This window comes from Pelobates fuscus, chromosome 11 (genome assembly GCF_036172605.1).
Source record: "Pelobates fuscus isolate aPelFus1 chromosome 11, aPelFus1.pri, whole genome shotgun sequence".
Classification (NCBI taxonomy): domain Eukaryota; kingdom Metazoa; phylum Chordata; class Amphibia; order Anura; family Pelobatidae; genus Pelobates; species Pelobates fuscus.
The window spans coordinates 18077082-18149170 of NC_086327.1; the positions used below are offsets into that span (position 1 = coordinate 18077082).

The 72089-nt window shown below is 39.4% G+C and overlaps 3 protein-coding genes across 3 annotated transcripts; 1 reads left to right on the forward strand and 2 right to left on the reverse strand.

Moving 5' to 3' along the window:
- The first annotated feature begins 294 nt into the window (after nt 1-294).
- LOC134576762 (C3a anaphylatoxin chemotactic receptor-like) lies at nt 295-1372 on the forward strand. The gene has a single exon (XM_063435470.1). It carries the CDS (start codon nt 295-297, stop codon nt 1318-1320), a length of 1026 nt encoding a protein of 341 aa, XP_063291540.1. The 3' UTR covers nt 1321-1372.
- A 25356-nt stretch (nt 1373-26728) lies between these two features.
- Nucleotides 26729-28048, reverse strand: LOC134577371 (chemerin-like receptor 1). Its single transcript, XM_063436081.1, has one exon. It carries the CDS (start codon nt 28007-28009, stop codon nt 26984-26986), a length of 1026 nt encoding a protein of 341 aa, XP_063292151.1. The 5' UTR covers nt 28010-28048; the 3' UTR covers nt 26729-26983.
- Nucleotides 28049-59090: 31042 nt separating this feature from the next.
- Nucleotides 59091-71813, reverse strand: LOC134576909 (chemerin-like receptor 1). Its single transcript, XM_063435583.1, has 2 exons — nt 71779-71813; nt 59091-60511 (listed from the first exon to the last, which is right to left on the reverse strand). Exon 2 carries the CDS (start codon nt 60501-60503, stop codon nt 59451-59453), a length of 1053 nt encoding a protein of 350 aa, XP_063291653.1. The 5' UTR covers nt 60504-60511; nt 71779-71813; the 3' UTR covers nt 59091-59450.
- Between the last annotated feature and the right edge of the window lie 276 nt (nt 71814-72089).

Sequence of the window (72089 nt, forward strand, 5' to 3'; positions counted from 1 at the left end):
GGTGACTATAGTGTCCCTTTAATTATGCTTAAATTAATATTACAGTGGAATATAGATTAACGTATGGCTATAGTAAACAATAAAGTCTGGTTTTCTAAAGCATTTCAGGTAACCTACATTATCATTTTAAATATCAAATTATCTCAACATTTTCTTTTACGAGATATCAAATGCCCCTTATATTAGATATTTATGGTATTTAAACTTTAAATATTATGTTAGTTATTTTGTTGTTGTTTTTTTCTAAATTTAACAATGTAATAATGTGTTTGTATTTATTTAACTTGTAGGATAATGAACAATTTGGAGATTCCTGATGAGCCTTATTATCAAATTGTGGGCGATGATCCAACACAAGGAATAAAAATTACTTTGCAAGAATATTCTGATTTTTATCAGAGTCTTGCCATACCCTGTATCATTTCTTACACCTTGACATTCATTTTGGGGGTAACAGGAAACAGTCTCGTTATCTGGATTGCTGGATTCAAGATGAAAAGTATCAGTGCTGTATGGTTCCTCAATCTGGCCATTACGGATTTAATATGTAACAGTGCTCTACTCCTTCGTATAACGGAATGGTCAATGGTTGTCCAGAGCAACACCTTTAATAATAGTTTATGTAAAGTCAGTACCTCCTTGATGTTCTTTAACATGCTTACCAGTGTCTATTTTTTAACAGTTATCAGCATTGATCGCTGCGTGTCTGTCTGGTGGCCACTTTGGTCTAAAATACACAGAACTCGCAGGCTAGCTCGTATTATTTCAGTGTATATTTGGTGGATATGTCTCATCATAACTACACCGTATGTAGCCTTTTATAACTATACAAATTTCGTATCAGATTGTAATGTTAAAATTATTGATTTAATGTTGAAGAGTAAAAAACACAAGGCACGAGTTATTTTTAACCCTAAACTAGTGCTCATGTTTGTTTTCCCTTTCATGGTCATCCTTATTAGCTATAGTCTGATTGTTCTTAAACTGAGGACTCTTAAAAGGCATGGTGGATCTCAAAGACCTTTCAAGGTCATCACTTCAGTAGTGGTCTGCTTCTTTATCTGTTGGTGTCCATACAACATCTGGCCATTTATACCACTAAGTACAAACTATTGGAAAGCACGTAATATATTACGTGAAGTTAGTATTTGCCTAGCTTATTTTAATAGCTGCATCAACCCAATCATCTATGTCTTCTCTAGTCCAGACTTCAAGGCCAATTTTACCATAAAGTCTTTGCCAGCCAGGCTGAAAAATGCATTTATTGACAGTGATGAAGTGGACAGTGAAAACATCAAAACATGTACATCACTTTTATGACTGTCTCATGATTTTATAAAGTGCTGGTAGTTTAATAACTACCAAATACAGGCCTCAATTTCATATTGATGGATACATTTTCCAAATGATTTCATATTTTTGGAAAACCTTTTCAAATAATTTAGTATAATGAAAAATATGTATTTATATATAAATATTTATATATGTGAAACAACAATGAAGGGAGGTAGCTGTTAAACTGGTGGAGGTTCAACATTAAGAAAAGTAATTTTCTTAATTTTGATCTTACAGGTTGTTTTTTTAATCGATAACTCTTTAATTTGTTATCCTTACCTGGGATTGCCATATTGATAACAATTTCCAAATTTAGGGATTCCATAATTTGTTATCCTTAGGTGATATTTCCATACTTAAACATAACAAATTAGGGAGATATCTACTGAGCAACTGAAAAAACAGAATTAAGAAAATCACTTTTCTTAAAGGATCACTATAGGGTCAGGAACACAAACATGTATTCCTGACCCTATAGTGTTTAACCCACAATTTAGGTGGCTTGCCCCCCCTTAGCCTCCTATAAAAGTTTAAAACTCACCTTATTTCTAGCACTGCGTGGTTCTGCCGGCGCTGGCTCTGCCCCCTTTGTGACATCATCAAAATGGCCGATTTTTAGCCAATCCAATGCTTTCCCATAGAGAAAGCATTGGATTGGTTAAAATTGGCAAGGGGGCAGGGCCGAATGCCATTTAAGCCAATCAGGATCTCCTCATAGAGATGCATTGAATCAATGCATCTCTATGAGGAAAATTCAGTGTTCCCATGCAGAGAGTGGAGATGCTAAATGGTAGGGCTGCTTACTGTGCCGCCCTGAGCCAGGAAGCCTCTCCAGTGGCCATCTAAGGAGTGGCACTTGAAGGTGTCCCTAAGGGCAATGTAAACACTGCCTTTTCTCTGAAAAGACAGTGTTTGCATTAAAATGCCTGTAGGGAGCTATTATACTCACCAGAACAACTACATTAAGCTGTAGTTGTTCTGGTGACTATAGTGTCCCTTTAAGTTTGCTCTTTAAGCTGTTTGGTAGATTTTAGGGATACCAAATTGGGGAGTTATCTAATAAGCAGTTTACAAATCTAAATTAAGAAAAGACTTTTGTTAATTTTACTCTGTCTGCGGTTTAGTAAATTACCTACCTATTTTGCTATCCTTATGTGAGATAGCTATATTTAAGGATTCCAAATTAGGGGAGTATCTGCTAAACAGCTGAAAGATCACATTTAAGAAAAGCCCTTACAAAATTTTGATCTTTCAGTTGTATAGTAGGTAACTCTCTAATTTGTTACTCTTATCAAAACAAATTGATCTGAAATGCTTTGTTTTGATTTGTTATGGGTCTACTTGTTTTCATTTAATTAGTTTTTTTGCTGATTTGGAAACATCCCAAAATGAATGGAACATGTCTAGTCTTTACCCTCAATTTAAAAACGTTGCTAAATTATTCAAAAAATGAGGAGAGAGGATAAGAGTTAGATTTCTACCCTGACTCCATAGACAATGGATCTTTGTACATAGATTTGTAAACCTAGTAACCAAATCATTGTAAATGGACACTTGACTACCCAAATACATAATAAATAAAAATTGTTGTTTTGTAGATTTAACCCAAATGAGAGCATTCATGCATTTATTTATATATTTTGTCAAACGGGGATATAATATCATTTCTCCTGTCTGCTTTCTTTGCCATCCCTCCCCTACTAACCTCCTCCCAGACTTTCTGTGGCTGTTCAATCACAGACTTCCCAATGCAGCTCATTGAGCTAACCAAACCAGGAAGTAACAGGACCGGTTGTCTGGTTGACAGCCGTGGGGGTTGGGGCTTACAAGGGCAATTTATAAAAGTGTCAATTTCTATTGAAATCTACACTTTTTGCAAAATGAAACAAAGAGGACACACTCTTCACACAAAAAGCTTTTCAACAATCTAAAGTGCTTCAGAGATCTGGAGTGCTTATCCAGATACTAATGAGCAAAGCATATGAATACAAAATAATTTTCTTTTTTAGATACATATGTTATATTTTTGTATATGATAATTTGTTTACTTAATTGTTGTAAATTTTGATGAGCAAAACATTTGAACTCAACATATTGGTCTTTTTTTTTTTTCCAATGTATATTTTTATTGGTTGAAATAAACATGGGAATATCAATCACAATAAAGTACATTATACAACAGCATATGCGAGCAATACAGAGTATAATACTGTGGTGTAAAACCTTACATAGCAATTTAAGTAAAATTTGTAGAACACAATAAAGCCAAGTAAGGTGCATTGGTACAACAAAATATATGAACGTAGAGTATTTACTTATCGCTGTACAAAATACCCCAAGAGCATCAATGTCTTTAGTATTCTACTTTTAAGTTGTAGTAGTATCGGCAGTAATCCTATTGCCTTATCTCAACTTGCTGTGCTTAACAATTATAGCAAATTTTTCATCTATCGTATACTGTAAGAGCTTGACATAAATACAACCTTGAGGGGGATAAAGTGATGTGATACACGTTGCGTGGAAGTATGAGACAGCGGGGTACACATTAGTATTACCGATGGGTGGGTTCGAATAAAACCATATAAAAACACAAGCTATGACATAGAACTAATGTGACATTAGTGTTAATGAAAGCTTTAGTATGCAAGTGTGAGTGAATGAATTCCCATAGCAATGTTACAAATTTGTAGGAAAGACTACGTTAATTATATTAACAGGGGGAAAAAGGGGTGGGGTGGGGGAACAGATAAGAGTTTCACTACAACAGAGTACATATTAAGATAGTTATTGGGTGTTGTCTGCTATTGTTTCCCAGTTTTGCCAGAGTTTGAGGAATGATGGGTTATTACTTCTATGTGCCCATTCCTTTTCGAAGATGTAGGTGGTATGGACCCGTTTTATGACCTCCTGGACAGTGGGGCACAATTTGCTTTTCCAGTGGGCGGCTATGCTGAGTTTAGCTGCCACAAGGATGTTTAATACTGCCGCTCTGGACGGGAGGTTGTGTATTTCAGGAGTCAAGTGAAGGAGATATATAGCGGGTGAGAGTGGAAGACTGTGATTGCTAATTGAGGCTGTTAAATGCTGGATTTGTGACCAGAAGGTGTGCAGGACCTTACAATCCCAGAATAGATGCTTCAATGTACCGTTTGGATCCCCGCACCTCCAGCAGCACCTATTTGACCCAGAATAAATCTTGCCTAATCTAGATGGGGTCATGTACCACCTCATTAATATTTTAAAATACGCTTCCCAGTGAGTAACACATTTTGATGATTGTTTGGTGTAAGTTATGGCATTCACCCAATTGGTCATGGGGAATGTTTCATCTAGCTCTTGTTCCCAACGTAGCATATAAGGCAATTTAGCATTGCTTTTGTCATTGTTCAACGCCAGGGTTGCATAACAAAGGGAAAGAGATTTCACTATGGGTGTCTTTTTATGCGCTGTGAAGCAGATATGCCCCAGTTTACTCATTGCTAGGGAGCGGACATGTTTTACGGATCTAGACTGTAAGATGTGTTTGACCCTCAGGTACACGAAAAGGTCCCTTGAAGGTAGTTCGAAGGTTTTTTGCAGATTAGGGAATGGAGTTAACCCCTTAGCTGAATACAGTGAGTGAACATGGGTTATACCCTTAGATACCCAGTGTTGCATAGGCAGGTCTGGAGAAATGGCCGTGAGTGCTTGTAAGGGAGCATTAAATAGCAATTCGGGACTTGGACATAACCGGGGGCTCCAGGACTTCCATGATTTTAGTAAAAATTTGGAAGCTGATAATATGCACTGTGATTCGGAGAATGAAGAGGACCACAGACTATGCGATATTTGCTGTAAGTTTCCACATTTCTCCTCTAGGTGTAGCCATATTGGGTTGTGTGTTATTATATCGACTCCTTGCGCTAATACCGTTGCCATATAATAGTTTTTGATGTTAGGTATGTTTAGGCCATCACTCTCCATGGGGTGCCACAGGGTCCTAAAGGAAATTCTCGGGGGCTTTCTCTTCCATATGTGAGCGTTTAACATTTTCTGGAATCTTTGTAAGAGAGCGTTGGGAAGAGCTATGGGCAGCGTCCTAAACAAATATAATATTATAGGGATTGTCATCATTTTAAGCGAAGAGATTCTACCCAACCAGGAGACATTGGCTTTGTCCCACTTTTCAATTTGTTTTGAAAGCTTTGTCAGGGTCTCCACATGATTCTCTAAAATAATTTGTTTTGTGGTATGAGCTATTTTGACTCCTAAGTAGGAAATCGAGCTTTTACGCCATTCAAATGGATACTGGGCTTTAAGATCATCTATCGTTTTGGAGTCTAGGTTGAAGGGAAGGATTTGTGTTTTGGCAATGTTGTTTTTGTAATACGATATTTTACCGTATGACTGCAAAGTGTGTACAACATGAGGGACTGAATGCGTCAGGTCAGAGAGGAATAGCATGATATCGTCCGCAAAAAGTGCAATCTTTTTTTCCCCAGCTGGTGTGATAAGGCCTGGGATTAAGGTGTCTTTTTTATAAATCTAACCAGTGGTTCCAGACATAAAATAAAAATATGAGGTGATAGGGGACAGCCCTGTCTAGTACCATTTTTTATGGAAAAGCTACGAGAAGTAAAGCCTGTATTGAAGACCTTAGCAGAGGGCGATGAATAAAGGGCCTTAATGCTAGTGATGAAGTGGCTTGAGAACTGGAACGCTGATAGTGTGTGTTCCATATAAGACCAATTCAGGCGGTCAAAGGCCTTTTCAGCGTCCAAAGCCATGAAGGTACCTTTCACTTTGTTTTTAAATGCCCACTCCAATAGATCCATACAATATCTTGTATTGTCTCCTACCTGTTTACCAGGGACAAAACCTGCTTGTTGAATGGAGACTAAGTTGGGCAATAGGGGTTTCAGTCTGTTGGCGATTAATTTGGCATATAATTTGACATCTGCATTTAAAAGTGATATTGGCCGAAGGTTGCTACAAATCGTTGGAGATTTATTCGGTTTGGGCAGGGTTATGACGAATGCTTCCAGCATTTCTCGTGGAAATGATCCTGATTTTTGAACTGTGTTAAATATTTTCGTGATGTGAGGAATCAGTTGTGGTGCCATTTTAATGTAATAGTAGTTTGAGAGTCTATCAGGACCTGGGGCTTTGTGTTTGGGGAGGGACCGTATGGTTGTCGCGACCTCCTCTTCCGTGAAGGGTGCGCTCAGCATGTCATTCTGCTGTTGTGTGACCTGTGGTAAATCAACCTGTGACAAATAATTTTTAATTTCTTCAGGATTGGGCGTATGGGTATCTGTATTTGTATGTAGATTGTAAAGGTCTTCGTAGTAATAGGACAGTTCGTCCACAATCTTATTAGGGTTATATATTTTTGAGTTCGATTTGGAAATGATGTAGGGAATTTTTGTCTGAAGGTATTTAGCTTTCAATTTGTTTGCTAGCAATTTACCTGCTTTGTTTCCCATGTGGTAATAATGTTGTTGCAGCTTACGTGCATTATTATGGTAATCCTGAGCGTGTAATTGGCGAAGTGCCTCTTGAACTTTGGTTATTTGTTTAGATAGGGATTTAGATGGAATGGTCTTATTGGATTGCTCCAGTAAAGTCAATTTTTGGGTTAACTCGGTGAGCGAGTTTTGGAAACGTTTTTTATGATGGGATCCCAATTTTATGAATTCACCTCTGATGACCGCCTTATGGGCAAGCCATACTGTTTCAGTGGAAGTGATATCAGTGGAGTTTGTCGTGAAATAGTTATCTAGTTCCATAGCTATAGTTTTATGATTGTTTGGGCAGTCTAAAATTGACTCGTTTAGTCTCCATTTACCCCGCCCTTTGGCAGGATAGGGGACTTCAATAACGGTTTCTATCGGAGCATGGTCAGACCATGAACGTTGTCCAATTGTTTGACTTTTGAGGTGTGGTAGTGTAGATTTATCAATCAGGCAGAGATCTATGCGTGTGTACGTAGTGTGGACATGCGAAAAATAAGAGTAATCTCTAGCTGCGGGGTATAAGTTTCTCCAAGAGTCATACAGGTCCACTGAGTGCAGCAAGTGGGAGAACAAATTTCCCATGTGTACAGATGCCTTACTAGGTGGTTTGTTTTGAATGCGTTGTGTGTCCATGTGCGGGTCTAGCGTGCAATTAAAGTCGCCACAGAGTATTAAGTGGCCTTGTTTAAGACGGGATATTTTGTTGATGGCTTTCTTTATAAACGGATATTGGGCTACATTCGGTGCATAAAGGGAGGCTAATGTTAATTGGATAATATTCAGGTCACCTACCAGTATGAGCAACCTGCCCTCTGGGTCGGAGTATTGATTATTTAGTGTGAAGACCCAGTCTGAATGGAAGAGAATAGCCACCCCTTTAGTTTTATTGGGTGCTTGTGCATGATAACTGACAGGGTAATTTTTCGAATAAAGTTTAGGCGAGTTTGCTTTCTGAAAGTGAGTTTCTTGCAAACACACTATAGCTGCTTTTGAAGCATTCATTTCTTTTAACACCTGCCGTCTTTTATTAGGACTATTCAGGCCCTTAACATTGATGGACAGAATTTTCATATTATTATAAAACATTATGATGGGTTGAGAGTGACTGTAATAGTATGGACTATACAAATGCAGGGTAGGCTACCCAACAAAACGTTAACATTCTGCAAATTTATCCCAATCAATCTCTTTATAAAGTCTGATGTACATGTGGAGAACTCTGTTAGGGGTATATCGGTAATTAGGGAAAGGGGGTGGAAAATTGGGGGAAACAACGAACTGAAGTATATACAACAATCTCCATTATGAAGGAGATGAGAAAAGGCCATATAGAGAACACTCAGAGGTGATCTCGAGAGGTGACCTTGGGTGGTGGGGAAACGTGGAGCTCCTGACATCCTGATAGGGTGTAACACAAATAACTATAAGAGGTGTGATATATATTTAGGCATGAAAAGAACAAACAAATCCATATCTGCGATAGAATATCGCACAGTTAGCGGTTAACATCGAAGCGCATACAAGCAACATATTGAGAAGGTGGCGAGGAGTTACTAAGAGCCCCTATGAACGCCTGTGAACAGCACTGTAAGCACAACAGTACCTGTAAGGCCGTTCGGTAGACACATAATGTTATTACGTATCACAAGCGAAGTAAGAGGGAAGGGGTTCGGTCGTCTGAGATTGTTACGATTGAGTGGTCTACAAGTGATGTTTCGACTGTATAGTCGTTAAACGTATAGTGATTTTCTAGATCTGGCTTGTGGATCGACCTCATCCCTCTGGATAACTAATACAGAACAAGACCACAGGGAGTCCACATCGTTTAAATGGAGAGTATCAACCCCGATGTTTGTTTGGAGTCATTAATTATAACTATAGCCAGGGTGCAAGTGGTAGTGTTCCGTAAGCGGTGAACACAGTTATAGGGTGGCAAATGAACGGATAACGTATAAAGGAAGTTAAATTATATAAGGCCTGTAAATGTGAAATAAACTAACAGTAGCATTGTGTTTCACAAGAGGAAACCTATGAGGTTACATTTAGGTTGGTATTAGCGGTAGAAAATTTAGTGGATTAATAATCCCTAACGTGCTCTTAGGTAATCGAAAGGTGGTTGGTACCTATTGAACCCGTGAACGGGTCCGGCACAAGGGGGCTTACGGATCAAGTAAATAACATTTTCAACAGTTAACATATACATTGATGCATCATACCCAAGCTGCTTAATAAATCTCGATGAGTGGCAAGCAAAGTTCATGTCTTTGTAGACTGTGCTCCCGCCATGTGCCAGTCCGCAAGAATCTTCTTCGGGGAGGCTTCTCCGGATTCTGTGCTTTTGCCGTCCGTATTGCGCCATAATCCCCATTCCGAGAGGGCCTTCATGCCGTCACTAGCGTCGGTGATTATCCGGGTAGAGCCTTGTCTCCATACGATTAGTTTCGTCGGATATCCCCACTTGTAGTTCATGTTGTTGTTCCTCAGCGTTTTGGTGATGGTGATAAATTCTCTGCGTTTCGCCATGGTGGCAGCTGATAAGTCCACAAATAAAGCAATTTTGGAGTGAGGGTCCGGAAGGGTTGACAGTTTTCGTGCTGCTGATAGTAAAGCCTCTTTGTGAGCATAATAGTGGAACTTGACTATTACGTCTCTCGGTACTTCTGGAGATAGCCGAGACGGACGTGGAAGCCTATGCATACGGTCGTAAGCCCAGGCAGAATCCGGCAGAGCAGGGACTAAGGCTTTGCATATGGAGAGCACGTATTGAGGGAGAGTATCTTGTGAGACATCGTCTGGAATACCTCTAAACCTGACGTTCTGCCTTCTCGATCTGTCCTCCAAGTCTGCCAATTTTAGTTTTAGGGCCTCATTGTCTTCCGAAAGAGATTGAAGTTTGTCCACCACTTCATTGTGCGCGTTGCACAGATCGCCCATTTTGTTTTCAAGATGGCTCGTCCGATCACCCAGATTTGCCAATTCTCTGCGTAACTCACTATCTATGCGGTGAAAGTCCGCTTTGATTGTTGCTCTTAATTCTTGGAGCATCTTGTGGAGGCTTTTCTCTGTAATTGGTGAGTCAGAGTACTTTGAAGAAGTCGAGTCGTGATCTGAAAGTCCGTCCGACATGGCCTCTATCTCTTCGCCGCCATCTTTGTTCAGTATTTGGCGGCCTTTTTTCTTCGGTTTGGTCACTTCATGGACCTTAGGCTGTTTGTAAAGTGACATTTCTTATGTCTTGTATACCCCACAGATAGTTGTCGATAAAATAAATGAGTTACTGCTTTAAGTAGCTTGATTGTAGCTGATCAGGATGAAATATCGCCGGAGCTCTTATTCCATGCGACTGAACGCGCCGGAAGCCAGACACGCCCCCCATATTGGTCTTTTTCATATACGATTGTTTTATTTTTTTATATGATATTTTGTATAATTCATTGCTGCAAGTTTTGTTTTTGAATTTATTAAATATATTTTTCTATTTATTGGTATGATTTTTCAAACTAAAAATTACATATTTGTACACACTGGATGATTCCATTCAATATTTCAGTATTTTATTTCCCTTTTCTTTTCTAAGAAATGAAACCATTGGCTTGTCTGGTTACAATTTCATGTTTGTTAGTTCACCCATAAAGTGTTATGGAATTTGTTGGCACAAATAATAATAACTGAATTTAATTTACTTACTGGACATGGCTTTCTGATGTTCATAGCTTGATTCTGCTAATCATCATTATTCCCTAAAGTCAATTTCACATTAAAGGTGTGCTAATGATAGTCTGAGAGCTTCAGTTGATGATTATCAGCACACAGTCCATGGCTTTTTCATTGAAGTTGTGGACCATTGGCGGTAGGAGCTTGGCAGAGTGCCGACTTCGCACATTTGTAATTAAGCTATCATAAACAGTTTAATCCCTTAAGGCTTATAAAAGCTCCTGATAACATTGATGTATTTTTTTGTGCCCGGAGTGATCCTTTAATTATATCAAGTGATTTTGCAGATGCTACATTTTACTCTGTAATTAGTTATATCTTGTATATCTATATTTGTTCTGCCAAACGACTGTTATGCACTTAAAAATAATAATAAAAAATAAAACAACTATTATATGTGATTTTGAGTCCACCATAATGTATTACAGTGTTTCAAATATATAAAGAAAAGTTAGTTAACAAATATTAACTTATTTATTTTTACCTTATGATTGGCAGAACACAAGGTTTCACCACTTCTCTCTCCAATCTCCATTCATGTTCTCCTAATGTAATCCATGCTCCACTGGCAGTGTGGTGGCTGAGTGTTGCAAGGGAATGTGAGTAACACATACCTGACCCTGTCCATTACGTCTGCTTCAGTTTCTGGTACTTCAGATGGTCCTCTTCAGTTTCTGGTGCTTTAGCTGCAAGGAGTCAACATCAGCAAGAGTACAACACTGAAGTCTATTAAGCATCCCATAAGACCACGGGATCCTCCATAGTCAGAGCTATCTCACCTATGCTATCACTGGTGATGGCTGAGAACTTGACAATGCTTAGCAGATGGTAGCTCAGCTACCTTCAAAGTATTCTGTCTTAGTATATATTTTGACTGGGCTGTAAATCATGAGAAACTCCAATACAGACAACGTGAGCATTTCATCTTTTCGATGGGAGATGACCCAGTGCCACTTTAAAGAATAGATTGTCATGATGATACAGACTGTTGTTGGTCTTTAAGAGGTTAATAAAAAGAGTAATAGTACATATCTTTATCAGCAATTTCTAAAGCAGGTGCCCAGCAAAGAATGGCCTGGCAAACAGACAGACTCCTGATATGTAACTATGTAACAAGGGAACTAAAGAGGAACATGATGTTTTGAGCAAACCTAGCTGAAAGGATGAAATCGTATTTCATGTTTCATTGTACTTTTGGATCTTGTATAAATACTGTCATTATTTTCGTTACTATGCTCTTAAGCTGATATACTTCTCTTAAATGCACTGTACGTGCAGTGTTTTTAGCCACTGTACAAGTCGTCTTAAGAACCCAAACTTATCATTTCAGCATCAATAACACGTATCTTGTCTTACTAATGGGACGTGAGAAAATGTTGCTGACTGATTGAAAAGCGCGATAAAATAACAGCTTTTTAGCTTTCATTTTATGTTAATTTAAGATAATTGTTTGTTACATTGAGACTTTTTTAATAGATGGTAATAGTTAAATTTGTATTTAGTCTTTTTAAAAATGTATTTTCAAAAAGATTTATACATTTAAAAAAAAAAAAGTAAATACAACATTTTCTCCAACCACAATTATATATTTATATATATATATATATATATATATATATATATATATATGTTAGAAAACACCTTTATATTAATAATATACACATTTACTAAATAACTGTCAATCTAGAGGCTCACAGAGAAGAGAGTCTCTTAAAGGAACACTACAATCACCAGAGCAACTACAACTTAAAGTAGTGTTGCTGGTATGTATAGTATGTTCCTGCAGGCATTTGAATGTAAACACTGCCTTTCCCAAGAAAAGGCATAGAAACATAGAAACATAGAATGTGACGGCAGATAAGAACCATTCGGCCCATCTAGTCTGCCCAGTTTTCTAAATACTTTCATTAGTCCCTGGCCTTATCTTATAGTTAGGATAGCCTTATGCCTATCCCACGCATGCTTAAACTCCTTTACTGTGTTAACCTCTACCACTTCAGCTGGAAGGCTATTCCATGCATCCACTACCCTCTCAGTAAAGTAATACTTCCTGATATTATTTTTAAACCTTTGTCCCTCTAATTTAAGACTATGTCCTCTTGTTGTGGTAGTTTTTCTTCTTTTAAATATAGTCTCCTCCTTTACTGTGTTGATTCCCTTTATGTATTTAAATGTTTCTATCATATCCCCCCTGTCTCGTCTTTCCTCCATGCTATACATGTTAAGATCCTTTAACCTTTCCTGGTAAGTTTTATCCTGCAATCCATGAACCAGTTTAGTAGCCCTTCTTTGAACTCTCTCTAAGGTATCAATATCCTTCTGAAGATAGGGTCTCCAGTACTGTGTACAGTACTCCAAGTGAGGTCTCACCAGTGTTCTGTACAATGGCATGAGCACTTCCCTCTTTCTACTGCTAATACCTCTCCCTATACAACCAAGCATTCTGCTAGCATTTCCTGCTGCTCTATTACATTGTCTGCCTACCTTTAAGTCATCAGAAATAATCACCCCTAAATCCCTTTCCTCAGATGTTGAGGTTAGGACTCTATCAAATATTCTGTACTCTGCCCTTGGGTTTTTACGTCCAAGATGCATTATCTTGCACTTATCCACATTAAATGTCAGTTGCCACAACTCTGTCCATTTTTCTAGTCTACCTAAATCATTTTCCATTTGGCTTATCCCTCCTGGAACATCAACCCTGTTACATATCTTAGTATCATCCGCAAAAAGACACACCTTACCATCAAGACCTTCTGCAATATCACTAATAAAAATATTAAAGAGAATGGGTCCAAGTACAGATCCCTGAGGTACCCCACTGGTGACAAGCCCAAGCTTCGAATATACTCCATTGACTACAACCCTCTGTTGCCTGTCACTCAGCCACTGCCTTACCCATTCAACAATATTGGAATCCAAACTCAAAGATTGTAGTTTGTTGATAAGCCTTCTATGTGCAACAGTGTCAAAAGCCTTACTGAAATCGAGGTAAGCAATGTCTACTGCACCACCCTGATCTATAATTTTAGTTACCCAATCAAAAAAATCAATAAGATTAGTTTGGCATGATCTCCCTGAAGTAAACCCATGTTGTCTCTGATCTTGAAATCCATGTGTTTTTAGATGTTCAACAATCCTATCCTTTAACATGGTTTCCATCACTTTCCCCACTACTGAAGTTAGGCTTACTGGCCTATAGTTGCCCGACTCCTCCCTATTACCTTTCTTGTGAATGGGCACAACATTCGCTAACTTCCAATCTTCTGGGACTACTCCTGTTATCAATGATTGGTTAAATAAATCTGTTAATGGTTTTGCTAGTACACCACTAAGCTCTTTTAATAGCTTTGGGTGTATTCCATCAGGTCCCATTGACTTATTTGTCTTTACTTTTGACAGTTGAAATAGAACCTCTTCCTCTGTAAACTCACGTGTAATAAATGACTCATTTATCCTTTTTCTTAACTGAGGTCCCTTTCCTTCATTTTCATCTGTAAATACCGAACAAAAATATTCATTGAGGCAGTCAGCTAGACCTTTATCCTCATCTACATACCTTCCTTCTTTTGTTTTTAATCTAACTAATCCTTGTTTTACTTTTCTTTTCTCATTTATGTATCTAAAAAAGGTTTTGTCCCCCTTTTTTACTGACTGTGCTATTTTCTCTTCTGTGTGTGATTTGGAAGCTCTTATAACTTGCTTAGCCTCTTTCTGCCTAATCTTATAGGTCATTCTGTCTTCCTCACTCTGGGTTTTTTTATAATTACTAAATGCTAACTTTTTGTTTTTTACTATTTTGGCTACATCTGTGGAGTACCACAGTGGTTTCTTGAATTTTTTGCTTTTACTGACAAGCCTAATGCAATTTTCTGTTGCCTTCAGTAGTGCAACTTTTAAATAATCCCATTTCTTTTGGACTCCATTTAAATTGCTCCAGTCTGATATTGACTCCTTTACACATATTCTAATTTTGGAAAAGTCTGTTTTTCTAAAGTCTAAAACTTTTGTTTTTGTGTGGTGTGACTCAGTCACTGTTCTTATATTAAACCACACTGACTGATGATCACTGGATCCTAAACTTTCACGTACAGTAATATCTGATACCAAATCTCCATTTGTTAACACTAAATCTAGTATGGCCTCTTTACGAGTTGGCTCCTCAACGACTTGTTTTAGAGACAATCCCAGTAGGGAGTTTAGAATATGTGTGCTCCTGGCACAAGTAGCTATTTTTGTTTTCCAATTTATATCAGGAAGATTAAAGTCACCCATGATGATAACTTCCCCCTTCATTGTCATTTTAGCTATTTCTTCAACTAGTAGATTATCTAACTCTTCAATTTGTCCTGGGGGCCTATAAATCACACCTACACGAGTTACTGTGTGATTACCAAATTCTAACGTAACCCAAACTGACTCTATGTTCGCCTCACTAACCTTTATTAGGCTAGATTTTATGCTATTCTTTACATACAGGGCCCCCCCTCCCCCTTTCTTGCCTTCCCTGTCTTTTCTATATAAAGAGTACCCTGGTATTGCTATGTCCCAGTCATTTTTCTCATTATACCATGTCTCAGTAACAGCGACTAAATCTACACTATCAGTTGCCATTATTGCCACAAGTTCATGGATCTTATTCCCTAAACTGCGAGCATTTGTAGACATGACTCTAAGCTTATCATTTTTTAACACACTTGCTACAGGCACCTTCTGTCCTTGTTTTGGGGGACAATTGGATTGATGTTTTATCACCCTTTTGCCCCCCCCTCCTAGTTTAAATACATCCTAGCAAAACCTCTGAACTGCTCACTGAGAACATTTGTTCCCTTTTGAGAAAGATGCAAACCATCTTTTTTGTACAGTTTATTTCCATTCCAAACAGAGCTACCATGAGCAATAAAGCCAAATCCTTGCTCCCGACACCATTCACCAAGCCACAAGTTAAAGTCCCTAATACGCATCCGCCTGTCATTCTGAGTGTTATGCACAGGCAGAACTTCAGAGAATGACAATGTGGAAGCAACCTGCCGTATATCATTGGCAAAAACACTAAAAACTTCCTTAACCTCTGAAACTTCATTGCAAGCCAAGTCATTTGTCCCTAAATGGACAAGTACATCCAATTCCCCTTCCTGCTTTGCTTGCTTAACAATATTACCGATACGTCTCCTGTCTCTGTGAGCAGTAGCTCCGGGAAGACACCTCACAAGACCACCATTGTCCATCTCCACACCTCTTATGATGGAATCCCCCACCAACAACTGCTTTCTATTAGGCCTCACCAAGCCTCTCTGCACAACACCACTAGCCTCAGTGCCTCTCTGCACAACACCACTAGCCTCAATGCCTCTCTTCACAACACCACTAGCCTCAGTGCCTCTCTTCACAACACCACTAGCCTCAGTGCCTCTCTTCACAACACCACTAGCCTCAGTGCCTCTCTGCACAACACCACTAGCCTCAGTGCCTCTCTGCACAACACCACTAGCCTCAGTGCCTCTCTGCACAACACCACTAGCCTCAGTGCCTCTCTGCACAACACCACTAGCCTCAGTGCCTCTCTGCACAACACCACTAGCCTCAGTGCCTCTCTGCACAACACCACTAGCCTCAGTGCCTCTCTGCACAACACCACTAGCCTCAGTGCCTCTCTGCACAACACCACTAGCCTCAGTGCCTCTCTGCACAACACCACTAGCCTCAGTGCCTCTCTGCACAACACCACTAGCCTCAGTGCCTCTCTGCACAACACCACTAGCCTCAGTGCCTCTCTCCACGACACCACTACACTCTGAAAGTGCAGAAAATGAATTATGTAGAGCAACAGACTGTGCAATATGCCTTTTATCCACAACTCCAAGTCTACCAGATCCTACAGTAATCCATCTGCCATTCCTAGTATGTCTCTGCTGCAGTGGCTTTGCAGCAGTTCCAGCCTGAGTTTGTTAACCAGATAATTTACAAATCTCAGACTTCAAAAATACAATCTCCTGCCGCAAAATAGAGAACTGTCTACAGATTAGACAACAACCAAACCTCCAAAAAGTGGAACGTGAAACAAATGCAAAGCAACTATTACACTGAACTAAGTCTGCCATTCCAATGAGGTGAATAATTTAAATCAAACAAACCTTAACTTTTTATTTATCCTCCTGAATACCTCGGATTACCTCCAGCTTATCTCCAGAATATCTCCAACCACACACACACTTAGAAGCAACACTTAGATGAAGCAACCAAGCTCTATTAGCCAAGCTAATGACAACTACCCTTATATACTCCTAAAATCACCTCCCACTAGGAATGTTTAACACCTGGGTAGGCCTCTGCTTATTAGCAAACAATAGCTAATTTAAATAGCAATCAATAGCAAGTAGCTACCTAATCCAATCAAATGCCTTATAATTACCAACAGGAAATCAAACCTTGTGCAGTCAGTAACCTTTTCCTACAGATGAATCTTACCTGTAACAGTAAAAAAGAACTCTTAGCACAGCTCTTAGACAGTTGAAGCTTCTGTAAAACTCTCCAGAATATCTCCAACCACACACACACTTAGAAGCAACACTTAGATGAAGCAACCAAGCTCTATTAGCCAAGCTAATGACAACTACCCTTATATACTCCTAAAATCACCTCCCACTAGGAATGTTTAACACCTGGGTAGGCCTCTGCTTATTAGCAAACAATAGCTAATTTAAATAGCAATCAATAGCAAGTAGCTACCTAATCCAATCAAATGCCTTATAATTACCAACAGGAAATCAAACCTTGTGCAGTCAGTAACCTTTTTCTACAGATGAATCTTACCTGTAACAGTAAAAAAGAACTCTTAGCACAGCTCTTAGACAGTTGAAGCTTCTGTAAAACTCTCCAGAATATCTCCAACCACACACACACTTAGAAGCAACACTTAGATGAAGCAACCAAGCTCTATTAGCCAAGCTAATGACAACTACCCTTATATACTCCTAAAATCACCTCCCACTAGGAATGTTTAACACCTGGGTAGGCCTCTGCTTATTAGCAAACAATAGCTAATTTAAATAGCAATCAATAGCAAGTAGCTACCTAATCCAATCAAATGCCTTATAATTACCAACAGGAAATCAAACCTTGTGCAGTCAGTAACCTTTTCCTACAGATGAATCTTACCTGTAACAGTAAAAAAGAACTCTTAGCACAGCTCTTAGACAGTTGAAGCTTCTGTAAAACTCTCCAGAATATCTCCAACCACACACACACTTAGAAGCAACACTTAGATGAAGCAACCAAGCTCTATTAGCCAAGCTAATGACAACTACCCTTATATACTCCTAAAATCACCTCCCACTAGGAATGTTTAACACCTGGGTAGGCCTCTGCTTATTAGCAAACAATAGCTAATTTAAATAGCAATCAATAGCAAGTAGCTACCTAATCCAATCAAATGCCTTATAATTACCAACAGGAAATCAAACCTTGTGCAGTCAGTAACCTTTTCCTACAGATGAATCTTACCTGTAACAGTAAAAAAGAACTCTTAGCACAGCTCTTAGACAGTTGAAGCTTCTGTAAAACTCTCCAGAATATCTCCAACCACACACACACTTAGAAGCAACACTTAGATGAAGCAACCAAGCTCTATTAGCCAAGCTAATGACAACTACCCTTATATACTCCTAAAATCACCTCCCACTAGGAATGTTTAACACCTGGGTAGGCCTCTGCTTATTAGCAAACAATAGCTAATTTAAATAGCAATCAATAGCAAGTAGCTACCTAATCCAATCAAATGCCTTATAATTACCAACAGGAAATCAAACCTTGTGCAGTCAGTAACCTTTTCCTACAGATGAATCTTACCTGTAACAGTAAAAAAGAACTCTTAGCACAGCTCTTAGACAGTTGAAGCTTCTGTAAAACTCTCCAGAATATCTCCAACCACACACACACTTAGAAGCAACACTTAGATGAAGCAACCAAGCTCTATTAGCCAAGCTAATGACAACTACCCTTATATACTCCTAAAATCACCTCCCACTAGGAATGTTTAACACCTGGGTAGGCCTCTGCTTATTAGCAAACAATAGCTAATTTAAATAGCAATCAATAGCAAGTAGCTACCTAATCCAATCAAATGCCTTATAATTACCAACAGGAAATCAAACCTTGTGCAGTCAGTAACCTTTTTCTACAGATGAATCTTACCTGTAACAGTAAAAAAGAACTCTTAGCACAGCTCTTAGACAGTTGAAGCTTCTGTAAAACTCTCCAGAATATCTCCAACCACACACACACTTAGAAGCAACACTTAGATGAAGCAACCAAGCTCTATTAGCCAAGCTAATGACAACTACCCTTATATACTCCTAAAATCACCTCCCACTAGGAATGTTTAACACCTGGGTAGGCCTCTGCTTATTAGCAAACAATAGCTAATTTAAATAGCAATCAATAGCAAGTAGCTACCTAATCCAATCAAATGCCTTATAATTACCAACAGGAAATCAAACCTTGTGCAGTCAGTAACCTTTTCCTACAGATGAATCTTACCTGTAACAGTAAAAAAGAACTCTTAGCACAGCTCTTAGACAGTTGAAGCTTCTGTAAAACTCTCCAGAATATCTCCAACCACACACACACTTAGAAGCAACACTTAGATGAAGCAACCAAGCTCTATTAGCCAAGCTAATGACAACTACCCTTATATACTCCTAAAATCACCTCCCACTAGGAATGTTTAACACCTGGGTAGGCCTCTGCTTATTAGCAAACAATAGCTAATTTAAATAGCAATCAATAGCAAGTAGCTACCTAATCCAATCAAATGCCTTATAATTACCAACAGGAAATCAAACCTTGTGCAGTCAGTAACCTTTTCCTACAGATGAATCTTACCTGTAACAGTAAAAAAGAACTCTTAGCACAGCTCTTAGACAGTTGAAGCTTCTGTAAAACTCTCCAGAATATCTCCAACCACACACACACTTAGAAGCAACACTTAGATGAAGCAACCAAGCTCTATTAGCCAAGCTAATGACAACTACCCTTATATACTCCTAAAATCACCTCCCACTAGGAATGTTTAACACCTGGGTAGGCCTCTGCTTATTAGCAAACAATAGCTAATTTAAATAGCAATCAATAGCAAGTAGCTACCTAATCCAATCAAATGCCTTATAATTACCAACAGGAAATCAAACCTTGTGCAGTCAGTAACCTTTTCCTACAGATGAATCTTACCTGTAACAGTAAAAAAGAACTCTTAGCACAGCTCTTAGACAGTTGAAGCTTCTGTAAAACTCTCCAGAATATCTCCAACCACACACACACTTAGAAGCAACACTTAGATGAAGCAACCAAGCTCTATTAGCCAAGCTAATGACAACTACCCTTATATACTCCTAAAATCACCTCCCACTAGGAATGTTTAACACCTGGGTAGGCCTCTGCTTATTAGCAAACAATAGCTAATTTAAATAGCAATCAATAGCAAGTAGCTACCTAATCCAATCAAATGCCTTATAATTACCAACAGGAAATCAAACCTTGTGCAGTCAGTAACCTTTTCCTACAGATGAATCTTACCTGTAACAGTAAAAAAGAACTCTTAGCACAGCTCTTAGACAGTTGAAGCTTCTGTAAAACTCTCCAGAATATCTCCAACCACACACACACTTAGAAGCAACACTTAGATGAAGCAACCAAGCTCTATTAGCCAAGCTAATGACAACTACCCTTATATACTCCTAAAATCACCTCCCACTAGGAATGTTTAACACCTGGGTAGGCCTCTGCTTATTAGCAAACAATAGCTAATTTAAATAGCAATCAATAGCAAGTAGCTACCTAATCCAATCAAATGCCTTATAATTACCAACAGGAAATCAAACCTTGTGCAGTCAGTAACCTTTTTCTACAGATGAATCTTACCTGTAACAGTAAAAAAGAACTCTTAGCACAGCTCTTAGACAGTTGAAGCTTCTGTAAAACTCTCCAGAATATCTCCAACCACACACACACTTAGAAGCAACACTTAGATGAAGCAACCAAGCTCTATTAGCCAAGCTAATGACAACTACCCTTATATACTCCTAAAATCACCTCCCACTAGGAATGTTTAACACCTGGGTAGGCCTCTGCTTATTAGCAAACAATAGCTAATTTAAATAGCAATCAATAGCAAGTAGCTACCTAATCCAATCAAATGCCTTATAATTACCAACAGGAAATCAAACCTTGTGCAGTCAGTAACCTTTTCCTACAGATGAATCTTACCTGTAACAGTAAAAAAGAACTCTTAGCACAGCTCTTAGACAGTTGAAGCTTCTGTAAAACTCTCCAGAATATCTCCAACCACACACACACTTAGAAGCAACACTTAGATGAAGCAACCAAGCTCTATTAGCCAAGCTAATGACAACTACCCTTATATACTCCTAAAATCACCTCCCACTAGGAATGTTTAACACCTGGGTAGGCCTCTGCTTATTAGCAAACAATAGCTAATTTAAATAGCAATCAATAGCAAGTAGCTACCTAATCCAATCAAATGCCTTATAATTACCAACAGGAAATCAAACCTTGTGCAGTCAGTAACCTTTTCCTACAGATGAATCTTACCTGTAACAGTAAAAAAGAACTCTTAGCACAGCTCTTAGACAGTTGAAGCTTCTGTAAAACTCTCCAGAATATCTCCAACCACACACACACTTAGAAGCAACACTTAGTGTTTACATTTCTGCCTAGTAATACTTCTAGTGGCCGAGAACGGTGCTTTTCTGAGTCACTGGTGCACAATGTGCAGCACTGATGTTCAGCATCTCCACGCTCCTCATGGAGGAGCTGGACATGCCTCATAGAGATGCATTGATTCAATGCATAGCTATGAGGAGATGGTGAATGGCACAGCCCAGTGTTTTGCTGCGTGTGTGCATTAGCCCCCCAATGCTTTCCTGTAGGAAAGCATTTGATTGGCTGAGGCCATCAAATTTGATGATCTCAGACAAATAGGCAGAGCATGGGCAGGGCCAGTCGTGAGACCTGCACAGCGCTGGAAAAAGGTGTGTAAAATACCTTTTTCATGGGAGGGTGGTCAAGGGGGGCCAGTAACCTAAATGATATTTCACACCTATTGTGTCAGATATGCACATTTGTATTCCTGACACTACAGTTATAGTTTAAGTAAAACAAACATTATATATATATATATATATATATATATATATATATAGAGAGAGAGAGAGAGAGAGAGAGAGAGAGAGAGAGAGAGAGAGAGAGAGAGAGAGAGAGAGAGAGAGAGAGAGAGAGAGAGAGAGAGAGAGAGAAAATCCAATGCTTGTACTCCTGTTAAGAGATAATCAGCCTGGTGCTGGTCAGCAATAAATATAAAATAAGTAGTGTAAAGATCAACGTTTCAGTTCACTAATGGAACTTTCGTCAAGAGTTCCATTAGTGAACTGAAACGTTGATCCACCTAGGTTGATGCCTGAATAAAGATACGTTTTTTTTTCACCATATTTCTGAAGTCCTTGGAGTGCTATCTTTACACTACTTATTATATATATATATAAAAGTAAATAACAAATAATGTCTTATGTCTTAAAATGAATAGTTTGTAGTACTTCTGGTTTTCATGTATTTTAACAGTAAACTAAAAAAAATAACCTTGTAAGCGTAAAATAAATGTATTTTTGCTTTTGATTAATGGGAGTATTTACATGTAAATATATGGTATCTAAGTGCTTACATGAAGGTTAAAATTGTTCCCATAAAAATACTGAATAAGACTTATAATTTCATTTTAAACGGAAGCCATACAATAAAAAAAATTCTAAAAAGCTATTCCAGATACCTATAATGACATTGTTTTAAATAGTCTTTTACACTTTCCATATTAATACATTGTAAACCATTTACACAACAAGCTATTATCATTCCCTACATATCCTCTAGGGGGTGCCCTTGGAGCATTTTTTTTTTTTTGCAGAGCCTGGACATTTCTCTCTGATATGTGAAGTTTGCCATGTGATGTGAAAACATGCTATGCACTGATCAAAAATTACAGTATCTTGTGCATTTTAGTTTCATTTTTATATTTATATCTGAGTTTCAAATTGTATGTATCCAGAAATGCATATTTTAGTTAGTATATTTTTGTACTTATGCTGTGTGTAATACCATGTTTTTTTGTTTTTTATTACTGTATTGATTTATTTGTTACTTTGTAGTATTGTTATGCTATGTGTTTTACCTGTAAAATGGTCTTGCTTCACTTTTTTGTATTTTCGATAGTAAGGAAGTCCAATGCTCTGTTTAGGTGTTTTGAGCCGGGAGTGCCTTGCTTGCCTGCATAGAACGGTTCTTCAAGGCAGGGGTAAATTGGCTACAGTAAGTTACAAAAAAGTTTTTAAAATGTTGCTACTTATCGCTCCTCCTCCTTCTTTTTAGTCGGGAGGATAAGGACCATATCTTACTGCTCATCCCTCCCCTTTTTAAGCTGTAATCTTGGCGTAAAGGTCAGTTTGAATACCGATCATTGGGAGAGGGGCTTTCTGCCACGGCAGATGAACAGGAACCAAACTCTGGTTTGAGAGTTCTGCCTGAGGGTTGGTGGCCTTTCAGCCGGCATTACTTTCTATGGTCTTCAATTTTGATTAATTTAAAATAAAAGCTGTGGCCAAGCCCTTTTCCCCTTTCTCAGTGGTTATGTTTTTATTTCCAGTGGGAAAGGGGTTTGGACTGGTTGTATTAAGGTTTTAGGTTGGCCTTTGGCAGTCATGTATTTTACATGATATCCATGATAGCATATTTCTTCTGTAAATTTATGCACACAACTCTGGACATAATTTCTCCTTGAGAAGATTTTTTTTCTACTTAATTTAGAATTGCATGCAATAATTCTTAAAAATTTAGCATATTTACTATAGCGTCGTCCTTGATGAGAATTATTACTTGGTGCCGTGGAACTCTTGGTACCATAACTACTGCAGATGTATTTCTTGTCAGAGATTTTAACACATTTTTGTGTTAAGGTGCTAAGAAAATAATTGATTTATATACACTCTATGTAAACATTTTCTTTAACATTACCATCACAGTTATTTGTATTTAGTATCTCTGTATATCGTTGCAGTGCTACACGTTCTGAGATTAAAGTGAATTGAAGGTAAAAGACAGATAAACAAAGCAAGATATGGCTGAGTTTAACCCCTTAAGGACACATGGCATGTGTGACATGTCATGATTCCCTTTTATTCCAGAAGTTTGGTCCTTAAGACAGATTATGCAGTTTTTACAATATAGCATAACGCTGAAAGCCAAGAAATTTTGTGGTTCTTTGTCTATGAATCGTTCAATAAATCTATGAATATGTGTCTGAGCTGTGTTCGGCCAAATAAAAAAAACACAATTATCAAGGTTATTTACTAAGGTTAAAATTCAAAGTGAATTCAAAGTGATTTCACATTTAAGTTCAAATTAGTTATGCTTCTGAATAGCTAACATTTTCCAGTTCAGCTATGTTGTTCTTAAATTCCAAAGTCACTTTGAATTCTCTCTTTAGTAAATAACCCTGTATATTACTTTGGACGATACCAATTTTGTAGACTTGTATTTCATATTTTTTTTTAAATATTTCTGGTTTGAAAGACCCCACCACTAATCTCATCTCAATATAGAAATAATAGGATTAAATAATTATTTGAATATTACTCAAGTTCTCCACAATTTTCATTTTAATTAAATAATACTATGTGTTTCATAGAAAACATGTCAAGAAGAGTCAAAAAGACTCTTCTCTCTGATTGTGGGGATATCATAAATTCAAGGTAAATGTAAACATTTTTGATGTTTCCAATCAGTATTTCCAGGCCATTTTTTTGCATCACAATTCTTACAATGGTTAATTTATTGTAGATCAACCCACAGCTCAAACTGAGTTTTTATTTTATTTAGTTTTTTTAAGATTTCAAAATATCAATAAGGTCTTAAACAATGTTGAAATTATTCATTCTGGGAGGTAACATTAGACCTATTCTGGCAGTGCACAAACATAATGAGTCATTTTAAGCCGGCATTGGAAAATCATAAAAGCTCATTCCTCAGATCCTGCATTCGACAATGATGAGAACAAACAGGTTTCCTAAAAGACAAACACGAACGAAATAACATTGTAACAAATTATGAATATTCTTGTGTCACCATAAAGTTTAAAATATTGATCCACAGAGTTACCCTTAAAGGACCACTCTAGGCACCCAGACCACTTCAGCTTAATGAAGTGGTCTGGGTGCCAGGTCCAGCTAGGGTTAACCCATTTCTTTATAAACATAGCAGTTTCAGAGAAACTGCTATGTTTATATAAGGGTTAAGCCAGCCTCTAAATCCTCTAGTGGCTGTCTCACTGACAGCCGCTAGAGGCGCTTGCGTGATTCTCACTGTGAAAATCACAGTGAGAGCACGCAAGCGTCCATAGGAAAGCATTGTAAATGCTTTCCTATGCGACCGGCTGAATGCGCGCGCACAGCTCTTGCCGCGCATGCGCATTCAGCCGAAAGGTAGGATCGGAGGCGGAGAGGAGGAGGAGAGCTCCCCTCCCGGCCCTGGAATAAAGGAAAGTTTTAACCCTTTCCTCTCCCCAGAGCCGGACGGGAGGGGGTCCCTGAGGGTGGGGGCACCCTCAGGGCACTAAAGTGCCAGGAAAACGAGTATGTTTTCCTGGCACTATAGTGGTCCTTTAAAGTAAAACTACTGTGTGAAAAATTATACAGTTAAAAAGTGTCTGTGCTAGATATGTCTAGTGTCTGTGCTAGATATGTTCCAAATTCCCATTGAGCTGAACCGACATTCTGACAAAATTTTTAATTTTCAGGAAAAATTGTTCTGCTTAGACAAATGTTCAAACTTTAATGAAAACATTGAATGAAGCTCAATGCAGTATCCTACAGCTTAGAGCTTTACGAAGAGGCAAATATAATTTGACATTGGGTCCATTTGTGGCATGGCTTAAAAGTCATTGAATCAGGTCATTCTCGTTGCCCTACACAAGACAGCTTTAATCATGACTGCCGAAGAACCTATGATGAATAGTAAAGATTGTGAAAACTCCATTCAGCTCAGTCTACGTTTGAACCACTCTCATTATCATTTCTCTTTAGTATATAACAAAATGAAATATCTAGCACAGACCTTGCATATTACATTGCATGCTCAGAGAATTACAGCTTAAAGTAACATGCATCGTATATGATGTATCATTGAGCTCCAGTACAAAAATATGAAACCGGTGTTGTATGCATGGGTTTGCCCCAAAGCTCCATAGCAATGCAACTAACAGTCATGTGGTACATGTAAGTGTTCCACAGAGCTCCACAGCAATCAAATGCCTTTTAACGTGGTGTGTAGAGGTTTAACACAGAACTGCAGTACAATGCATTTATAAGAAAGAAAAAGGTTTGTAATTGCAGAAATGACCATAATAAACTAATTAATAGACCACAATAGATGTTTACTGAAATACATCATTAATATTTTAATTACATATTCAGAGTAATTTACAGGAACTTGTAACACATATATATATATAAACATAGAATGTGACGGCAGATATGAACCATTCGGCTTATCTAGTCTGCCCAATTTTTTTTTTAAATACTTGCATTAGTCCCTGGCCTTATCTTATAGTTAGGATAGCCTTATGCCTATCCCACGCATGCTTAAACTCCTTTACTGTGTTAACCTCTACCACTTCAGCTGGAAGGCTATTCCATGCATCCACTACCCTCTCAGTAAAGTAATACTTCCTGAAATTATTTTCAAACCTTTGCCCCTCTAATTTTTATATACATACATGTATATGTTTTTCTTTGAATTATAGTAGTCACTTTGTAATGTTTTACTATTGTGATACTGTAGATACTGTAGATACTGTAATAGAATTATATAATTAATAGAATAATAGAATTACTGCTGGGTTATAAATAACATATTCCATGAAAAGTGTATGGCATTTTGTAACAAGTAAAAAAATAAAAATAAGAATGGCAACTTTTATTTATGTAGGCTTTTTATACAGAATCATTTATGGAGTTAACTTATTGTTAGCAAAATGTCATTCACTTGTTGCAGAGTTCTTTACTATAGTATGAATAGTAGGGAATTTAAAGGGAATTTCAAAATTCATGTCAAAGAAGCTCAAATAGAAAAAGTTATTTATTTTGTCCTACAATATGAAATTACTTTGAATTTACTTTGGACAATACACACTTTGCTGATATAAAGCTGTCAACGTTTTTCATTTATTCTTATCAGAAGTGTCTCTGTAAACAAGTGAGGATCCATTTTTTTTTTATGAGATGTTTAATCCCAAGAGTATTTGAGTCAAAAGGATTGCTCAGACTTTCATACTTGCCCTGCGGGACATTTCTCTGAAAAGTCTCGTACTTTCTGTAATTTCAAACTAACTGTGAATCAGAGGTACTTTTCGTCTTGATTTCAGTTTGACCATTATCTTCACTGAACGCTTTTTCAAAAATAGACTGGATTGAGGTCCTGAAGGTCGTCTTGAAATCTCGACCTATGAAGACGTAGAGGAAGGGGTTGATACAGCTGTTGAAGAAGGCTAGGCTGGACGTAATTGGACCCCCAATTTCTACCGCGCTTCTCAGGGATTCAGCCTCACTTTCACTGTAGGCCACTTCCAAAAAAGAAAAAACATGGTATGGAAACCAACAGATAAAGAAGGAAAGCAGAACAGCTATAATAATTTTGAAGGGTTTGGTTGATGATGCCATTCGATTTCTGTGAAGTCGAATTACAATAATAGTGTAACATGAAACAATAATAGTGAAAGGGATGAAGAAGCCAAAGATAAATCGAGTAATCACGGTAGCTTTGAGCCTTAAAAGGTGCAAATCATAATCCGTGTCATGAAAGTTGTTGAAACACCTGATCTGTCCCTCGTCACCATCGGCATCTCGAAAGATAAAATATGTTAAACTAAAAAATATTGCAAGAATCCAAACAATTATGGCCACTATAAAAGCCATGCGGGGTGTCCTGTGGTTCTGTGCCCATACAGGGAACACCACAGAGATACAACGGTCAATGCTGATAACAGTGAGTGTGAAGATACTTGCAAACATATTGAGAAATGCCACAGCGCTATTTAGCTTGCACATGAAGGTACCAAAAGGCCAGTGGAATACAAGGACAAGGTATGTAATACTAAGTGGCAAGAATAAAGTAAAGATAAAATCAGCAATGGCTAAATTAAGGAACCACACCACATTGACTGTTTTCTTCATTCGGAAACCAGCGACCCAGATGACCAAGCCATTGCCTGTTGTCCCCAGCAAAAACGCCACAATGTAAACAATCAAAGAAAATGTATGAACACTGTTAAAGGTAATGCTAGGCAAATCCTCCGTTTCGTCAGTGGTGGTGTTGCTCGGAAGAATTGTTGCTGTAACGTTCTCCATTCTTAACACTGGGAGATCTGCCAGAAAACACAAAGTATTGCTTAATTTTCAAAAGATATTTAGACAAAACATTCTGTTGAATTATAATAGAATATTGGATGGGAAAATGGCAAAATAATATTTAATGCTGATAGTGGTCAGTACACCCCAAAAGGTAAGTGTCTGTCAAGAATATTTAAAATCTCTTGTCTTAAGTTAAATGCTTAAAGGGATTTAATCACCCAATATATGATAAAACCGCCAACATATCAAAGTATCCCATTAACAAACCTTTCTCTAGGTAACTTTGAGGGTAAACTTGAGTATTACAGCTGATGTTGGACATTAAGAGTCAATACTAATTCAATTTAAATTAAGAACTATGGCTCTTTTATTATGCTTGTAGTACATCTGGTTCTCTCTCTCTCTATTTTTAATGTTAATTTACATTATTGGTTTTGATGCATAATTCAAGAGTAACTGTATTTTATATTAAATAACATTAACAATCATGTACTAAGCTTAAAGACTTTTTTTGTTTTTGTTTTTCAATTTGACAATTTTTATTGGTTTGGCCAAATATTTCACAGTTACAGCAAGACAGTTCCGCACATAATATTCATAAACACATTGTTGTCACGATGTCGAATTGTCAACAGTACTGTACATAAATCGCAATGGACCTGCAATTACTGCTCTTGGAAGTAGTTGCAATTATTCACAAAGAATGGTATGAAGAAGAAAAGAGAAAGAGGGAGATAGAGATAGAGAGAGCATAGAGCTGGTGTTGATGGAGTAGTGAAGAATTAGTTTAGGGTTGTCCAGATGACCCGAGTAAGAGATATAGAAGGGGGGAGGGGAGGAAGGAGCAGGCTCTCTGGATACCTTCCACCAAAGGCAATTTAGCCCCAGTCCCCACATTCTGTAAGGTTATCGTGCTGCAGATCTGTGGCTACTTCCAAGTGAAGTTTCAATTTCCAGGTGGAGTTTCAATTGGGGGTGTCTTAATTTCAATTTCTTAATTTGCTATTTCTTAATTTGCTATTTCAATCAGTTATGTAACCCTGTCCTGGCTGAAATTAGACCACAGTTCTTTTGAAAAAATGTATTTATTTAAAAAAAAAAATTGATAACTTATGTATTATAATAAAAGTACACCCTCTTTATCAATTTTAATTTTTTTTACATGCCGTTATCCACATGTTCCCCGTAATTTCCTTTTGGGGTAATCACCCATTGACTTTCATTACTATATTTAATTTTTACTGTCTCCATTTAATTCTATTTTACAAATGATTATTATATCATTATTGCTGTTGATATTGTGCATTCATGTTTTTTTTTATTTTTAGACACTATTTTCTTAAAACGCAATAAAGAGTTTTTTGTAAGAAAAGCAATAAGAGAAAATTCTTTTTTTCCTGTTTTTCCACAATTTCAATTTCATATCTGTGTCGTTTATTCACTAAACTATACATTTAAAAGCAGACAATATATTGCTAATTTTAGATGAAAATACCCATACTGAACTATATATTTTTAATTTAATTTCTAGCTCAATTGTATTGTTCTACAGTTTTCATTTTCCCAGGAGGTTCTCTACAATTCACTATTTAGTAACTTAACCCCTGTGGTTTTTTTTTCTTTATTCATTACTGGTTGGCGCATGCCTCCCCTAACGTGTAACTATGTAACTATGTGGGGCTCTTTAGCTCCAAAACCTCACAGCTAGCGTAGGGCCAGTAGGATATAATTGTGTTTTTTTAGTTTTTAATTTTACATCCGACAGCTGCTTCTCAAAGCAACCACCTATTATAAAAAGAAAGATCTGTAGTGTAGTGCTCTGTTAGGCTTCTTAGGAAGAGGTATAGATGCCCCTCTGGTGAGTCAGGAGGAGATGCTGATAGTGGTATGGGTTCAGTGTCCCTGTCCCGCTTAGTCCTGCAAAGTAAATCATTGCAGTTTTTAAGAAACTGCAATGATTAACTTCGAGGACTAAGGCTGCCTCTAGTGGCTGTCAATCAGATCACAATAGCTTGCTGGCCTCGCAGAATGTGCTTGTGGCCAGTTACATGATCATTGAGGTCCCAGACAGCATCAGCAGCACAATGTTCATGGGTCACACATAACCGAGTATTTACTCAATTGTCCCAAGATATTCCTCTTAAAGCTAAGTTGTATGGGGTTTATTAACCAACTAAATTGGGAATTATAGCAAATTAAATGGCGAAATTGAGGTTAAAAATATCTGATCTAGAATATTCTTCAGTTATTGTCATAGCTTGTTCATTTCAGCCTCAAATATTCCATTTCATTTCCAATCCTCTATAATTGATACATGAGGGTCTGTTAGTGAAAAAACTGTGACTTAACAACTTTAAAAACTCTGGAAAAAATAAGGGCAAAAATGGCAAAAAAAAATAAATCTTCAATATAGCCAACTTACACTTTTTTTTTTCTAATCTCCTATACTGACTTTCCTTTTGTAACTTGGTTCATGTATTATTCCAACAAACAGTTTAGCAAATATCCCCCAGTGCTTATTATAGTTTCTTAAAATAGTAAACTAATGCCAAAGCATATTTTATGTTTTCTCCAGATCTAACAAAGCTGACTGTGTATCAGCCTAAATGCATCAATATAAAGATAAGTTTCGGATAACTTACATGTTGTTAAGTCCTTATGGCTGATCTGTAACCTCCTGGCTGACTTGCAATCTTGTGGCTTCTTCTCTGAGTGGATTAATAAAATTAAGAAACAGCTGGCATCTCCCTTTGAGTTCCTGTACGTTTAGGGAAGTTGTGAAAGCATAAATACAAAAAGAGAAGTCCTGCGCTAAAGCAGCAAGGACTACAACACACATCAGCCCCAATATGTAGTAAAAACCAAAGAAAAGAAAATGTTACTTGCGCTTTTTCCTTAATCCCTATGTATATTTAGACAAATGGAGGTCATTTAGTTGCTCCAATGGCCATTGGAGGGATGCCCGCCTGCCAACGTCAAGGCAGACCCCCCCTAAGCGGGTCCTAACACTGACCCTTCAGCCTGCTTCCTTGAGCTTCTGGCAAAGATATCTCTAATGAGACAGAAAGGGGTATTTTTTATATACACCCCTTTACTTATTAACCCTTAATAGGGAACACATGGGATGGGTAGCAGCATTGTAACCAGGCTGTGTGATACAAAGTAAATACAAATACAAAAAGAGAAGTCCTGCGCTAAAGCAGCAAGGACTACAACACACATCAGCCCCAATATGTAGTAAAAACCAAAGAAAAGAAAATGTTACTTGCGCTTTTTCCTTAATCCCTATGTATATTTAGACAAATGGAGGTCATTTAGTTGCTCCAATGGCCATTGGAGGGATGCCCGCCTGCCAACGTCAAGGCAGACCCCCCCTAAGCGGGTCCTAACACTGACCCTTTAGAGATATCTTTGCCAGAAGCTCAAGGAAGCAGGCTGAAGGGTCAGTGTTAGGACCCGCTTAGGGGGGGTCTGCCTTGACGTTGGCAGGCGGGCATCCCTCCAATGGCCATTGGAGCAACTAAATGACCTCCATTTGTCTAAATATACATAGGGATTAAGGAAAAAGCGCAAGTAACATTTTCTTTTCTTTGGTTTTTACTACATATTGGGGCTGATGTGTGTTGTAGTCCTTGCTGCTTTAGCGCAGGACTTCTCTTTTTGCATTTGTATTTACTTTGTATCACACAGCCTGGTTACAATGCTGCTACCCATCCCATGTGTTCCCTATTAAGGGTTAATAAGTAAAGGGGTGTATATAAAAAATACCCCTTTCTGTCTCATTAGAGATATCTTTGCCAGAAGCTCAAGGAAGCAGGCTGAAGGGTCAGTGTTAGGACCCGCTTAGGGGGGGTCTGCCTTGACGTTGGCAGGCGGGCATCCCTCCAATGGCCATTGGAGCAACTAAATGACCTCCATTTGTCTAAATATACATAGGGATTAAGGAAAAAGCGCAAGTAACATTTTCTTTTCTTTGGTTTTTACTACATATTGGGGCTGATGTGTGTTGTAGTCCTTGCTGCTTTAGCGCAGGACTTCTCTTTTTGTATTTGTATTTACTTTGTATCACACAGCCTGGTTACAATGCTGCTACCCATCCCATGTGTTCCCTATTAAGGGTTAATAAGTAAAGGGGTGTATATAAAAAATACCCCTTTCTGTCTCATTAGAGATATATTTGCCAGAAGCTCAAGGAAGCAGGCTGAAGGGTCAGTGTTAGGACCCGCTTAGGGGGGGTCTGCCTTGACGTTGGCAGGCGGGCATCCCTCCAATGGCCATTGGAGCAACTAAATGACCTCCATTTGTCTAAATATACATAGGGATTAAGGAAAAAGCGCAAGTAACATTTTCTTTTCTTTGGTTTTTACTACATATTGGGGCTGATGTGTGTTGTAGTCCTTGCTGCTTTAGCGCAGGACTTCTCTTTTTGCATTTGTATTTACTTTGTATCACACAGCCTGGTTACAATGCTGCTACCCATCCCATGTGTTCCCTATTAAGGGTTAATAAGTAAAGGGGTGTATATAAAAAATACCCCTTTCTGTCTCATTAGAGATATCTTTGCCAGAAGCTCAAGGAAGCAGGCTGAAGGGTCAGTGTTAGGACCCGCTTAGGGGGGGTCTGCCTTGACGTTGGCAGGCGGGCATCCCTCCAATGGCCATTGGAGCAACTAAATGACCTCCATTTGTCTAAATATACATAGGGATTAAGGAAAAAGCGCAAGTAACATTTTCTTTTCTTTGGTTTTTACTACATATTGGGGCTGATGTGTGTTGTAGTCCTTGCTGCTTTAGCGCAGGACTTCTCTTTTTGTATTTGTATTTACTTTGTATCACACAGCCTGGTTACAATGCTGCTACCCATCCCATGTGTTCCCTATTAAGGGTTAATAAGTAAAGGGGTGTATATAAAAAATACCCCTTTCTGTCTCATTAGAGATATATTTGCCAGAAGCTCAAGGAAGCAGGCTGAAGGGTCAGTGTTAGGACCCGCTTAGGGGGGGTCTGCCTTGACGTTGGCAGGCGGGCATCCCTCCAATGGCCATTGGAGCAACTAAATGACCTCCATTTGTCTAAATATACATAGGGATTAAGGAAAAAGCGCAAGTAACATTTTCTTTTCTTTGGTTTTTACTACATATTGGGGCTGATGTGTGTTGTAGTCCTTGCTGCTTTAGCGCAGGACTTCTCTTTTTGTATTTGTATTTACTTTGTATCACACAGCCTGGTTACAATGCTGCTACCCATCCCATGTGTTCCCTATTAAGGGTTAATAAGTAAAGGGGTGTATATAAAAAATACCCCTTTCTGTCTCATTAGAGATATCTTTGCCAGAAGCTCAAGGAAGCAGGCTGAAGGGTCAGTGTTAGGACCCGCTTAGGGGGGGTCTGCCTTGACGTTGGCAGGCGGGCATCCCTCCAATGGCCATTGGAGCAACTAAGTGACCTCCATTTGTCTAAATATACATAGGGATTAAGGAAAAAGCGCAAGTAACATTTTCTTTTCTTAAGTTGTGAAAGCATATATAGAATACATTGAAATGCAATGCGTAGAGCCGGAATGTACTGAGTGGTACATAAGTAATAATAAAAAAATGTACAAGGATGAGATTTCTCCTATACCCAAATAGGGCTTGTTATAGTTATTGAAAATAGAGCCTAATATTTTTTCATACTTTTATTATAATATCTCAGTAAAAGAAAGACTCAAATTATTTTTTTTAACTTTTTTATTACTTAGCTCACTCATTCCTCTTAAAGAGAAAGTGTACTTAGTGTACTTAAAAAATTAAATGTAGTAAAAGAGAGTGTCCTTGAGCCACTAGCACTAATACTGATAACACAAAAAAAGACAATACAATTATCAGGTGATTCCCCCTAAATAAAAGTGTGAGCGGGTTGTTATAAGTGAGTATAACGCACCCCTACTATTACTTGGGGTTTCATAAACAGCATATACAAATAAACAAAAATACAAACAATACCGTAACACAGTAACATACTAAATAATGTGTGGTATATAGTGAGTAATATCACTCACATTATGTGGAGCCTAAATGAGCAGCCTCTGATTTTAAAGGCCTTTGTACTGTTCAATCAGAACCCCATGTGTTTAGCCCAGTCTTTTCCTAAAAAAAAACAAAAAAACTAAACAAAAAGAAACAACGTGTGCAATGTGCTTAGGAATATGATATGTCATTTGTAGGGTCTTATAATACCTTGCTGACCTTTGCAGGTTCCAGGTAAATAAAGCGCAGTGCCAATCAGGGCGACACCTCCCTGTTGGATGTATATCTCAGGTATACAGAAGTCCAAATGCTACGGTAGAGGTTCCCAACTAGACAATATTTAATAATAGTAAATGCAAAGTAGCAAGAATAAAAAAAGAAAAGACAAATACTAGCTAGAGTCTATCCAATCCTACCATTTTTTTGTATTTTTTATTGAAGGAAAAGACCTGGCTAGATAGGTGGAGTGCTGCGTTAAAAGCACAAAGTCCTTCAAGATCAGAGCCTATGCATTTAGGCTCCATCAAATGTGAGTGATACTACTTACTGTATACCACACATTGTTTTTTATGTTACAGTATTATACTATTGTTTGTAGTTTTGTTTATTTTTATATGCTGTCTATGAAACCCAAGTAATAATAGGGGTAAGTGTTCTCCTCTCACATGTTCATTTAGGTGGAATCACCTAAAAAATTATATATATATATTATTTTTTTTTTGTATTACTCTGTTATGTGGATCACAGGGAAATTGTCCACAGGTGTTGCTCACACATAAAGCAATTTTTAAGCACTTGTATACACGTTCACACATCTGACTATCACTGAAAAGTTCAGTTAAGAAGCATTGGTTCTCTTGCCAGAGAGGAGTACAGCATAATGTAACTGTCAGGGTACCTGAGGCCTCTACCTCTAAGGGAGGTAGAGACTTGGTGGTTTATCCATCCAGGCGAGCTGTTTCCTCCGTTCCTCGCGGTTCATCCGGCCACTTAAACACCGGCCGCGAGGAATCCACATCCTTTTCTAGCAGGACGCTCAATACGTGACGTCATGACGCTATCACGAGCGACCTGTCACTCAAGTGTCCGATATCCAATCGGCACTTGTCAGAGGCGTGCTTACCATCCGGAGCCAGGGTATTTAAGCTTGCTTCTCTCTTCAGCTCATTGCCCTGTCGTGGTTCTAGCTTGTCTAGTCACTCAGTGCTCTGGTATTCTAGTTTGCTCTATTTGGTTTTGACTCGGCTTGTTGTACTACCCTGCTTCTCTGTTATCCCTTGACCCGGCTTGTCTCTCGCTTATCTGTCTTCTCGTTCCCTCGACCTCGGCTTGTCTCTGACTATTCTCTATTACTCTCGGTACGTTAGTCCGGCCATTCTAAGGCCCGGTATACGTACCTTTCCACTCTTTGTACCCTGCGTGTTGGATCCCTGTCCCGATCCTGACATTACGACAGGGCCAATGGATCCTGCAGGTACAAACAGTCAGCTTGGTTCTTCTGATCCCAGGTTTGACGCCATGGAGCATAGGATGGATCAGATGGCTCTAGCACTACAGGCACTTTTGTCTCGTGCTAGTAACCCACCTGAGGAGACACGTACTCCTTCTATTTCTCCTGCAGTCTCAGGTCTAGAGGTAGCCACTGTAGGTGCTTCTTCCCGTATTACCCCACCAGTACGTTATGGCGGGTCACCGGAGAAGTGCCGTGGTTTTCTGAACCAGATTAGCATCCATTTCGAATTACAACCCCGCTCTTATCCTACAGATAGAGCGAAGGTTGGATTTGTTATTACTTTACTCATTGAGAAAGCTCTGAGATGGGCCAATCCTTTATGGGAGAATGATAATCCACTAGTCTATAATTATAATGCCTTTGTAGCTGCGTTTAGAAGAACTTTTGACCCTCCTGGTAGAAAGGTCAATGCAGCTAGATTACTGTTGCGCCTTAGACAGGACAATCGAACACTTGTGGACTATGCACTAGAGTTCAGGTCCTTGGCGGCAGAAGTTAAGTGGAACGAACAGGCTTATATAGATGTGTTTCTGAATGGGTTATCAGATGTAATTCTTGACGAAGTCGCTACTAGAGAACTCCCTGAGAATTTGGAGGATTTAATTTCGTTTATATCTCGTATTGATGAACGCATAAGAGAGAGGCAGAACACTCGAGATAGGACCCGTAGACCCTCCTTTAAACTAGCGCCTACCTTTCAAAATTCTGAGTTCGAGGACTTACGTATTTCTGAACCTATGCAGATAGGCAGTACTCATCTCACAGAGAGAGAGAGACAGTACAGAAGAAGGGAGGGTTTATGTATGTATTGTGGAGTCAGAGGACATTTACGCCTAAATTGTCCTAATCGTTCGGGAAACGCTCGCACCTAAGTTTCTCTAGAGGACAGGCCTTGGGTGTTTCTACTTTGTCCTCTATTCACAATTACAAAGAGTTCAGGCTTCTGTTACCCGTTTCTTTGAGGTGGGAGAAGGGAGTAGTAAAGACTATGGCACTAATCGATTCTGGAGCTGCTGAGAGCTTTATAGATCAGGGTTTTGTTGCCAAGCATGCTATCCCATCCCAGTTAAAAGAGACACCACTGGCTGTTGAGGCCATCGATGGTAGACCGTTACTTGAGCCTGTTATTTTCCATGAGACCATACCGATTAACTTAACTGTTGGCATCCTACATAAAGAGGATATATCCTTAATGCTCATTTCTTCTCCGTCTATTCCCATAGTCCTGGGGTACTCCTGGTTGAGGAGACACAACCCTATTATTAATTGGGAGTCAGGGGAGATAGTTTCGTGGGGAGAGAATTGTCAAGAAAAATGCTTGCGGAAGGTCTTACCTCTCGGATTAACTAATACATCGACTACCTCTGACAATCCTACAGAGACACAAATTCCGCCTCAGTATCTAGATTTAAAGGCAGTATTTGACAAAAAGAAAGCCGATACCTTACCCCCACACAGGTCCTTTGATTGCAAAATTAACCTACTCCCTGGTACCATGCCTCCCAGAGGTCATGTATACCCATTATCTACAAAAGAGAACTCAGTTCTAGAGGAGTATATTCACGAGAATTTAGACAAGGGATTCATCAGGAGGTCCTCCTCCCCTGCCGGGGCTGGATTTTTTTTTGTTAAAAAGAAAGATGGTTCTTTGAGACCTTGTATTGATTATCGAGGCTTGAATAAGATAACCATTAAAAATGCCTACCCGATTCCCTTGATCACCGAACTCTTCGATCGTTTGAAGGGCTCTACAATTTTCACCAAGTTAGACCTCAGAGGGGCATATAACTTGGTGAGAATCCAGCAGGGACATGAGTGGATGACGGCATTCAATACTCGATATGGTCACTATGAATATACTGTTATGCCTTTTGGGTTATGCAATGCGCCAGCTGTATTCCAGGATCTGATAAATGAGGTTCTTAGGGAATTTCAGCAAGATTGCGTCATTGTATACCTAGATGATATACTCATTCATTCTAGTGAGATTGAGACTCATCACAAGCAAGTCAGGAGGGTTTTGCACAAGCTTCTCCAGCATGGCTTGTACTGCAAGTTGGAGAAATGTAGCTTTGATCAAACCCAGGTAACCTTTCTCGGCTATGTGATCTCTGGGGAGGGATTTAAGATGGATCCGGATAAGCTCCAATCCATTCTAGAGTGGCCTTTACCCAAAGGTCTTAAAGCCATACAGAGATTTATTGGTTTTTCTAATTATTACAGGCGCTTTATTAAGGGCTATTCTTCCATTATCGCACCTATCACTAATATGACCAAACAGGGGGCTGATACTAAGAATTGGACTACTGAAGCTCTCCTTGCGTTCAAAACTCTCAAGGAGCTTTTCGCTTCCGCTCCAATTTTAGTTCACCCCGACACTTCTCTGCCTTTTCTACTTGAGGTAGACGCATCAGAGACTGGTTTAGGTGCTGTCCTATCTCAAAGGCTGGGGGTTGATAAACCATTACATCCATGTGGATTTTTCTCTAAAAAATTGACCGGTACTGAAAGCAGATATGACATTGGTGACAGAGAATTACTAGCGGTTATCAAGGCTTTGAAAGAGTGGAGACATTTATTGGAAGGTACATTACATCCTGTTACCATTCTTACTGACCACAAAAATTTGTCTTATATCGGAGAGGCTAAGCGGTTGTCCTCCAGGCAGGCTCGTTGGTCATTGTTTCTTACCCATTTCAATTACGTTCTGACTTACAGACCTGGGTCAAAGAATTCTAAAGCCGATGCGCTATCTCGCCAATATGAGCCTTCTGCTTCAGTTGAACCACTTATGTCCTCCATTGTACCCAAATGCAATATTATTGCTAATACCAGTCTCAAAATTCATTCTCCACTACTTGACCAGATCTTGAAGTCACAACATCTAGCTCCCGGAAACACTCCTGAGGGAAGAAACTTTGTTCCTCCTGAACTTCAACTGGAGCTCTTACAGTGTTTTCACGAAAGTAAAATAGCTGGTCATCCTGGTATTCGCAAGACATACTCTTTGATATCCAAGGATTTCTGGTGGCCTTCACTTCGAAAAGATATTGAGGAGTTCGTCGCAGCTTGTGAAACGTGTGCCAAGACTAAACTACCTCATGCATCTCCATGTGGCCTGTTACACCCCTTGGACATTCCTGAGAAACCTTGGTCCTGTTTGTCCATAGACTTTATCGTTGATTTGCCTGCTTCCAAGAGACAGACTGTTATTCTCATGGTAGTGGATAGATTTACTAAGATGGCCCATTTCGTGCCATTACCTAAACTTCCGACTTCTCCTGAATTGGCGGAGATTTTTGCAAGAGAGGTTTTTCGCCTACATGGGATTCCTTCGGAGATTGTTTCTGATAGAGGCTCTCAATTTGTCTCACGTTTCTGGAGATCCTTTTGTTCTCAAATGGGCATCAAATTGAACTTCTCCTCGGCCTATCACCCTCAGTCTAACGGAGCTGCTGAACGTACCAATCAAAAGATCGAACAGTATCTGCGTTGCTTTGTTTCCGAACACCAGGACGATTGGGTCGGTCTGATTCCTTGGGCGGAGTTCGCACACAATAACCTTGTTTGCGATTCAACTCGCTCTAGCCCTTTCTTCATGAACTATGGCTTTCATCCTTCGATTTTTCCTTCGGTTTCCTCTTCTCAGGGGATACCGTCGGTTGATGATCATGTCGCCAACCTGAAGAATTTATGGGATCAGACTCGGCAAATCCTGTTACATAGTTCCTCGTTGTTCAAGAAACACGCTGACAAGCATAGAAAAGCGGCTCCTGTTTTTGTTCCTGGGGATAGGGTATGGTTAAGTACTAAGAATATTCGACTAAAAGTTCCATCTATGAAATTTGCCCCTCGCTACATAGGCCCTTACAGGGTTCTCACTCGTATCAATCCGGTTGCGTATCGCCTTGCTCTGCCACCTGCCTTACGCATTCCTAACTCTTTTCATGTCTCCTTGTTGAAACCCCTTATTTGCAACAAATTCTCCTCTAAGGTCTCCTCGCCTCGTCCTGTTCAGGTGGAGGGTCGGGAGGAGTACGAGGTAAGCTCCATCGTTGATTCCAGAATTTCAAGGGGAAAATTGCAATATCTGGTCAACTGGAGGGGATATGGTCCTGAGGAGAGGAGTTGGGTACCTCAGGAGGACGTTCATGCTTCTCGCCTTCGCAGAGCATTTCACCTCCGCTTCCCATCTCGCCCCGGTTCCTTCCGCCCGGTGGGCGTATCTGAGAGGGGGGGTACTGTCAGAGTACCTGAGGCCTCTACCTCTAAGGGAGGTAGAGACTTGGTGGTTTATCCATCCAGGCGAGCTGTTTCCTCCGTTCCTCGCGGTTCATCCGGCCACTTAAACACCGGCCGCGAGGAATCCACATCCTTTTCTAGCAGGACGCTCAATACGTGACGTCATGACGCTATCACGAGCGACCTGTCACTCAAGTGTCCGATATCCAATCGGCACTTGTCAGAGGCGTGCTTACCATCCGGAGCCAGGGTATTTAAGCTTGCTTCTCTCTTCAGCTCATTGCCCTGTCGTGGTTCTAGCTTGTCTAGTCACTCAGTGCTCTGGTATTCTAGTTTGCTCTATTTGGTTTTGACTCGGCTTGTTGTACTACCCTGCTTCTCTGTTATCCCTTGACCCGGCTTGTCTCTCGCTTATCTGTCTTCTCGTTCCCTCGACCTCGGCTTGTCTCTGACTATTCTCTATTACTCTCGGTACGTTAGTCCGGCCATTCTAAGGCCCGGTATACGTACCTTTCCACTCTTTGTACCCTGCGTGTTGGATCCCTGTCCCGATCCTGACAGTAACAAAGTGATAAACTGCTACACTATATCCCTATTTTGGAGTGGCAGACAGCCTTCGTCAAAGTGGTGTGGTATGCAACTTTTGCCACTCCGGACTACATCTCCAAAATTGCTCCTGTAACCATGATCCTGGCAAAGCGTCAGGGGAGGTGTAGTCCACAACATCTGTAGCAACATACACCATCTCTCAGTGTGAAATAACCTAGGTTGGAGAAAGGAAACTAAACAGTCATCTTCAGTATATTATTTTTTTAATTACGCTCCCTCATAAAGAAAACATAACAGGTATATGAGAGAGGAGAAGAATGTGTTAGACTAAACCATCCAACAGAGTGTGGCCTCCCTGGATTTGAGAACCAAAATTCAGTCCCAATACAACCTTCCTGTAGTTCCACTATATTTAGAGCTATCTTTCGTATTAGTTGTCTTAATACATCCACCCCAAAAGGGAAGTACTCAAAACTTTATAACTCCCTGTTGTAGACTTAGTAGGACCTCAAACCACAAAGCAAATGTTATGAAAGTGAATAGATGATTTTAAATGAAATAAAGATGTTGATGGGATCTATGCATAAGACAAGAAGTTATGAACTCAGCTCTTTGATTAATTAATTTATATATTGATTTATAGTTGAACGCAAAGAAAACCAGTGAACATATTTTACATGATTGCAAATACATAACTTACAATACTTTGTCATGTCATTATGTACTTATAAAAACTTGCTAATAGTTAATAATGACTAGTGTTTCCATTCGTATGGCATCTCTCAGGAATAATATCTCATTGTTACACAACCCATAAGTGTTTAAAAAAAAGCTTGACGTGAGATTAAAAGCCCATTTAGTTTCCAATCAAAAATCATATAGTCAGAGATAATGCCAAGATAATATTATATTTGTCCCATTCTGTATTTTCAGCCCAACATTATGTCTGCCCAAACCCACACCCATACTCTGTCCGCCTACCATTTTCTGTTTCTCCACCGCATTTCCATTCTGTCCACCCCAAACCTCCTATTCTATCTGTCACCTCCATTTTAAATTTTCCCACTCTTTCATCTTTTTGCTCACACCACGTCCCCATTTTCTGTCTGTCCACCCCAGTATCTGCCGATCGATGTCTATGCATGTTTACCCCACATTCTGTTTGTCCACCCCCTTTCTGTCTGTCCTCCCCCATTCTCTGCTTGTCCACCCCATTCACTCTGTCCACACCCCATTTGTAGTTTGTGCACCTCGACCCCCTATTCTGTATGACCACTCCCATCCTCTGTTTTTTAACCCTCATTCTCTCTTCACCCTTTATTTTTAGTCCATCTATCCTCCTATATTCTCTGTCCACTCCCATGTTCTCTGTATGTCAATTTTCTTGTTTATTATTATTAGTTATTATCTCCAACCTTAACAATATCATGTCTGAGCAGTACTGAAGCAGAATACGTTGATGCTCCTCGGGTTGGTACCTTATTTTCACATCTAGCATGAATAGTGAGTGGAGAGAGGACAGATTATGATTTTAAGATCCTGCCCCCTCCACTCACTGCAGGCTGCTACAGAAGGACCAAGCAGAGGAGTGTGATCACTCTCAGAGGAGCATGAACACTCGGCTGTGATACATTTGGTGCAGTCACCCATCTGGCTGTCACCCAAGATGATCCACTCCCGAGTGTAGCCATCCCTGATGAAGGTGTGTCTTCTTCCTGGAATGCGTGTGGGGCTATGCCTTTTTCATTATGATTTAACACTTTTCTTACAATCACATGAGTAGCACTGTCTGGTAGCACAGTGTATTTAATTATTCTATCGAACCCTGTTCCCCTGTTACTCTCTATCTCTGGGTATGTGTAGGCACACGTTTTCCTAGTGAGTGCTGAGATAGTCCCAGGGTTAAGTTCTGTAATTTTATTATATGTACGTACATCCCTAGTGTGGGCTGAGGTAGTCATAGAGTTAAGTTCTGTAATTTGGTCATATGTACGCATATCCCTAGTGTGAGCTGAGGTAGTCATAGAGTTAAGTTCTGTAATTTGGTTATATTTAGGCACACCCCTCCCTAGTGTGGGCTGAGATAGTCATAGGGTTTAGTTTTGCAATTTGGTTTAAGACTACAGGGAGTGCAGAATTATTAGGCAAGTTGTATTTTTGAGGATTAATTTTATTATTGAACAACAACCATGTTTTCAATGAACCCAAAAAACTCATTAATATCAAAGCTGAATATTTTTGGAAGTAGTTTTTAGTTTGTTTTTAGTTATAGCTATTTTAGGGGGATATCTGTGTGTGCAGGTGACTATTACTGTGCATAATTATTAGGCAACTTAACAAAAAACAAATATATACCCATTTCAATTATTTATTTTTACCAGTGAAACCAATATAACATCTCAACATTCACAAATATACATTTCTGACATTCAAAAACATAACAAAAACAAATCAGTGACCAATATAGCCACCTTTCTTTGCAAGGACACTCAAAAACCTGCCATCCATGGATTCTGTCAGTGTTTTGATCTGTTCACCATCAACATTGAGGGCAGCAGCAACCACAGCCTCCCAGACACTGTTCAGAGAGGTGTACTGTTTTCCCTCCTTGTAAATCTCACATTTGATGATGGACCACAGGTTCTCAATGGGGTTCAGATCAGGTGAACAAGGAGGCCATGTCATTAGATTTTCTTCTTTTATACCCTTTCTTGCCAGCCACGCTGTGGAGTACTTGGACGCGTGTGATGGAGCATTGTCCTGCATGAAAATCATGTTTTCTTGAAGGATGCAGACTTCTTCCTGTACCACTGCTTGAAGAAGGTGTCTTCCAGAAACTGGCAGTAGGACTGGGAGTTGAGCTTGACTCCATCCTCAACCCGAAAAGGCCCCATAAGCTCATCTTTGATGATACCAGCCCAAACCAGTACTCCACCTCCACCTTGCTGGCATCTGAGTCGGACTGGAGCTCTCTGCCCTTTACCAATCCATCCATCTGGCCCATCAAGACTCACTCTCATTTCATCAGTCCATAAAACCTTAGAAAAATCAGTCTTGAGATATTTCTTGGCCCAGTCTTGACGTTTAAGCTTGTGTGTCTTGTTCAGTGGTGGTCGTCTTTCAGCCTTTCTTACCTTGGCCATGTCTCTGAGTATTGCACACCTTGTGCTTTTGGGCACTCCAGTGATGTTGCAGCTCTGAAATATGGCCAAACTGGTGGCAAGTGGCATCTTGGCAGCTGCACGCTTGACTTTTCTCAGTTCATGGGCAGTTATTTTGCGCCTTGGTTTCTCCACACGCTTCTTGCGACCCTGTTAACTATTTTGAATGAAACGCTTGATTGTTCAATGATCACGCTTCAGAAGCTTTGCAATTTTAAGAGTGCTGCATCCCTCTGCAAGATATCTCACTATTTTTGACTTTTCTGAGCCTGTCAAGTCCTTCTTTTAGACCCATTTTGCCAAAGGAAAGGAAGTTGCCTAATAATTATGCACACCTGATATAGGGTGTTGATGTCATTAGACCACACCCCTTCTCATTACAGAGATGCACATCACCTAATATGCTTAATTGGTAGTAGGCTTTCGAGCCTATACAGCTTGGAGTAAGACAACATGCATAAAGAGGATGATGTGGTCAAAATACTAATTTGCCTAATAATTCTGCACTCCCTGTAGGAAGGCACTATTCACCTAGCCACCTAGCCATTTCATATCTACAGGCGACTATTTGAATATTATACTATGAATGGCAATTTCTTTAAATTATTTGTCTTAGCTACTTTTGCTAATGTACGCCTAAGTACGCGTTTCTCAAGAAAACGTCTGGTATATTTAGGGATGCTTTTTTTCTCACTGGTTATTCTACCTCATCTGCTAGGGGCCAGGCAGGATTGACACCAGTAGCATTAACTCTTTCACCCTTAGATATGTTTTAACTCCAATTTATACTACACCTATATAGAACGTTACTTGTAGTATCTGTATTTTAACTTGGTCCATAGCAGTTGTTTAGTGGATATACACTTACTGTTTTTTCTAATAGTCTGTTATTTAGGACAATCTATCTATAGCCCAAATTATTTATAGCATTTTTTTTTCCAGGGTAGAACAGTGAGTTTTTTAGTTTACAATCAATACATTGTATATATGTTTTCACGTGAGCCACTTAGCTTGGTGTTTATTTGGGGTTTCTTTTTTATTTAACTTCCGCTTTAATAAAGATAATGAATCTTTTTTAGCCTTACCTTTGTGACTATTCAGACCTGGATATTTTTTTGTTCATGTACTTGTTATCTGCTCCCCCCCTCACCCTCCCCCCCCCCCACCCCCCACCCAGTACACTGCCTTGCCTGTCTTCATTTAGCATATCCATTATAGCTGTAAGAATTTTCAAAGATCACAGCAGGTATATCACCACCAATTACAGTAGTACATTTAGACCATATACCATAAATAATAATTTAATATAAATATGTACTGTTTTATAATGCATACAAAATGAATGACACAATATTATGCACAGTTTGTTATTGCGAAATAAAGCATCGGTTGCGAATTAGGAAATGTAATAATATTCTGTTAGCTAGTTTATTTCTGCATATTGATTGCATCTTGTTTAATAACTTGGATAGAGACAGATGATTCCTTGCATTGAATTTTTCACAGTTATCAAAGCATTAATTGTATATATATATATATATATATATATATATATATATATACATATATACATATATATATATATATATATATATATATCTACATATATTTGGGCATAAACCTATATTTGGGCATAAAAGTACATTTAAAACCTACTTAAACAATTCAAGGAAAAACATATTTGAGAGAAGTTTTAAAAACCCAAACATTACACATAACCGGATAATTTAAAGAGTACAGAAAGAGTAGAGCAGTGCTAAACAAACTAAGAACAGTGATAGGAGGCAGCATACCTGGTGGTAGGGGTGCCAAGATAAAAAAAACATTTCAGATGGGAACAATAAAATACAAAACAGTTGTCAACTCACATATGGTAGAGCTATAACCAGCTCTAGGTAAAACAGCATGCAGTGATTTATAATGCCCGCTTACAGGATGAACCTCTGATACGGGTACAATATATGCTATTGATTCACCTTTGTTTTATATGCTACCAGTATCAGAGGGATGCATGCTGTTGTGTCTAGAGTTGGTTATAGCTCTAAAATATGTGAGTTGACAACTGTTTTAAGTGTTGTTTGTCCTATTTTTTTACAACATAATTGCACTATTGGTTCGCCTTTATTTTATGTTCTCTTACATATACGGCTGTGAAGTGAAGTTGCTTAATAGGGCTTGGAAGATTTGTTGTTACCTCTAAGAAGGTGCCTTTACCATTTGGTATTTCTTTTATATATTTTTACCTGGACATTTTTCTTGTGGACTCTTTCTCCTTTTATTGTATTTTATTGTTCCTATTTGAAGTAGTTTTTTTTTTTTATCTTGACGCTGCCTGTACTCTGTGTCTACTTGGATAATTTAAAGAGTATAACATAATTTTGTTTAACTATGTATTGAAAATGCATTTAGTATCCAATTATAATAAATTCACAGCCTTCAAAGATAAGACCACATTTACTAACGCTACTTCTGTTGTATTAACCCCACATTATGCTCTATTAACCCCCCAACATTAAAACCTTGCTCCATCCCATGCTGTTTAACTAACACCAAACATGAATGTACACTGAGGTGGCCAATGGACATAAAGACCAAACATGGTGTATTAAAGTGGCACTGTCATAAATTATGTGTATTTCTCTTTAAATATTTCAGTGGGCTTGGAGCTAACAATTAAAATCAATCCCACCCCCAGTTTCTCCACCCTATTTGCATTTTGTCCATCACAAACCTCTGTTATCCCCCATTTTAAATCCGTCCAACCTTCATTTTGTTTGATTACCCACTTTATCAGTTTGTCCACTCCCAATCCTCTTCTCTGTTTTTATACCTCCCTCTTTTCAGTCTGTCTACCCCCAGTCTCTGTCTGTCCACCTCCCAGTCTATACATGTTTAAAAAACAGGAGGGGCAGCAAAGAAAATCTATATTTTTCTATTTATATAATTAATGTAAAATATATAAGTACAGAGCTATTTATTTACTTTTTGTTTGCCCTCTATAGCTCACTTCTCAACATTTAGTAACTGTTGCCTAACCATCAATTATATTTATTCCCATCAATCCTCTCTTCATATTAGGTCCATGGGTGGAATTACATAGTTACATAGTTACATAGCTGAAAAGAGACTTGAGTCCATCAAGTTCAGCCTTCCTTACATATGTTTTTGCTGTTTGCTGTTGAATTCAGAATTACAACCTTAAACTGCATGTGCTTAGCAGAATTTAGGGTGTTCGGGAAAAAAAATATGTTCACAAAGAATTACTTCAGTCAAAGCAAAATGTCCTGCTGTGCACAAGTCTAATAATCACAATTTGTTCAGCGATTTCTCTTACTGTGTATTCATGCATTACCCCCTTGCTATGCTTCATTTAGAATTTTCTAATCTCTCAAATTTCATCCTAAAAATTCCCTGACAAATTCTCACTGTAAGGGGCAGAAAAATTATAAACCACACTCTACACGGACCAGGTGCCAATACTGGAGAACATTGAAACACCGGTAAAAGTCTCTGATTTATGCTATCAATTGGTGAAATGTCTATGGGTATTGACAGAACTGGTGAAAGATCTTTGATTACTGATGGAAGGTGTCCAGACATTGGCAGTCATATTTTCCTATACTAAGTCACATATTTGACTGTGGGATAAGAAGAATATGGAGCTAATGTTTTGGTTTATCTTCCAAGGTCTTTGTGACAGATCCCCAGGTTATTCTTCGTAGACTGTAGCTGTGGCTTTTATCTTTTTTTTTTTTTTCTGAAATCACCCTTATTCTCTATGATGTTGCAGGTTAAAATTAAGCTGTCTCTAATATATCATCCTGGGAACAGAGGAAAACAATGACTTCCAATATGCCATCCATTTTTTTATGAAATGGAAGCTGAAGGTCCAAGCTTCCCAGCCTATTACATGACATATCACTGGAAAGTCCAGGATGTCCTCTCTACAATAGAGCAGGAATTGATAGAGTAGCTCAAAATAATAAAAGGAGATGCATGTGGACGAAATGTCCAGTACAGAGGACACAAGTTCATTGGCTGGGTCTCAGGAGGATATACAAATGATCTTTTAAATCATATGACTGCATTTAGAAATATATACTTGCTTGATAGTGCTAATGTAAGGTCTATACTGTTTTGGTGATTTTGTTTATAAACCTGTAAAAATAGCTATCTGTTTGTCTTATAATCTTCTTGTCCACTGATATAGTTCAGAGACAGCCCGCTCTAGAAAAAACATTAGTTTGCACAAGTATGAGACAATGTGTCCAATTTCCTGTTTCCTCATTAGAACTGTGACAAAAACAGGAACAAATGTATACCACAAAATGTTGTACTAAGTTTGTGGTGTCCTAGGAAATAATTCCAATACAAATATTACAAAATAAAAATATTTAAAACAACAGATGTAGGAGATTAGCTTACTTTCAAGAGCGTAAGGGATACCGTAGAAACTTACTGTAAAGGGGAACTACCTGGGAAGTAAATGTAATTTTGTTACTGCTAAAAATACATTTCTATAATCATATTCCATTTAAATTTAGCCTTTGCTTATCTAGAATAATGGGGAGATCCATTTAGAGATATTTGCATAACATTATATGTTTAGTCTAAAATAAAATACATCACATGCTGTTGACAATTCATGAAAGGATAATCTAAGATGGAGTATAGATACAAACAAATACAAATGAAGCTCACCTTTGACATTCCTGTGATCGCTACAATATGCTACGATTTGCAGGTCCTGTAGTGAGTTTACCTGTCAACCAGTGCTGGTACTCTCTACAATTGGATTACTGAGCATATCCCATAAACCCATGCCTGCAGAGGTTCAGAGGGTTATATAGTATTGTAATCCATTAGAATAAATTAATGATGCTGTACTTGAGCTGGTAGAGCCACTGCATGCATTAGTAAGAGAAGGTCGGGGCTTACATTTACAATAAATAACAGGAAACCTGTTCATTAACAGGACTGTACGGCAGCATCTGCTTCATTTCTTTCTAAGAACAACAAAGATGGAGAATTATTTACCTAGACTGCTAGTGTCTTCAGATTCTGCATCCCTCACTCGGACAAAATTCATATAAAGGCATGCAAAGTTAATGAGAAGGCCCTTTTCATGACTCCACCCAAATGTTACAAAACCGTGATCTATACCAGGCTTAGAGAACCTTCAAAACTCCAGATGTTGTGGACTTCATCACCCGTAATTGTTCTGCAGCCATAATGCTGGCAAAGCATCAAGGGAGATGCATTCCTGGAGTTTTGAAGGTTGCCTATCCCTGATATAGATTATGGTTTAATTAAGCAGGGGGCGTCCTGTCAAAATAAAGCTAGACAATGAGCACAGGTTGTTGTGATACATACAGAATGGGGTAAAACCATTCAGCTGCATATTTGGACTAAAAATTTCAGACAATGATCACGCTAATTATGTCAGAATTTGCAATTTAGGCTCCAGAATAAGGTTCAGATATCAACTGGACTGAATGCCATTGGATGGCTGAAGTCTGGACCTTAATGTTTAAAATCAAGGTCTGGATGCTTCATATCTGGATTTTTAAAAATCAGATGTATTTGCCTGCTGCAAGCATAGCCAGTAGACAAATAATTTAAAAACCAGCAGCAACTCAAAGGTTGACCCTGTGGAGGTTGGCAAGCACTTGCTAGCTAGGTCAGGAAGATTAAATAAAAAAAATAAAAAACAGGGCCAGATTAATCCTCCCTGCTATCCCAAGGCCAGTTTCCTCAATGCTCCCCCCCCCCCCAATAAATATATATTTGCAAACGTTTGGTATATGTGTTTGTATGCATTAATGCAAGATTTGTCGAAATGGTGCTTTAGGTGTTGTATGTGTGGGGTCGCTGCTTGTTGTGGTGCATTTGTGAGAGTAGGCAACTTGTGTTGTTGCTTGTTTCTGGGGTTGCTGCTTGTGGGCTGGTTGTGTGTGTGGGGAAGCTGCTTGCAGGGTTATTTATGTTAATGTGGGAGAAAATGTTTGTGGGGTTGTTTGTGCATATGTGCGGAAAGTTGCTTGTAGGGTTGGTGCATGGGGGAGATTGATGTGATTGCTTTGTGTGTGGATGGGGCTATTTGTGGTGTAGTATGTGTGTGGGAATGTACATGAGGGCTGTTTGTGGCTGTAGTGTGTGTGTGTGTGTGTGGTAGGGAGGATAGGGTCTTTTTTGTGTGTTTTTTGTTAAGGATAGGGGCTGTATAGGGACTATAGTGCATGTTTTGTAAAGGAAAGTTGGGCTGCAGAGTGTGTACGTAAATTTAGGTAGTAGAGAATGTATGGGGGAATGAGGTCTGTGGTGTGTGTGCAAGCAAGGAACATGGGCTGTACTGTTTATATTGTGATCATAGGGAGGGTTGTATGTGTGTTGGGGTGACAGTGGGTATCATGTGTGTGTTGAGAGAGAAAAGGGGGTATTGGTGCTTCAGTAGTGAGATAATGGCTGTAGTGGGAGATAAAAGCAGTGGTGGGGTGACAAAAGCTGTGGTCGGTGGGACATGGGCTGCAGTGCGGGGATAGTGGCAAGGGTAGGGGAATATGGGCTGTGGTTGGAGAATAGAGTCTATAGTGGGAGGACAACTGCTATAGTGAGAGGAAAGGGAGTGTCATGTGGGGGATAGGGGCTGTGGTTGGTGTATATGGGCTGTGTTGTGTGAATAGTGGCAATGCTGAGGATATTGGGGCAGTAGTGGTGGAACAGGGGCAATAGGGAAGGAACAGCTGCTGTTGAGGCAGGTTAGTGACTGTGGTGGGAGGTAAGAGCTATGGTGGGGGACAGCAGCTATGGTGGGGAGGACAGGGTCTATGATTGGGGGACATGGCTGCATGGGGCTATTGTGGGGGAATAGCGGTTGTAGTGGTGGGGTTAGGGCTATAGTGGGAGGATTGGGACTTAGTTGGGGGAATGAGGTCTGTGGTGTGTGTGTGCAAGCAAGGAACATGGGCTGTACTGTTTATATTGTGATCATAGGGAGGGTTGTATGTGTGTTGGGGTGACAGTGGGTATCATGTGTGTGTTGAGAGAGAAAAGGGGGTATTGGTGCTTCAGTAGTGAGATAATGGCTGTAGTGGGAGATAAAAGCAGTGGTGGGGTGACAAAAGCTGTGGTCGGTGGGACATGGGCTGCAGTGCGGGGATAGTGGCGAGGGTAGGGGAATATGGGCTGTGGTTGGAGAATAGAGTCTATAGTGGGAGGACAACTGCTATAGTGAGAGGAAAGGGAGTGTCGTGTGGGGGATAGGGGCTGTGGTTGGTGTATATGGGCTGTGTTGTGTGAATAGTGGCAATGCTGAGGATATTGGGGCAGTAGTGGTGGAACAGGGGCAATAGGGAAGGAACAGCTGGTGTTGAGGCAGGCTAGTGACTGTGGTGGGAGGTAAGAGCTATGGTGGGGGACAGCAGCTATGGTGGGGAGGACAGGGTCTATGATTGGGGACATGGCTGCATGGGGCTATTGTGGGGGAATAGCGGTTGTAGTGGTGGGGTTAGGGCTATAGTAGGAGGATTGGGACTTAGTTGGGATGATGGGGCTATAGTGTTGTTAATCTGTAGTGGGAGGACAGGTGCAGTGATGGTGGGAGGATAGGGCTGTTGTAGGGGGATAGGACTGTGATTGAAGGGATAGGGGCTGCTATGGGGTATAGGGGCTGAAGTGTCGGGATAGTGGCTGTGTTGGGATGATAGGGGCTGTAGTGTGGAGATAATGGCTGTAGGGTTGTGGTGTGAGGGTTGTGGTTATAGTGGTTGGATATGGGTCAGTAGTGGTAGTACTGGGGAAGTGGTGTGGGGGATAGGGGCTGAGGGACTTGTTAAAAAAATGTTTAATTTAAAAAAAACCTGAAGCGTATTTCCACATCCCTAAAGCTTTGGCCATTCTGCATTTTGCTTGCCTGCTAGCGCAAAGTCGTGGCCTCAGTGGCCTTATGGCAAATCTGGCCCTTTGGTGGACATCCTTGTCGGACAGAATTAGACCAAAATCCAGTACTTAGTGAATAAATACCTCCTCACCGGTTGAGCCCGGGCGCGGTGCCCGGTGAAGATCGTGCGGGTGAACCCGAGGTGACCAGAGTGGGCCGTGGTCCCGACGGCAGGCCCAGTGGCTGTGTGGCTGCCCCGGATGTTGGCAGTGTAGCCCCCGGGTCAAATGGGGCCGCGCTCGGAGTGGGAGCCCCAGCAGTGCATGGGGGGCCCCCTTGAGTGGCTGGCCAAATGGTGTTGCGACCCAGGAGGGCACATCAAGGAGCGGTGGCCCCCAGAGCAGGCCCCCAGCGGTACAGGCAAGTCCAGGGGGCCCTTCCACGGGCTTCTCTGGTGGGTGCAGCCCAATGAGTGCCCGGCCTGGGGTTCAAGATCGCAGCAGCGCCGGTCTGACTCCGGTAGCTCGGCGGGGGATCGGGCAAGGACCCCCAGGCGTGGTCGACCGGGTAGGAGTGACCCAGGCCTCAGGGGAGACCCAGGCCTCAGGGGAGAGGAGGCATGGCGGCATGCAACGGGAAGCTTTGCTGGCCAGCAGGTGCTCCCAGGGGCGGGACGGGAGGGTTTCATTGGAACAGTACACCTTGCCCAGGACTTCTTCTCCTTGTTTCAGGTCTCAGAGCCACTCGTCCTCAGCATTTTCCAAGCACCGGGTGGTCTCACCGGTTGGCGGGCAGTCGACGGATGGCGCTCATCCTGGACTCTTGGCAGTTAGCAGTGCAGCCCCAGGCACATCAGGGACGCGGGGCTTGGCCGGTGAGTCCACTAAGTCTCCACACTCTGACACGCTGCTGCTCACGTTGCAATCACTGCTTACCTCCTTAGAAGCAAAACGTGATTTGGGGAGTGGAGTGGGCCAAGTTTGGGCGCAGGGGACAGAGGTTGTGTGACTCGCCGGGTGTAGTGAAGGGGGTTTTTCGGGGAAGGCCTCAGGCGGGGATGCGGGGGCGCGGAACTGACAGGAGGATTCTGGACGTGGCACAGCAGCATGCGTACGTGTCTTTCGCGGATACGCTGGGGGTTCACCTGAAGCAGGAGGTAAAGGAGAAGATATGGAAGGGGGAGTTCTGCAAGATATTTTCGCTTCTACCCTTGGAGGACTTTATATACCTCAAGGAGGAGGATAAGAAGGACGAAAAGAAGGAGGAGGAGGAAAAAACGAAAATGGTATTGCAAGATGCCGAAGTCCTTCGACAATTGGTTATGGGCGTTCTGCGTACTGGCCAGCGTCCTGTGCGATAAATTGCCAGGATTATGCTCATCACTGTTCTGCTACCTTGACGGGATTTGGGAAGCGTACCGCACTTATGGCGGACTGGCATGGTGGTGGTACGACGAGCAGTTCCGGCAGCGGCTAGCAGCCAATCTGGGTATGAGGTTGGATCAGATGGACTTACCTCTCTGGATGAAGCTAATGATGGTGCAGAAGGCAACATTCAAAAAGGGCTTTTGCTGGCTTTTCAAGGCCAGTGCAAGTGGGATACTTCCTGTCACTTCAATAATGAAAGCTCGGGCTGCGGGTGTCACGTATTCATCCGCTTATAAAAATGTGGTTAATGACATTTACTGTACACACAGGAAAAGTTGTGCCGAGCAGCAACCTAATCCACAGAAGGGTTAATGCTGAGCAGCAATTATGCAAATGAAACCTGGTAACTGACTTTGGGGTCAAAGGCCGGTTACAGCCTATCAGATCTAGAGGAGGGGTATTTAGGCCCATCTTGCTCAGTGCCCTGTCGTGGTTTCCCTTGTGGTTGTCCGAGAGCGTGTTCCTGTTTATAGTTTTCTACCTGTTTTTTTTACTTTGGCTTTGTTTATTGACTTCTCTATATTCTGGTATCCTGACTCCTGGCTTTCCTCATCGCTGCGTCCCCTTCTGTGTTCCCTAAACTCGGCTAGTATTTTGACTATTCTATGTACGTTAAATCCGGACATTCTAAGGACCGGTAATACGTTACTTATTTGTCATCCGTGCTATACAGTTCTACGTGCTGGATCATACAGTAATCCTGACAGCAGGGACTCCCACGGGCTTAGCCGATGCTTCAAGAAGAGAAAGTCGGGGGGAACTGGAGTATCTGCCTCAGCAGGGGGGGCACCCTCTGCCCCGGGGCTTAACCCCAGTGAAGCTAGACGCGATGGAGCCATGGCTAAGCCGCTACAGTAATAGGGCAGATGCTGAATTGCTCCGGGTTGGTTTCGGGCTGGGTTTCTTTATTCCCTTCCGGGACAGGGGCGGGACATGGGAGTTGCGCAACCTCAAGTCGGTGGCAGAGTTCCCTGGGGTGGTGCGGGAAAAACTGGAAAAAGAAGTGCTGTTGGGCAGGATGTGTTATTTATATTGGGTCATTGCCTTGTATATTAACAGATGGATATGGGCAGGGTATGGGGCAATGACCCATGTTTTCTATGTTAAGTTTTTATTAGTATTAATATTATTATTATATATTATGATTATTTAATAAAAGCTGTGGGCAATTTTGACCCATATACCCTAGTGTCAGCGTTTTATTGGGAAAGGTATGTGAGGGGGGGGTTGTCCAAGGTTCTGACTGCCCATATGGCGACTATACACCGGTCATGTAGCCCCATGTAGCCAAAGTGCAGCTTAGCAGAAAAGGGTCTTGACCGGGGTTAGAAGGCGGGCTTAGGAGGAAGCAAGAAGAGACTGGTGTGTTGTGGGTAAGGGGTTTGGCTATTAAAATATGCAGCCATCTTGGAATCAGTCACTTCTAATTACTTACCTGGCTGATTTGGTCCCACACACCCTTCCTGGGGTTTTGATTTTATGTGGATTGTTCCATTTTGTCACCGCGGCACGATAGGGTATACCCCTGCCATGGTTAATTTATGTTTGGCACTTTAAGTTATGTTCATGTTGGAATGATGTTGGAAGAATGTTATATATATATATATATATATATGTTATTTATATTGGGGTCATTGCCTTGTATATTAACAGATGGATACGGACGTGAGGGCAGGGTATGGGGCAATGACCAATGTTTTCTATGTTAAGTTATTATTAGTATTATTATTATTATTATTATTAGTAGTAGTATTATTATTATTATTATTATTATTATTATATATTATGATGATTTAATAAAAGCTGTGGACAATTTGACCCATATACCCTAGTGTCAGTGTTTTATTGGGAAAGGTATGTGGGGGGTTGTCCAAGGTTCCGACTGCCCATATGGCGACTATACACTGGTCATGAAAATCACCAATCATTTTTTACTTTTTTTTTTTTCGTGTTATGTTCCATTTTATTTTCCATTTATTTTAAATATTTAGCATATTATGCCATATTACAATTCAGCTGAGGCACAGCCAAGGCACACATTGCAAATGAGCAGTAGAAATAAAAACATTGCTTCATTGGTCATCTCTTCTCTGTATGCTTTCTCTATGCTGACTGCCAGGTGCAAAGGACAGAGTTTGTTATGGAGATAAAATGGAGGAAAATTGTGCAAAACTGTAAATTGTGTTTGGAGGTTATAGTCTTTCATTGTGAAGACAATGGAAGCACAGAAATTGGTCATAACAGTTGATTAAATATGATTCGATTAATACATCTTTACACAATTTGCAAAATTCTCTGGTTTACAAAGATGTAGTATACACGATTACACTGTTAAAGCTCCATCAACTAATGATATATGGTTGTTTTTTTTTATACTTTCCAAGTCTTCACACTGCTAGTGTACTCGTTCGCTAAACAATGATTTGTAGAGGATTTTACACTGAATTGCAAAATTCAGTCCAAAATTGCTGATTTGGAGAAATTCTTGAACTTTAATATAGTCTGTTTCAATTCACTGCACTTAATTATTTGGTGTATAAAACCCTATGCATTTCTCTCCATAAATCCCAAATAAATATTTAATAATTGTTTTACTGGTACATATCTATAAATTTATATAAACATAAAAATGTTCATGCAGTTCAGTGTTTTTTAAGTATTGTAAAATAATTAAAATAATAATAATAATATATATAACTTTTAATTGTGAAAAATCAGTAATAAATGTGTGAAAAAGAAGAATCACTCTCAGAGGGATTGAAGGAGAGAAAATAAGTATAATAAAACAATTATTAAAATAATTGACACAAAAAGTGAGTGTCAATATAGACAGTCCAAGACGAAAGCAGAATGTCTAGCCTCAGGTATTAGCTAACAGATAAAATCGGGCAGATCACTAGAAACCTGTTGCAACTAAAGTAACTGTTCAACGTTGCAAAGCCTTTGAAAAGCTGCCTTATCGGCGAAACGCGCGTCGGGGTTGGAGACCATAACCTGATACCCCAGCATTTACCTCCCATACTCCGTTTAGATTTATCCGATATTCTGGGGTCTGATTATATTCCCATGAAGGGTGGTTTTTGGTTGGGGGTTTTTCTTGCCGCCTTGCTGATTCTGATAAGCGCAGAAATAGCGCATTCAGACTACCTTTCAATACAACATCTATATGCAACTATGCAGGGGGACTTCTGAGTCTGTGTACAAGCTAGGGTAGCAGTTCATTCGAAAGGACAGGTGCCCTCGAAGGCACAGTGATACACTGCATATATGTTTCATTTTTATTCTGAATAAGACAAGCAAGCTAGTAATTAGACTACTAAACATAAACAGTGCTCTCAGTGCATGTGTCTTTCTCAGCACTGAACCACTATTGATCCACAGTGGCACAGTGGCAAATGTATACATTTTTCAGTTGGTAAGCTAGCAGGCAACCATTATTAGACTGCTTTGTTGATTTCTAGGTGCATACCTCTTGCTATTCAATTTATTATACTAGCCTAAGATTTAGCTAATAACCTTTCACTTTTGTGACTGACATCCATGCAGGCACTGTTATGGCTGTAGGAGGAATTTAACTCCTCATCATCACATGTACATTTAAACCTATTGACAGCCTGTTTTTTGACTCTAGTAATATCTTCTTGTTATATTATCATTACGTTTGAACACTCAGCAGCACAAACAGACTCTATAGCATTGCCAATAATGTAGGCAGTGTTCTCAATTTACAGGCAGCTCTGACTTCTCTCGTTTGTCTAGCACTATCTGTTTTTTGATAGTTATCTACTCTCACACTCTGTTGAATTAGTATCGTACTAAAGTAATCTGGGCTGTTGCCATTGCATACATTATTTATATTGCAACGTTGAACAGTTACTTTTGTTGCAACAGGTTTCTAGCGATCTGCCCGGTTTTATCTGGTAGCTGATACCTGAGGCTAGACATTCCGCTTTCGTCTTGGACTGTCTATATTGACGCTCACTTTTTGTGTCAATTATTTTAATAATTGTTTTATTATACTTATTTTCTCTCCTTCAATCCATGTATAAACCAGTGGGTTCTCTGAGAGTGATTCTTCTTTTTCACACATTTATTACTGATTTTTCACAATCAAAAGTTATGTTTTAATTTTTATCATGTATTACTTTTTGGACAGTTTCTCTCCTCTTTTACAATTCCTTGCTAGGGTTAACCCCTCCACTGCCCTATAGATTCTCTTCTATATTAGGCTTCCAATTTTTCCTCTCTAAAATAATATATATATATTTTTATTATTATTATTGTTTTTTTTTTTTTTTACAATACTTAAAAAACACTGGATTGCATGAACATTTGTATGATGTTTTATTTTACCATCTTTGTAAAAATGCTTGAAAATAATATTTTCTGGGCCAATGGATGTATGTAACACATGAATCAACTATGTGATTACATGCTTGAGATGTGTGGATGCATGTATTAAGTGGAGGAATGTAGTGTGTGAATGCATGTATTAAGTGGAGGAATGTAGTGTGTGAATGCATGTATTAAGTGGAGGAAGGTAGTGTGTGAATGCATGTATTAAGTGGATGAATGTAGTGTGTGAATGCATGCATGTTGCATTGTGAATGCATTTATTAAATAGGAGCATCCAAGTAGCATGTGAATCCATGCACGTGGTCTGTAGATGCATGTAGTCTGTAAATGTGTGTGTGTGTGCAGAGTTATAATATGTCTTACTGTTAGCAGATGCAGGCATAGAGTTAGATAACTCCTACTGCCTGAATCCTGCCAACAAAATAGCACGTTCTGTTCTTCTGACACCTGTCATACCCAAACTGGTCGTCTGATATCCATTTAGTTGATGCTTAGAAATGGCCAATATGTCCATCAGTACAACAGGCCCATATGGTTAGCTCGGCATTGAGTGGGAGGGAAAAAATGTACGTATATCTAAGTATATCATCATTGGGCACATTTGCTAAGCACTGTGAACTGAAATTTATTTTCAAACATTAGCATATGGTCTCTCTCTATTTGTAGAGTTTGAGATTACACACCTTCGCTACACACCTAATCTTGTTGCATAATTCTTTTTCTGAGCACTTGCATATAGGATTGTATTCTTTGTATGATTGTGATACCATCAACCTACAAGTAGACAACTGATATATTGCAGATCGTGGACAGGTAATCAGTAAGTGGTGCAAATAGACAATATGTTGAGTTGCAGTGGAACATGAGGTTCTGACTGAAAGTTTTGGACAGTAAGCAGTTAACTGTACTTTTATTCTAAAAATTAACCTGCTTATAATAAAATAGATGTATCACAAATGAATTGTCTGAATACAATAATAAATTAAAATTAATATTTAGTAGAAACACTCACAATAAAAACATACATGCATTTAAATATGCAATTTTTCATATCAGAATCATTAAACAAGATATTTTGATGAGAATTTTGGATTTTCAAGTGCAAAAGAAAATCCTTTAAAGTGGAGAAAATATGCTTTAACATTAAACAATCGAGTGAAATCCATATAACAGGTTAGTCTAGTCTAGTGATTTTAGAACATAGATTCAAATATATCTGTCAATGAAGTTGTGAGTAACAGAGTAGTACACAATATGCAAACGTGATAATAATAATATTATAAACTGAAAATGTAATTATTCATGCCAGTAATATTTTAATTAAATACAATTATAACATCTGAGGAATTCATTTTAGTTTATGTTATTTTATTTTCAAAAAATATTTTTATTGAATGGAGTAGCAAAGTTCTTTGTAGAATATACAGTGAGACTGACTAAGTGGTGGGTTAGTCTAAAAATATTGGAAGGTCACCCTGGCACAAATGCATGCCAGGCCACCTGCCAAACACACAGGCCGGCCAACTAAGGCAGGCTATGCCGGCAGCTCTGTTTCATCACCCTAAGTTTGATGTGAATCTGTCTAATGAACATGAGGTCCCTGGTGTCCCCCAGCACTTGCTTTTCCACACCTCTCTTTCCCTTCTTATGCCGTCTGAGATGGAAAAAAGGTGGATGTAGTGAGTGTAGTAGAAAGGGAATATGCCACACCATTAGAGACAAAAGCAGCAAGAGCATTTGCACAGTACACAGTCAGCTTCACCTTCAGTACAGTACACAGTCAGCTTCAACCAAATTTAATTCCCTCTGTACAAAGAAAGAGCATGTGAAGAGTAGAATATTCTATTGGCATAGACCTGGAGCTTTAGCTTCATCAGCCCCTATGTTAATTCAGCCCTAGAAAAGGAAAAACAAAGCATTTTTCTGGATTGAGGGAGTGAGGGGGTATGGATAAGGTATTTCGCTGAATTGTCCACATGTATAAAATGTATTAATGTCTTTATCTGCGAAAATATTGTAAAATGATGTTTGGCATGTAGTGTTGCTTTTGTATTCAAATTCCTCTTTTGACAATATATCTGTTAATTTGTCCATAATGTTTTCAGCACCATTTTGTAACTGAGAGATGTTGTGCATTCTGAATAAGGTCTGTTTGTGAGTGTTTTTAATCTTTTGTTTCCCATAATTTTCATTGTTACCAGATAGGTTATCTTCTGTCATAAAATGATCTGGCATTTATGCAGGCTGCAATTAAGCAATTTTTACAACAATAGAGAATAAGATCTGCTTCTAAAACAATTTCATTTTAAAGTAACTGAGAGTCAGAGGTGGATTTACTTTTACTCCTGGAATCTGTCTGAGTAAGGTCCTCACGGAAAGCTCTCTCAAAAATAGCCTGGCTTGAGGTCCAGAATTTTGTCTTGAAGTCTCGACCTATGAACACATAGAGGAACGGGTTGACACAGCTGTTCAGGTAGGCCAAACCTATGGCAACTGGAATCCCATTATCTAAGACTTTATGTAGAAAAGGATCACCATTGTCATTTGCATACAGGTCCAAAAAAGATAGAATATGATATGGTAACCAACAGAAAAAGAAAAAAAGCAGAACAGCTACAATTACTTTAAAGGGTTTGGTAGATTTCGCCATACGATTTCTATGGAGGTGTAAAGTGATCAACATGTTGCAAACGATAATAATTGTGAAAGGGATGAAGAAGCCAACAACAAATCTTGTAATCACTGTAGCTCTGTGTCTCAGATCATGCAAATCATCATCTTCTTCATCGAAGTTATTGAAACAGATGATCCTTCCATCATCTTCTTCATATGTGTCACGAAATATAAAATATGTTAAACTGAAACTCAGTGCAAAAAGCCAAATAAAAAGAGATGCTATGGAAGCCATACGGGGTGTCCGATGGTTCTGGGCCCATACAGGGAACATCACAAAGATCCAGCGATCTATACTGATAATTGTGAGTGTGAATATACTGGCAAACATATTGAGAAATGTTATTCCACTATTTAGCTTGCACATAAAGGTACCAAAAGGCCAGTGAATTCCAAGAGCAATGTAGGCAATACTCAGGGGCAACAAGAATGTAAAGATAACATCTGCAATGGCCAAATTAAGGAACCACACTACATTGACTGTTTTCTTCATTTTGAAACCAGCAATCCAAATGACTAAGCTATTTCCTGTTGTCCCCAGCAAGAAGGCCACAGCATAGACCGCAATAGAAAATATATGGAGGCCGCCCATAGCTCTGTGACCATTATATTCTCTACCAGTTGAAATCTCAAGAAGATCATCCATGGTGTAGGGAGGCAGAGTAGAGGTTGTAATGTTCTCCATTCTCCTAACTGGAAAAAAATAAGAATGTGTTAGGAAAATCTAGACCAGCCTATGTAGAATCCATGAAAGAAGACCCTAAACATTCTACTCCATTCTACTCCACCAAAAAAAGGATGTTTTGGAAAATTGCACTGTATTTTTGCAGTTTGGTAACTATAAGAGCCCTTATCAAAATATAACCAATTAATTCTTGAGATGCAATTAATGGGGAAGTACACCGGTTACATTCAGGCAGGATAGTGTGATGGGAAACAATACATTTGGTGTACTTCATACAAGAATAAGCAAAGCATCATAGCTTTATTGTTTTATAATTGACTCATTTCTATTGTCTTATAATTACATCAGTTTTACTTCTCCTTTCTGTTTTATTAGCATAATGATCATCCTCCCAGTAAGCACACATAAACAGTGTGCCCTGTCTAGGCATTACAGATGTTAGCGGATATCCATAAGGTGAGCTAAGCATTATGGGATTTGTAGAAATCACACTCCTGCAACCTTAAAGCAACACTTCATTCCTTAAAGGAATATGCAGTGAAAAGTTTTTAACAATTTCATAATTATGCCCTCAAAGAAAACTTCTGTGCAATTCTTTGTTCCTCTTTTCTTTGGACACATGAACACTTGTTACATAGTAACATAGTTATAAAGAACAACCACTGGGAGGAAATGGATTAAATCCATCCGCCAATGTTGTGGTGGTTATAGGATATAGTGGGGCTTAACCCCTTGAAATATATAGAAAGAAAGAGGCTACTGGTCGGCAACTCGAAAACGAATTGCCCTCCAAATAGACTTTATATCCTTTAATTTACAAAAAGGCTTGTGCTGCAGGTACCCACTAAAGGGAGTCTTTGCATGCAGTGAGCCAAAACAAAAAAACTCTTTAATAATCCCTCTTGAGGAAAAAAGCAAAAAAATTGGTTATATGTACAAGTGTAAGTTAAAATTGAGGACCTAGTGGGGTACGGGTCATAGCTACGCCTGGCTATTACTTATAGCGAACACAAAAAAAACTAAGGAGATATAAGTGTGGCTTCAAACATATGCCGAATACTCAACTAGAATAGTTGTGTCAGAAAGACCAAGGTTACAGAGTATGCAGCAACAGTTGCTAAAACATCTGATTATATTTTGTATCAAACTGGTAGAAGCTGCAAAATGTACACCCAAAAATGCAAAATATAAATACAATAATGTACCCAGAAACACCAAATATATATACAATAGTACTTTAGTATATATTTAGGTAGATTTTAGACATCACTTGTTATGTGGGAAACGGGTACAATTGTAAGGGGTATGAAACTGTAGACGGCTTAAAGGCTGTCGATTACAGTGCAGTTGTACCTTAAGATGCCTTAAACTTTTGTCCCTTGCATAAATGCGAATCTTTAAACAGGCTCTAAATATCTCTTAAAATATATTAACGATATATATCACAATGTGAGGATACCTGGAAATAATTTAAGAGCTGTTGGGTTACAAATGCAGTTCAAAATATAAATATACCTTTAAATGCCATAAATTTATTTCAGTGCAAAAAGCAAATCTTGATTTTTAAGGCAGAAGGTATATGCAAACCCATGTTAAATCATAGAGGAAAGCATAGAAATAAATTATGTAACCATATGTACAAAGATGCCTAAACAGCTAAATGTGATTTGGGGGTAGGAATCCCTAGCATCTTGTACATATCGTATACATGTATATTCAAATGGTCTTAAGCGTGCTCAGGATCGTAGAAATGTCACAGCCCCAGAATTGTCCAAACGAAGTAGTTAAAAAGTAAAGATGAATCCGCTCATTGTGAGCTGCTCAACGCGCGTTTCGGCGATACCCGTCGCTCTTGACAAAGGCGTTTGGACTTCGTTTGGACAATTCTGGGGCTGTGACATTTCTACGATCCTGAGCACGCTTAAGACCATTTGAATATACATGTATACGATATGTACAAGATGCTAGGGATTCCTACCCCCAAATCACATTTAGCTGTTTAGGCATCTTTGTACATATGGTTACATAATTTATTTCTATGCTTTCCTCTATGATTTAACATGGGTTTGCATATACCTTCTGCCTTAAAAATCAAGATTTGCTTTTTGCACTGAAATAAATTTATGGCATTTAAAGGTATATTTATATTTTGAACTGCATTTGTAACCCAACAGCTCTTAAATTATCTCCAGGTATCCTCACATTGTGATATATATCGTTAATATATTTTAAGAGATATTTAGAGCCTGTTTAAAGATTCGCATTTATGCAAGGGACAAAAGTTTAAGGCATCTTAAGGTACAACTGCACTCTAATCGACAGCCTTTAAGCCGTCTACAGTTTCATACCCCTTACAATTGTACCCGTTTCCCACATAACAAGTGATGTCTAAAATCTACCTAAATATATACTAAAGTACTATTGTATATATATTTGGTGTTTCTGGGTACATTATTGTATTTATATTTTGCATTTTTGGGTGTACATTTTGCAGCTTCTACCAGTTTGATACAAAATATAATCAGATGTTTTAGCAACTGTTGCTGCATACTCTGTAACCTTGGTCTTTCTGACACAACTATTCTAGTTGAGTATTCGGCATATGTTTGAAGCCACACTTATATCTCCTTAGTTTTTTTTGTGTTCGCTATAAGTAATAGCCAGGCGTAGCTATGACCCGTACCCCACTAGGTCCTCAATTTTAACTTACACTTGTACATATAACCAATTCTTTTGCTTTTTTCCTCAAGAGGGATTATTAAAGAGTTTTTTGTTTTGGCTCACTGCATGCAAAGACTCCCTTTAGTGGGTACCTGCAGCACAAGCCTTTTTGTAAATTAAAGGATATAAAGTCTATTTGGAGGGCAATTCGTTTTCGAGTTGCCGACCAGTAGCCTCTTTCTTAGTAACATAGTTACATAACTGAAAAGAGACTTGCGTCCATCAAGTTCAGCCTTCCTCACATATATTTTTGCTGTTGATCCAAAAGAAGTCTGCAGCGCTTCCAATTTTGCAACAAACTAAGAAAAAATTCCTTCTTGACCCCAAAATAGCAGTCAGATGTCTCCTTGGATCAAGCAGCTATGACCCCACAAATTAGGAATTATATCCCTGTATGTTATGTTTTTGAAAGTATTTAACCAATTGCTGTTTAAATATCTGTAATGACTCTGACAAAACCACCTCTTCAGGCAAAGTAATCCATATCCTTATTGCTCTTACTGTAAAAAAAAACCTTTTCTTTGCCTTAGATGAAATCTCCTTTCTTCCAGCCTAAATGTGTGACCTCTTGTCCTATGTATAGCCCTATTTATGAATAGGTTTCTAGATAAAGGTTTGTACTTACCCCGAATATATTTGTATAATGTTATCATATCCCCTCTCAGGCGCCGTTTCCAAACTAAAGAGATTTAATTTTTTTAACCTTTTTTCATAACTAAAATGCTCCATTCCTTTTATCAATTTTGTAGCTCGTCTCTGGACTTTTCTAGTGCCATAATATCTTTCTTTAGAACAGGCGCCCAAAATTGCACAGCATATTCAAGGTGTGGTCTTACCAGCGATTTATAAAGAGGCAAAATTATATTTTCATCCCGAGAATTTATGCCCCTGTTTATACATGACAAAACCTTACTGGCCTTAGCAACTGCAGATTGACATTGCATATTGCTGCCTAATTTGTTGTCTATAACAATTCCCAAATCCTTCTTGTGTGTGGTTATCCCTAGTTCACTACCATTTAGGGTGTAAATTGCTTGTGCATTCTTAACCCCGAAGTGCATAACTTTGCATTTCTCTACGTTAAATTTCATCTGCCCTTTTAGTGCCCAGTCCCCCAATCTATCCAAATCCCTCTGCAGCAAAGCAATATCCTGCTCACATTTTATTACAGAAACATAAATATATAACCCCTACTAAAGTAATAGATCAGAAAATGACCTTACTAGCGCACTTGGAGATAAATAAAACACAATTTATTGTGAAAAATTCAATGTAAAAGAAATCACTGATACATAAAAATGTCCTGTCCGAACACAGAAAGCAACCACTTTCAATCACAATTAAAAATAAAAATAAAAATAATAAAAAAAAAAAAAAACAATCGCTTATGCAAAAAAAAATGTCCTGCTCGGACTATTTAAGTAAAAGCCATAAAAAGAGTCCAGACCTTATTCAGATGCTCGGCGTCCCGAGTCAGAATATATGATGTTGAAAAAAATGTTGAATAAAAGTCCTTTTGTAATCCGAGTTAAGGCTTGTAGTGATGGGAGTCAGACCTCTCCAGACGCGTTTTATTTTTATTACTTTACAAAGTTTTGTGTCATCTGCAAACACCGATACATGGCTTTCCATGCCTATTTCAAGATCATTTAAAAATATGTTAACTAGAAGTGGTCCCAAAACAGAACCCTGAGGGACACCACTTACCACTTTTGTCCAACCTGAACATTTACCATTAATGACAATGTTCCACTCTGAGAAAATCTGTGCTGGGGAAGCATGTCTGAGGCTTCTCATTGAGTAGCCTCAAAGATCAGTCACACAAACATCTCAGTAAGATGTATGACAGCAAGGAAAATGGCAATCATTAATGTAATTCTATATGATAGGGGGAAACACATGTGCATTGACATTTCTCTGGAAACCATTTAGCGATTTCTAGTACGTGCAGGGCCGGTGGTAGGATTTTTACTTACACAGGCGAGGATGCATTTTGGCGCCCCCAACCCTCATTAAAAAAAAAAAAAAAAAAATGCATCTTCACCTGTGTTTCTTTCCTCCCAAGCCACAGGCACACAGGCATCATTTTTCAGTCACACAGTCAAAGTCATACAGGTACACTGTCATACAAAGACAGAAATAATCATACAGAGACATACAGACACATACAGTCAGAGACATGCAAGCAGAGACATACATGCATACAGAGACATGCAGGCATATAAAGACATACATGCATACCGTCATACAGACACATACATACAGACAGGCATACAAAAACATACATACAAAGACATTCAGGCACATACATACAGACATACAGGCATAAAGAAACATACAAACAGAGACATACAGGCATGCAGACACATACATACATACATACAGGCATACAAAGACATACACACATACAGATACATGCATGCATACAGAGACATAACGTTATACAGACACATACGTATATACAGGCATACAGAGACATATAGGCATACAGACACATACATACATACAGAGGCATACCGTCATACAGACACATACATACATACAGAAACATGCATACAAAGACATACAGGCATACAGGCATACAGAGACACACAGACACACAAATACGTACATACAGAGACATAAAGGCATGCAGTTACATACATGCATACAGAGACATATATACAGACATTCAGAGACAAACATACATCCAGTTACATACATGCATACAGAGACATACAGAAACATACGTACAAGACATACAGGCATACAGACACATACATACATACAGAGGCATACCGTCATACAGATACATACATACAGACAGGCATACAGAAACATACATACAAAGACATTCAGGCACATACATACATACATACATACATACAGAGACATAACGGCATAAAGAAACATACATACAAAGACATTCAGGCACATACATACATACAGAGACATACAGGCATACAAAGACATACACACATACAGATACATGCATGCATACAGAGAAATAACGTCATACAGACACATACATATATACAGGAATACAGAGACATATAGGCATACAGAAACATACATACAAAGACATTCAGGCACATACATACAGACACATACATACATACATACAGAAACATGCATACAAAGACATACAGACACATACATACGTACATACAGAGACATAAAGGCATACAGTTACATACATGAATACAGAGACATACAAAATTACATACTTACATCTGTTAAAGCGTGTCCCTAGGGTGCGTGCTGTCCGGCTCCTTGGAGTCCTGTCCTGCAGCCCAGCCTCATCACTGGGCGCCAGCCGCGCTGTGTGATACACAGGGAGCAGGGATATGATGTCATATCCCCGCCCCCTCCACACAGCCTGCGGCAGACAGCAGGGTAGGAGGTGGGCGGGCGGAGGCTGGGATCCGCGGGCGGAACGGTAAGGGCTGCGCTCGGCCACGCTACGAGTATTAACCGGCTGGAGGGGAGCGCAGTGCACTTCCCTCCTTCCGGTCAGCCTGATTTTGAGCCCCCAGGGCCGGTGTGCCCTAAGGCGGCCGCCTGGGCCGCCTTATGGTAGCGCCGGCCCTGAGTACGTGACATTAGATCTAATCTCTACACATCCCAAATTCTCCAACTCTAAAAACATAGTGAATACAGTGAGGTATTTCAAAAATGTTTGTGAAATACACAGACTTCCCTATTCAAAAAGATAAGACCAACAACTAACCCTCCAGGAGAAATTTAACAAATTACATGTAATTTAGTACCAATCTGCAGATAATACCTGTTCATATATTGAAGAGGAAAGCCATTACATTTTTACAGTAAGTGATTGATTAACCGCCATGAACAGTGTGACCTTCATTTTCCCAAACAGTATACCTTTTCATGACAATTCGCTAATTCTCATTGCACATGAAGCCCTAATTTTATCAAGATAACTAACTAGATCTGTTTTGTTGTTCAGGATCTTTGCCTTAGTATCACATTTCTTTACCAAATTATGAGGACATGAAGATTTGATTAATTGATTTAAAAAAAACTGGTTTATTAAAGCCATATTTTCAAATATTTAACTGAATAGGATGTCATATCCCTGCACTTTTTATTATCCAAAGAAGGTGGGCTTTAAAAAACATAAGGATAGAAGGGCAGACCTGAATTCTTCGCAGTGCCCCTCTTAGGGGTTTAGTGTTTGTATATTGGATTTATTAAATTAATAATTATTTAAAAATAAATATTCATTCCCCCTTCCCGGTTTCCTTGCAGAGAGGGAGGCATGCTAATCTCTGGTGGTCCAGTGTTAATATTTCATAATAAATATCTATAGCTGTGTCTGTACAATGCAACAAAATAGCACGTCATATCCCTGCACTTTTTATCTTCCAAAGTAAGCAGGCTTCAAAATACAAAGTGAGGATATACGGGGTTGGAAAAAATGCTGCACTGACAGACAGGGTTGAAAAAGCAAAATACTGAGAGGTACAATGAAAAAATATACGGTAAGGAGAGTGTGTTAACAAAGCAAGGCAAGACTAAAAAAACAAGGTAGGATTTGGCAATGTAAAAGACTGGAAGGGATTTACAGGGTTGGTAAAAATAAATAAAACTAAATAAGGATATGTATGGTTTAATAAACTCTGGGAATAGGAGGATTAACTGACCAACAAACCAAAAAAAAAATTCACAGTAGTTTTTCCTCCGTTACTGTACGTTGCAAATGCGTAACATATAAAGGAGGCTTGTTTATTAAATTGGGGTTTCTGAATAATTAATTTAAGGTCCAAAAGGAAAAATGTAAAAAATCTCCACCACCTCCACCAGTTTTTTAGTCTATGACTTTGTCTAAGCACAATTTTGCTGCAAATTCTACATTTTGTGTGACTGAATCCCACAGAGCTATTTCGGTGAATGAAGGTATTTGTGTTGGATGTGGTTAGACAATTTCCCGTGTATTAATACACTTTGGTAAACCTCATGCTTATATCATACTGTCAAGGTTTTACCTTTAACTGTGCTTTCTAAGGAATTCAAAGTGATTTTACTTTTTAGATCAAAGTAACCTGACTGAGAACACAGCTGGTTTAGAGAATTGTTTAATTTCAGCTATTTTTGTCTAAAATGCGAAACTTCCTTTGAATTCCAGACAGTTCATATTTTAGTGAATAACCCTAAATCTGTTTGGATCTTTCTATAAGTTCCATATGATTCTGTATATCTGTACCTAGATGTGACTCATATGTGTTTATAGAGATTATGCACGTCTGTCTTTAAAATAACTTCATATCGGGGGGCGGAGCCAAGCCACTGAACCGAGCGGCCGCATGTCACTTAAGCTCCGAGCCGACGAAAACATATCTTGCCGCAAAAAAGGGTTTCTTACGCCCCAAACTACCGGCAAATCACCCCAAGCCTCGACCCACCAGCCATGGGGAAGAAAACCAAAAAACTGAGGTCTGAAAAACCACATATGGGCATGAATATTGGAGATCTGTGGCGCCAGGCACGGAGTGGAGAAATGCCCAAGATGGCCGACGGCTCAGACGTGGACACAGAAATTTCGGAGGATTACTCCCTGGGAATGGCAGATAGGAGCACAGTGGAGTGGCAGACCACTAAACCATCCATCTCTCCACCGGAATCTGCTCCAGTGACGACCGCAATCATGAGGGAGCTCCTCGCGGAACTCAGGCAGAACCTCCAGGCCGACATGGCCCAACTCCGACGAGAGGTGCGGGGCCTAACAAACCGCATGGGAATCATAGAAAGCGATGCCCGCAAAACTACCCAGCACACCGCCCAACTGCAACGGGCTGTACAGGAGCTACAAGTACAACAAGCTAGAACCGAACAGAAACTGGCGGCGGCAGAAGATCAGAGACGCAGCCTGAACTTAAAAATAAGAGGTATTACTGAGGAAACCTCGGAGACCGAAATACCACACCTGCTGCGGCGACTCCTTGCAGCGCTGCTGCCACCTAAGCAGGCGAAACAGGTGGAACTGGAGGGGACATTCCGCCTGCCAAAATCTGCGAAAGCACCGAGTGCGGCTCCTAGAGACCTACTGCTGAGATTCCGGAGCAGCAAAGATAGGATGGCAGTTATGGGCGCTGTCCGAAACAACTCACCTTATGCCTTTGAGGGCATGCAGCTTTCTTTTTACCGGGACTTCTCTGGTTACACCATGGGTTGGAGGAGGTCACTGCAGGCCTTCACATCCCTGCTGCGCGCCAAAGGCATCTCATACCGCTGGAAATTACAGCACGCTGTGGAGGTCCACCATGGATCTACAACACACTCTATCCGGGATCTACGTGAAGCGAGCGACCTGCTACCTACCCTGGGTCTGTCAAAGGAGGCCCTGAACACAGCCAATCAACACACCACGACCTCAACAGCCCACACATGGAACCCGGACTCGGTGCTCCCTTTTGTACCTCGGGGGACGCACCCGGACGCTTATGTGGCGATCACCACTTGACTGGCCGCGGACACACGGCAGAACACGGAGAATCCCAACCCAACGGGCCTGGAGGCCATATGAACACTTGACACTTAGACACTCTGAGTAACTTTATTTGTGTTATGTTACATTACGTTTTACTTAATGGTTCAACTTTGTTTTTCACCTTTTTCCTTTATATCGCTTACGCGACCGGTCACAAGACGTGGGGACTGAGACCCAAGACTACCCCCCCATCCCTCATGTAACAACAGGCACACTCATGCACGACAGGGAAGAGATACCTCCCCTTTGGAGCTGCCTACATCAATCACTGGTCGATCAGGTATAAACCTCACGATCACGGGCCCCAACCATGCCCTCTAATACAACCTTGCCTTCGGGCTATCAGCAAACACAGGCTACCATTATGGGCTTGCGGCATTCGCCCAGGGCTCCCCTTAAATGTAATTGATGCACGGACGTCCCCCTGTCCCCGGTGGGGTATCCTATCACATGAGACACGACCACTGGACATCATACACCCCTACCTGACTTAAATTAACTGAGACTTATATATACAACTTTAAGCTGAGCTGTCCATTATAAGTCATAACGCCACATTCTTGTACTTATAACGAGAGACCTCCTAGGGACTTAATGTGTTAATGACTCTTAATCTCCGAACAGACACAACAAGAGTATATATTTAATATCAAAGCCTAGGTACTGACTGGATAGACAAGATAGCCAGCCAGTTGATCCCATGATCTTTACTTTTTTATAAAAATAAAAATGTGCATTTCATTATGTGCCCAGTACAATAAAACTGTTGTCATTTGAATGTGTGCTGTTGTGGCACAATTTTCCTGCATACTGTTCTCTTGCACAAATAAAATAAAGAATTATAAAAAAAAAAAAAATAACTTCATATGCTTGTTCTCATCTAATCTTTCTCTAAATATCTATCAAAATATAAGTGAAAACCTAAATCCTTTTTTTTTTTTTTTTGGTAATAAATGTGTATATTTGAATAATTTTTGTTTTGTTTATTTTGTATTATGTCTCTATGTCTGTTATAGTAAGATGTTTGTAGTGCTCATGAGGAGTATAATATATTACTAAGTAGTAAGTGAGGAGTCCACATGCATTGCTTAGCTTCTTCTAATGAACACACTGGGGCAAATTGATAAGGAGTAAGTGATAAAATAAATTATCAATCAGCAGGGGAATTCTACTTGTTGCCATGGCTACTGTCCCACATTTTTACCTGTAAATTACATCCTTTTATCTATAATTCAAATAGCAATCTAGATAGTCATATGAATGGTTTAAAATGAATGAATTCCTACAAGGTATCGTGTTATCATCGTATGATAGTAAACCTATCAGAAACAAAACACATCTTTCTTTTGTTAGCTATATCTGTTAAAATATAAAAAAATCCCAAATATAACACCATTATTACAAACTAACGCTATAACATGCGTTCGGATCATTAAACAGAATATTGTGCTTTTAAAGATGGTTCAGACTTACCCCTATAAAACTCAGCAAGGACCCAGTCCAACCCTATATTTAAAAACAAAATGTGCTTTTTTAAAACAAACTTCTAATAAAATAGTTGTATCACAAAGCCATGTTACAGTGCTGCTGCCCACCCTATATGTGTTATATTAATGATTAATAGTTTCTTTCTCATTAGAGATGTTGTCTTTTAGCTGAAAGCAGGACGGTGAATTGTTAGTGTAGGACTCACCGAAGAGGTTTGCCTTGATGCAGCAGGTGAGCTAACACTTTAATGGCCGAATGAGTCATGCTAAAAACCTTTGTTATTAAATGTGCATAGGGATTTGGGAAAGTGCACAAGTAACTTTTTTTTAACGAAGACTTCACATACAGAAGCCCTACAAATGAATTGTTTATTTTCATATTGTCTGTACTTTGCATCACTCCAATATAGTATTTTATTTTACCCATAAACACATCCCACAATGTCACAGAGTATGCACAGTTTCTATTACCTTTAGTTCAAACCTCAGACAGATATCTGAACAGCTGCACATTTTATATTATGTGTCTGAATGCAATACATGAAGTTAATATCAGTATAGTTATACCACTACTTACTGTATCTGGATGTCTGTGATGGTCTGACCAACACTTCCCCTTCTGTCCCAGTTCTGAGCTTTCTGTTTGTTGCAGTTGTTTTGTAATTTCTCACTGCTGACATCACAGATGGATCTCTAGTGTAACTTTGGAAGATTTTAACCCCTTAATGACGGAGGCAATTGTACCAAATCTGACCAAAACAAAACCTAGAATTTGAGCTATGTGTTTCAACCATAATTAATCTCTTTCCTATTAAGTGTACCCACACTTATTATATATCATTGTGTTCAGGAGTAATAGGGGTTTCATTTCACATAAAATATTTCTTT

What these genes read in the sequence shown, in the direction of transcription:
- LOC134577371 (XM_063436081.1), bottom strand. Translation starts at nt 28,009, where the DNA reads ATGGAGAACGTTACAGCAACAATTCTTCCGAGCAACACCACCACTGAC.
- LOC134576762 (XM_063435470.1), top strand. Translation starts at nt 295, where the DNA reads ATGAACAATTTGGAGATTCCTGATGAGCCTTATTATCAAATTGTGGGC.
- LOC134576909 (XM_063435583.1), bottom strand. Translation starts at nt 60,503, where the DNA reads ATGGAGAACATTACAACCTCTACTCTGCCTCCCTACACCATGGATGAT.